This window comes from Mus musculus, chromosome 5, assembly GCF_000001635.26.
Source record: "Mus musculus strain C57BL/6J chromosome 5, GRCm38.p6 C57BL/6J".
Lineage (NCBI taxonomy): Eukaryota > Metazoa > Chordata > Mammalia > Rodentia > Muridae > Mus > Mus musculus.
Window position 1 is genome coordinate 108,049,109 of NC_000071.6, and position 70,877 is coordinate 108,119,985.

Below are 70,877 nucleotides of genomic sequence, written 5' to 3' on the forward strand. Positions count from 1 at the left end.
ACAACCACAAACTGCTCAGTCATAATCCCTCTTGGTGATTAGGAGAACACTCTGTTGAAATTTGTTTGTTTGCTTGCTTGCTTGCTGTTTAAGAAAAGGTCTCATTTAGAGCAATCCTCTTGGCTTAGCCTCCCAAATGCTGGGATTACAGAAATGTTCCACCACACTCAGTTACCTCACATCTTTTTTTCTTATTTTTAAGATATGTATATGTATGTGTGCCTATGTGTGGATCTTTGCACATTAGTGCAGGTGACCAAGAAACCCAGAAGAGGCCGTTGGGTCCCTTGGAAATGGAGTTGCAGGTAGTTGTGATGTCCCCTGACCCCCATGTGGGTACTGGGAACCAAATTCAAGCCCTCTGCAGAGCAGAACTGTTCTTAACCATTAAGCCATCTCTCTCTCTTGTGCCCTTTCAAACTTTGTATGTGTTTACTTATTCATTGGATTTTTGGGGGGATAGGGTCTCATTGTGTAGCCCTGGTTGACCTCCAACTCACAGAGAGATCTGCCTACCTTTCCCTCCAGAGTGCTGGGGTTAAAGTTTGGACAACTCAGATCTCAGGAGCAAGGATTCAAGCTCTGTGTTCCCCTCCATCACTCTTTTTATCTCCTTGTTTCTCTGTCTTTATTGAGTCCAGTCTGATTCTGCTCTCTCTCTCTCTCTCTCTCTCTCTGCTTTCACTATGGGAAATTCTTTGTCTCTAAATCTCTTGTGCATGCACAGCAGTTAAGAACTTTACTTAAACTGGGCAGTGCTGAAGCATGCCTTTAGAGGCAAGCCCATCTCTGAGTTTGAGGTCAGAGTGAGTTCCAGGACTGCCAGGAGCTACACTGAGAAACCCTGTCTGGGATAGGGTGGGGTGGAGGGGCACTTTACTTAAAGTAGTTAGAACTAAGACATCATCAAAACAAGCTTGTGAGCGTTCGTCTTTGAGCACACCATAAATACACAATTCCTGTGGGGCCTCTGTGTCACCTGTCATCGGAAGCCTTGCCACCTGCTGCTACAGAAGCAGTCAGGACTCAGCTAGTTCCTCCCAGGAGGCTGCCTAGTCAGACTGTGCTTAGCTAAAAACTCTGATTCTACTTTAAAAAACACTCTGGTCTTACAATAACTGCAGACAACCAAGGATGTTGCTTGCTGCTGCTACAAAATAAAGAGCTTTAAAATAAAGGTTTAATTACCATATTCCCTTAAGTAAGACAATTTTGAAACTTAGGCTCAATTAACAGCTAGCCCTGAAATGGTTAATAAACAAATCAAAGAACCGTCCCAACAGGCTCATAGATTCTGCCACAGGACTTTAAATAAGTAAGTAAGTAAATAATAAATAAAGTCCCCAGTCCTCGATCTTGACACACTTCAGGTCCGCCACTAACAGACAAAAGCCTACTAAGACCTTTATAGACTTTGTTAATCTTCTATAAGCTGTAAAAAGACAGCTAGTAGAGAGATTACTGCCACCTTCCTTCTTTCTTTCCTTGACTTATGAAAACACAAATACTGATTAGGCCTCTAAATGTTTCAAATGTAAAAAGTCAGACTTTGCCTTTTCATAGAGCTAACTGGCTTCCCGCTGTGATAAGTTAAACTCACCAGTAGATTTCAATGGATAAGCAAACTTAAAACTTCCATGCTGTAGTTACCAGCTTAAGCCTGCTCTTTACCATTCCTTTATTCTCTAGTGATGATTAAGAAAAGAACTACTTCTCTGTGTCCACTCTCAGTAATCAAGCAGCTAAGTCTCAAGAGAGTAAGAAAAAGAAATCAATAAAATTTAAGTGGGGGTGGAGAGAGATCAGCGGTTAAGAGCACTAAATGCTCTTCTAGTGACCTGGGTTCAGTTTCCAGCACCCACATAGCAGCTCACAACTATCTGTAGTAACTCCATGATCTCACACCCTGATACAGACATATATGCAGGGAAAACACCAATTCACATAAAACAAAAATAAATTAAAAAAAAGCTAAATGGATAAAAAAAGGAAAGTATTAATGAAAACATTTTTTACATATAAACAATGGATGTCCCAATGAAAAAGAAAGGTAACAAGTTTAAACAAGTTGTAAGGAAGATTAAAGTGGAAAGGAAGAAAGATCTATATACGTTGTGAGAAAACTAAACTGGGGAGCTGGAGAGATGGCTCAGCGGGTAGGAGCACTGACTGCTCTTCCAGAGGTCCTGAGTTCAATTCCCAGCAACCACATGCTGGCTCACAACCATCTGTAATGGGCTCTGATGTCTTCTTCTGGTGTATCTGAAGACATCTTCAGTGTATTCATCATATAAATAAAATAAAGAAATACATTAAAAAAATTTTTTTAAATTGTTTTCCTCAACTTTACTCTGACACCTGCAGAAAAATTCCACAAGAAGTAAGGCATTTTATCCAACCCCATGGTTCTGTATGACCTCTCTCACGGACCCAGCCAAGGTCTGGGGCCTGCTCCCTTCATAACCAGGAGTCCAGGCTCTCCATCTGAGCTCTTTCCTACTTGACTTTTCTGGATTCCAACAGGATTGGTAAAACTCAACTGTGAACTGACGACAGAGGACACCGTTTAACAGAAGGACACTTTCCTGAGTTTTGACTACATGTAAAAACCAAATTTTCACCAAGTTACCAAACTTCTCTTACACCACAATTTTTGTTTTGTTTTGTTTTGTTTTTTTGTTTTTCGAGACAGGGTTTCTTTGTGTAGCCCTGGCTGTCCTGGAACTCATTTTGTAGACCAGGCTGGCCTCGAACTCAGAAATCTGCCTGCCTCTGCCTCCCAAGCCTCCCAAGTGCTGGGATTAAAGGCATGCGCCACCACCGCCCCGCCCACCACGATTTTTATCTCCCGACTTTAATTCTTAGACTATAAGTCCATGTTGGATTCCTGTGACTCAGACTGGTCAATGGCATGCGGATCTGCTTTAGAACAACTTAACAAGATTGAGTGGCCTGACTATGGCAGCTATCATAGCTGCCACAGTTACACAGCCATTCCACTCGGAGCCTTAACTCTGTCTAAGCAACCATAAATTCCTATCTTCAGAACTTTACTACAGAATTGCAACAGACCCAAACCGCAAATCCCGAAGAGATAAGATGTCCTTGAATCTGTTGCCTTGTGACTTGGAGAAAGAACATCAAGAAGCCCTGCCAGCAATTTCAGTGGCCACAGGACTTCGATTTGGGTGTGCCTCTAAAAGCCCCATAAGAATGCTAAGAATGGGACATTCTTGCCTGTTTTAAGGCAAATTGTTTGGGAGAGGTCTGGTGCTCTTGGCTCTGTGACCCAAGCCAAAGTCAGCTGGATGGCCTTAAGCTTCCCCACCATGAAGGTAAAATGGTTTGGGCTTCACTGACTTGGTGCCTGGCTCCAGGAAGGTGATCTGTGATCACCAGCCCAGGCTGTAGGGGAGGAGCTAGAGACTTCTTTTATAGCAAAAGGACCTTTGAGGGGCTCTCTTTGGAGCTTGGCCCTTTGAGGCTGGCTTTGGGCGCCTTTTTGGATTTTCTCTCTGGGCTTGTAGGAACCCAGAGAAGTAGCTAGGAGGACTCGGGTGAAACAGGATTTTAGGAGAGAGTTACAGTGCCCTCCTAGGTTTGGAGGAGCTAAAGAAAAAGGTAGAGCATCTCAGTAGTATGACAAAGATAGAAAGGTTTTTTTGTTTTTGTTTTTGTTTAGTTTTGTTTTCGAGACAGGGTTTCTCTGTATAGCCCTGGCTGACCTGGAACTCACTTTGTAGACCAGGCTGGCCTCGAACTCAGAAATCTGCCTGCCTCTGCGTCCTGAGGGCTGGGATTAAAGGCATGCGCCAACACACCTCGCTAGAAAGATTTTTGAAGACCTAGCAGTTTAGTTGTAGAATCAGGCTCATAAATAGATATTTTGCATGCAGTTAAGAAAATAAAATTACCTAACCGAGCTAGCAGGTTTTTACACAGCTCCCGCCTCACATGTCATTTTATCGGTATAAATATTAGTTTAATGTTACAGAAAAACCAATGAGAACAGGATAAGTGTACAGCAGAGTCATGTTCCCAAGGAAGTCGCTTATCCCTAAATCCTGATTGGTGAAATAACTTGGCACAGATGTGTGTGGATTTTATGCTTAAAAGCCTTGTAAGATCTTAACTCAATGTTCAGGGGACAGACACACATGCAGAGTTAGCAACGGAGGATGAAGACACAGTTGATGTGTTCTAGCAGCAGACAGGAGGTATTAGTCAAAGGAGGACATGCTACTTCACTCCATAATTCTGCACCTACAGGCCACAAACACATTTTCAGTTGTAAACATGCAATTTGGAGCAGGATGTAATGCCGGCCTAAGGGACACATGAGTCCACTCTCATCTACATAACCATGAAATGGAAAGTTCTGGTTTCTTTGGAAAATCAATTGTGTTGGATGGTGTTTTGCTAGGGAAAATACCTGAAGAAGTATTCTCATGAAGCAGGCACATGAAAGGATTCTTTACTAATGACAATGACGCACATGTACTGTCTGCCTTACACTGCATAAGTGAGCCCCATTTGCCACGATTCCATAGAGAGAAACATGCACCAAAAAACTTCTGATGATGCAACTGCTTTCGGTTTCTTTGGACTCTGGATGATTGGGGAATGACGTCCGCTGTTACAGACTAAGTCAGAGTCACGTGCAGAGGCAAGACTTGTGGAGGACACATGATGTTTTCAGGGAGCATAAATAGGACTCAAGGTTTGTGAGAGGGGCATCCTTACAGAGCTAGCTTTGCAAGGCTTCTTGGTCTTGAGTCTTTGCTGATCATCTTTGATTTCATTGAGAGAGGCACAGCTGAGAACTCCTGACATCCCTGGTGGTCCTCATTCCTCCTGCTGACTTGTGCTGACTTGGCTGAGGCCTGGTTGTTCCTGCTAGGTTGTGCCGCTGCTGCTCTCTGCACACTACTGAACTGGACCGATGGTATATCCAGGAAACGCTTGTAAGTGGATCGAGCTACCACTGCTGCCTCCTATGAACTGAACTGATGATTTCCTGACAAAGCAGATGGGATTTACTCCAAAGAACAACTGCTAAACAGGTCCACTTCCCTGGTATCCTAATAACCTTTCTTTTCTACTCGCTCTGGTGGATGATGGGCTAGAAGGAAGGTTAAAGCATTTAAGAACCTATTAAAAGAGCCGGGTGTGGTGGCACATGCCTTTAATCCCAGCACTAGGGAGGCAGAGGCAGGTGGATTTCTGAGTTTGAGGCCAGCCTGGTGTACAGAGTGAGTTCCAGGACAGCCAGGGTTATACAGAGAAACCCTGTCTCAAAAAACAATAAACAAAAACAAAAAAACAAAACAAAAAAAAAAGAAAGAAAAAGAAAAAAGGAAAAAAGAAGAAGGGGCTGGAAAGATGGCTCAGTGGTTAAGAGTGCCAACTGCTCTTCCGAAGGTCCTGAGTTCAAATCCCAGCAACCACATGGTGGCTCACAACCATCCATAATGAGATCTGATCCCCACTTCTGGTGCATTTGAAAACAGCTACAGTGTACTTGGATATAATAATAAATTAAATAAATTAAAACAAAACAAAAACAAAACAAAACAAAACAAAAAAAAGATTTCTAAAAAAAAGAAGAAGAAGAAGAAGAAGAAGAAGAAGAAGCCTCTAGCTGGGTGGTGGTGGCGCACACCTTTAATCCCAGCGCTCAGTAGGCAGAAGCAGGCAGATTTCTGAGTTCGAGGCCAGCCTGGTCTACAAAGTAAGTTCCAGGACAGCCAGGGCTATAGAGAGAAACCCTGTCTCGAAAAAGCAAAGCAAAACAAAACAAAGAAAATACCTCCATAATATCAGCTGGTATGGTGGTCCTGGGCTTTATAAGAGAGCAGACTGACTAAGCCATTGGGAGCAAGCCAGTAAGCAGCATCCCTTCATGGCCTCTGCATCAGCTCCTACCTTCAGGTTCCTTCCCTGATTCAGTTTCTGTCCTAACTTCCTCCAGTGATGAATAGCAGTGTGGAAGTGTAAGCCAAATAAACCCTTTCCTCCCCAATTTGCTTTTAGGCACAGTGTTTTATCACAGCAATCATCATCATAACTAAGACACAAACCAAACAAAATAACACAAGCAAAAATACCAAAACCCATCTACAGAGTGAGTTCCAGGACAGCCAGGGCTACACAGAGAAACCCTGTCTCGAAAAATCAAAAACAAAACAAAACAAAACAAAAGACCAAAACCCACTACAAAAAAACCAAAAAACCAAAAAACCAAACACAGATGGGCATGGTGGCATTGCAAGTTTGAGGTTGGCCTGGTCTACAAAGCAAGGTCCAGGCTAGTTAGCACATCAAAGTGAGATTCTTTTTTTTTTTTTAAATGAATGAGGCAATTTATTAACCCAGCATTCGTTGTTCTAATGCTTCTTGTTGGCAGCTGCCACCTGTCCAGCGATCCTGTCCAGATCTCTCTGTCCCTGAGGTGTTAGCTTGTGGCCCCCATCTTGGTCCTTTTCCACCATTTTCAGCCCCTCCAGGGCTTGGAGGACCCGATGGGCCACACTCTTAGAGCCTCTGCTGAAGTGGCTGGGTCTGACACCGTTTCTCTGCCATCCTCAGTAGATCTTGGTCATGGAACCAACCCCTGCACCACTTCGGAGGTACAGGTGCTGTGCTGTGGAAGAACCAGTTCTCATCATATGGGGCAAGCTCTTTATGTTTGGCCAGGCTTGACTGTGTCCACCCACTTGGGGACTTTCAACTTCCCAGAATTTTTGAGGAAGGCTGCCAGAGCTCTGAGGAACTGCTGGTTAACGTCTTTTACAGTAACTCCAGGCATCATGCGGCCTCCGAGCTGCCAGCCAGGGGAAAGGGCCATAGTGAGATTCTTATCTTAAAAAAAACAAATGAACAAACAAACAAACAAAGAAAAAACAAGCAACAAAAGACCCAAACAAACTCCAAATCTCAAAAACAAAACAAAGAAACAAAAAGACAATGAAACCCTCACAATTTTGTTCCCCCACATTTTGCTCATTGGTTGTAGTGGTTTGAATGAGTAAGGGCCCTATAGGCTTGTTTATTTGCACACTTGGCTCCCAGTTGGTGGAACTGTTTGGGAAGGTTTAGGAGGTGTGGCCTTGTTGGAGGAGCTGTATCACTGGAGATGGGCTTTGAGGTTTCAAAAGTCCACACCATTCCCTGTAGCTTTTTCTCTGCCTCATGTCTGTGAATTGGGAGGTAACACTCAACTACTGCTTCAGTACCAGGAGAGCCTTCCTGTCTTGGTTAGGGTTTATTGCTTTGAAGACATACCACAACTCTTATGAAGAAAAACATTTAATTGAGGCTGGCTTACAATTTCAGAGGTTTGGTCCATTATCATCATGGCAGGAAGCACGGTATCATGCAACAGAAGAGGACTGACTGTACCTGGACATAGCTTGAGCATAGGAGACCTCAAAGCCCTTCCCTACACAGTGACACACATCCTCCAACATCCTGTGAGCTCCCATTCAATGCTTTCTTCTATAAGTTACCTTGGTCATGGTGTCTTAAGACACTACTCAAGTCTTTTATTGTACCTAAAATAGCATATTGTAGAGGTTTTTTTTTTAAAAAAAAAACAAAAAAACCAAAATGACCATTGGTATATTTTACTTGATATCAAATGCAAATGAAATGGAGTGAGATATAAATCATCTCATTTCAGAGGCTGAAGATGTAGTTCAGTTGGCAGACTGCTTGCCTAGCATGCACAATGCTCTAAGTAGGATGCGCAGCACCACATAAACTAGACATGGTGACTGTACTAGTTACTTTCCTGTTGTAGTAATATGATGTGGCCAAAAATAACTTGGGGAAGAGGGCTTTAAGCTTATGGTTGCCGAGGGATACAAGTCCATCTTGGCAAGGACACATGTCCGCAAGTGGCAAGCACAATGTTTGGAGCAGGAAGCTGAGAGATCTCAAGAATGAGGCCTAGGGAATGAGCTGGACGTAGGGTGAGGCTATATACTCTCAAAACCTGCTCTCATTGATATCCAGGAAGGGTACCTCCTATCACCGTCCAAAACAATGCCATTAATCAGGACCAAGTATTTAAATGCCTGAACTTATGGGGGGCATTTCTTATATTTTTGGTTGTAAGCTTAGCCTTTAACGGCTGAGCCATTTCTCCAGCCCATGGGGTGGGGGGGGCATTTCTTAACCCACCACGGTATCTTCACAGAGAGAGAGGTGGTGAGGCAGAGGCAGAGAGATAAGATCTAGGCTAGCCTGAACCCTGTCTCAAAAATACAAAACAAAGCTGGGCAGTGGTGGTGCACGCCTTTGATTCCAGCACTCGGAAGGCAGAGGCAGGTGGATTTCTGAGTTCTGAGTTCAAGGCCATCCTGGTCTACAAAGTGAGTTCCAGGAGAGCCAGGGCTATACAGAGAAACCCTGTCTCGAAAAACCAAAAAACAAAACAAAAGCAAAACAAAAATACAAAACAAAACACAACCATTAAAAAGAAAAGTACAGGGGCTGGAGAGATGGCTCAGTGGTTAAGAGCTCTGACTGCTCTTTCAGAGGTCCTGAGTTCAAATCCCAGCAACCACATGGTGGCTCACAACCATCTGTAATTAAATCAGATACCCTCTTCTGGGGCGTCTGAAGACAGCTACAGTGTACTTACATATAATAAATGAATAAATTTAAAAAAAAAAAGAAAAGTACAGCTGGGGAGATTAGATTGGTCAGTGGCTAAGAGCACTGACTGCTCTTCCAGATGATCCTAAATTCAATTCCCAGCAACCACATGGTGGCTCGCAACCATCTGTAATGGAATCAGATGTCCTCTTTTGGTGTGTCTGAAGACAGCAACAGTATACTCATATACATTAAATAAATAAACAAATAAATAAATCTTAAAAAGGAAAAAAGTAGACATAATGTGAAAACCACTTCAGTAGCCCACTCTGTCCTCAAACATTAGACAGTCCTCCTGCCTCAGCCTCCCAAGCGGTGGCAACATCATATGCTTGAATAACTATGCTATTTTGACATTTCTCCCATTAATTTATTTATTCACTTTATATCCCAATCACAGCACTTTATATCCCCCTCCTCTCAGTACCTCCCTCACACTGCCCCTTCTCCTCCCTCCCCTTCACCTCTGAGAAGAAGGAGGCCTTACCTTCTGCCCTGGGTAGCAGTAACTTGACATTTTAAAAACAGGTAAATATTCAAGTTTCGGACTAGTCAAAACCATACTGTAAGGCCCTGGGTTAAAAACAAACAAACAAACAAACAAACACATATAACCCAAAACTCTGCAAAGCAGTTGAGTTTCATTGAACTTTCTCACATCAGAAGGTAGTTTCTTGACAGTTAAGAGGAGTCACATGGGTGAAGTTCTCGTGTGTTCAAGCTATATACAATCACAAGGACAATTTGCATATGGCACAAACATGTTTTCTCCATAGAGACATCTAAACAAACAATAGCCAGTTGAAATGAATAATCTGAACTATATTTACTCTTATCCACGAGATACATAATCAACATAGTCAAAAAACAATTCTGTGCTTTTGAAGAAACTGAGGTTACAAGGCTCTTGTCTTGGTTTCTTGGGTTTTCTCACTCAGAAATCTCACACAACTCTGTTCTTGAACTATGTTGTGACACGGTTTTTGTTTTTAATATTTAAAGAGGGATTTATTAGACTGGTTTACATTATATAGTCTGGTTAGTCCAACAGGGGTTGTCTGGTTAGTCCGCCCTGGGGAGTCTGGGACATGGTGGTTGCTCAGTTCATGCTGCTAGATGCTTTAGCAGTCCTAATTGGGCTCAGAAACCCTGGAGGGTTCCTGGAGAGTCATTGGTTTTCAGCTCACTTTGGAAGGAAGGCTAAAGACACAGATTTTCAGTGTAAACAAAGGCTGGTGACTATTATGGTAGCAATAGAATAGATATTCTCACTAGTGTGCCACCTGGCAGGAAGGCAAAACTTTTTGTTGTGGTGGTGGTGGTGGTGTTTGTTTGTTTCTAGTTTCTTGAAACAAGGTTTCTTCTCTGTGTAGCCCCGGCTGTCCTGGAACCCAGGAAGACCAGGCTGGCCTCAGACTCAGAGAAATCTGCTTGCTACTGCCTCCTGAGTGCTGGCTGAGCACCACTGCCCTGTTTTTTGTTTTTGTTTTTTGTTTGTGTTTGTTTTGTTTTTAGCTAAGGTCTCTGATATACCAGCTGGCTTAGAGCTTGTTATGCGTGGAGCATGGCCTCTGCCTCCCCAGCTCTGGCATTACTATGTTCATCAACATGCTCAGTTTGTGCAGAGCTGGGGCCTGAACCGAGGTCTTCAAGCATGATAACAATGGTTAGTGTTATATCCCTAGGGTTTGTTTGTTTGTTTGTTTGTTTTTTGGAAGAATTATGTAGCTAAGAATGACCTTCAACTCTTACCATTTTTTTAAAAGATTTATTTATTTTACTTTATTATATGTGAGTACACTGTAGCTGTCTTCAGACACTCCAGAAGAGGGTGTCAGATCTTGTTATGGATGGTTGTGAGCCATCATGTGGTTGCTGGGATTTGAATTCATGACCTTCAGAAGAACAGTCGGTGCTCTTAACCACTGAGCCATCTCACCAGCCCAACTCTTACCATTTTTGTCTCCACCTTCTGAGTACTAGGATTACCAGCTTGCTTACCGTGTCTAGTTGGCAGTGTTTTAACTAATGACGAATAAATGTATCATATTGTTTTAACTAATGATGAATGAATGTATCATATAACTCAGCAATTACTCAGAGAATCAACTCAAAAAGAGAGAAAGGAAGAAAGAGGAAAAGAGCTGGGTGTTGTGGTGCACTCCTTTAATCCCAGCACTTGGGAGGCAGAGGCAGGCAGATCTCTGTGAGTTTGAGGCCAGCCTGGTCTACAAAGAATCCCAAGACAGCCTGGTTTGTTACACAGAGAAACCATATCTCAAATAAACCAAACCAAACCAAACTAACAAACCCACCAACAAAAAGAAACAAATATCCACACAAAGAATTGTAAAGAAGTGTTCATAGTGGTGCCATTCACAATAGCCAAAAATTGGCAATGATTCATATGCATAGGTTAAAAAAAGTGTTTTTTGTTTTTTTAAATTTTTTTTTATTTTTGGCTTTTCGAGACAGGGTTTCTCTGTGTAGTCCTGACTGTCCTGGAAGTCACTCTGTAGACCAGTTTGGCCTCGAACTCAGAAATCTGCCTGCCTCTGCCTCCCAAGTGCTGGGATTAAAGGCATGTGCCACCACTGCTCGGCAAAAAAGTGGTATATACAGTGGGGTTCTCATAAACAGTAAGGCAAAAATACTGACCAGTTCTGAGGGACCCTAAGGGGTTTTCCAGTCTCACACCCTCCTTACAGCCTCCCCCACCCTCCTAGAGTCAAGGCTAGGCCAAGTTCCATTCTCCACCCACAGGAACATTCTTGAGTAAAACGATCCTTAGAATGTACCTGATAGTTTCCTGACTCTTTGGAAAGTCCCAGGTGGAGTTCAAATGCGTGTCATGATTGCTAGCCAATAGATTTAAAGGTCAATATGCTTAGCCAATAAGTTTGAACTGTAACCTTGCTGACGTAATCTGTGCCACTAAAAAGTATAAAAACTTCTTGTAATAGTCATTGGGGTCGCCATCTTAGTAGCTCGCCTTGAGGGACTAATTGAAGGAAAACCGGGACGTTCCGGGAAAATACGCCTCTTGCTTTTGCATTAATCTGCGTCTCGGTGTCTCACTCCGGGGCATCTCGAAGTAAGTACCACTGACTGAGTTAGGGTCGTGGGGGTCTTACAGTGCCATGCGAATCTGACTCAAAGACATTATACTGAGTGCAAGAGGGGTAGTGTGCAATATAAGTAATGTATAAATCCGTTGTATGAACTCACTAGAAAAGTAAACCAATGGCCACAACAGTTTGAGGGTGAGGATAACTGATGAACGGGGAAGGAGCTAATAGATTTTCTAAGTTTGGCTTGTGGTCATCATTGCGCAATTTTAGCAGGCTTATTGTCATTATTTGACAACATTCTATGCCAACACAATTCCATGATTTGCACCGCAGGAATAGGAAGATGTGAAGTAGGAATTTCTGGTTCCCCACCCACCACTCCATCATTCCCCCCCCCCCCCCCTTAGGGTTTCTCTGTATAGCCCTGGCTGTCCTGGAACTCACTCTGTAGACCAGGCTGGCCTCGAACTCAGAAATCTGCCTGCCTCTGCCTCCCAAGTGCTGGGATTAAAGGCATGTGTCACCATGCCCGGCTCAATTTCTGTTTTGTTTTTTTTTTTGTTTTTTTTTGGAGTCTCTGTTGTGTCATGTGATGTTTTGTGATTTTTTTTTTTTCTGGAAACTGTCTTATGAGAGGATGATGTTTTTGCTTAAGCAGACAAGTGAGAGGATGTTTTTGCTGAAGCAGATGTGTGGGAGGATGGTTTGCCGGGAACAGACACGTGGAGTTTTGCTGGAAGCCACCCGGAAAAAGGACATGTCATGTTTTTGTTAGATCGGACACTTGAGAGAACACCTGATGTTTGGAAAGGATAAATATAGCCCAGATGATGCTGTATGGTATTGGTACGCCTTGCCGTGCTTGTGATCATCTTTTGCATGACTTCACAGAGGGAAACTTCTGGTGGTAGTCTAGTGGCTTCTTGCCACTTCCACAGACTTGGGCTGATGGCAGAGCCTCAAAGTTTCTTGGATCAACCTGCCACTGCTGGTTTGTGAATGGTGTTTTTGAGTCCTGCTTTTGCTGATTCCTGAATGACATTTGTGAGTGGATTGAGCTGCCACTACTGGTTAGTGTGGACTGAATTATTAATATCCTGACAACACAGATTGGATTTGCTTCAAAAAACTATTTCTAAGCAGGTCCATATGCTTCTTTGCTCTATTTATTAAGTTTTCCTTTCCATTACCTCTGGTGGGTGGTGAACTAGGAGGTAGGTGAAAGCATTTAAGAACCCTTATTAAAATTAGGTTTTGAAAAATCTAAGCCTACAAAAATGTGTTGTTATAGAAATTCTAGGTTGTTGTAGAAATTTTCTCATTTTCTAGCTCAAAATTATAGACCAACTTCAAAGGTGCAAGAGCAGAATTTCATTGTGTGTTTAGAAGAAACAAGAAACAATGTTTGAGAAGCAAATAAGGACATGAGGAGTACAGTTTATTCTGACTTTTTACTTTGTTTTATTCTTTGAGGGATTTGACACCTATTAAAGTCTGACTCTATTATATCTTGCTTAATTAGTACAAAACTTGAAGCTCATGGTTATAGGTTTTATTACATTAACCGTGACTCCTTTTGTGTCTTTGGAAGTCGGAGTACCAGTTTTCTTAAATTAAATGTTTGTTCTAACTTTATATTCATTGTTTAGTTTCAAACCCTGGGATGAGGGATGAACGGGGTCACTGGCGTGGCTGCAAAGCAACTTCTCTCAGGTTTGGCACCATATGATAGGTTATTTCTCTGCTGTTGGGGTTTGAGAATCGCCACTCAAACCATATAAGCACTGACCTCAGTTAAGCAAGAATAGTTTATTGAACAAACACCTTAAACTGAATGATCAGGACTGCAGAAAGAACTCAGAAACCTAATTTTGGTAGTAGTCTGCTCTTAGGGTAGGTTTTTTTTTTTTTTTTTAAATAGGAAAAACCAGGTTCAAAGGTTTAAAGGGAAAGGAGGGGGGAACATTTGGTTGACTAGGCAAAATATTACCAGCTGATCGTTAGGAATTTCCTGTGACTGGCAGGCATGTTACAGCAAGAATATGAAATAGCTGGCAGGCATGGGTCAAAATGGCTACAGCTATTCTGTGGGTGGGTGTCAGTCCATTACATCTGCTGCTACTGGTGAAATGAGCCAATTCAAGTCAGATTAGGCAGGTTTATTGGGAAACTGCTCTCCAGAGAGTGAGTTCACTGGCCCTAAAGAAGGAGGCCAAGGATGTCACCATGGGGGTGGGGGAAAAAAGAGAAAAAGGGTGCTCTTGAGAAAGAGAAGAGGAGGTACAGAGAGAGAGAGAGAGAGAGAGAGAGAGAGAGAGAGAGAGACCAAAATGTCTGACTTTTATAAGGAAGAGCCTCTGGGGGAAGGGCAGCCCAGCAGCCCCTGTGCTGAAAAGTTCAGGGTTGGGGGAGAGAATGACAGGGACTGAGGGATGCTGGGAGAATCTGCAGGCCAGGTCTGTTTGGGTATGTAAAATATGCAACTCAGTCCATGTACTGTGGTACAAAACCAATCACTCATGTCTACATAGGAAAAAAATTAAAGAGGTGTCAAGCACAGGTGGTGGCGCACGCCTTTGATCCCAGCACTTGGGAGGCAGAGTCAGGAGGATCTCTGAGCCTGAGGTCAGCCTGGTCTACAGAGTGAGTTCCAGGACAGCCAGAGCTATACCCATCTCAACAAACAAACAAACAAACAAACAAACAAACAAACAAACAGAAAAAAGGTGTCTTAGAGTTCTTTAATTTACAAAGTATTAGATCACTTTTTGTGACCAAAGGTGCCAAAGTTTAGGTCAGAAAGTGTAAAGCAGATTATGTTTCCTTGTATCGAGTTTTAAATTATGGCACCCACCTGATGTATAGTTTGTTTTCAAGATTTATATTTACTTATTTTATGTATATGTATAAGAGAGTCCTTCTCTTCAGACACACCAGAAGAGGGCATCGGATCCCATTACAGTTTATGACCCATTGTGTGGTTGCTGGGAATTGAACTCAGGACCTCTGGAAGAGCAGTCAGTGCTCTTAACCACTGAGCCATCTCTCCAACCTCTTTTAAAAGACTTACCTATTTTTATTTTATGTACTATGCTGTTTTGCCTCTTAGAATTAGAGCTAAAGACACTGTGATCTGTCATGTGGGTGCTGGGAATTGAACACAGGTACTCAAGAGCTCTTAACTACTGTGTGTGTGTGTGTGTGTGTGTGTGTGAGAGAGAGAGAGAGAGAGAGAGAGAGAGACAGAGACAGAGACAGAGTGTGTGTGTGTGTGTGTGTGAGAGAGAGAGAGAGACAGAGACAAGAGAGTGTGTGTGTGTGTGTGTGTGTGTGTGAGAGAGAGAGAGACAGAGACAGAGAGACAGAGACAGAGAGAGAGAGTGTGTGTGTGTGTGTGAGAGAGAGAGAGAGACAGAGACAGAGAGAGTGTGTGTGTGTGAGAGAGACAGAGAGAGTGTGTGTGTGTGAGAGACAGAGAGAGACAGTGTGTGTGTGAGAGAGTCAGATACAGAGACACATGAGAGAGAGAGAGAGACAGAGAGAGAGAGAAAGAGGGAGAGACACAGATTGATATAATGTACTGAATAAAATATACTGTATAATACAAAGCTAGCCATGGTGGCTCAGGCCTTTTAATCCCAGTACTGAGGAGGCAGAGACAGGAAGATCTCTGTGAGCTTGAGGCAAGCCTGGTCTACACAATGAGTTCCAGGACAACCAGAGCTATATAATAGATAGACTCTGTCTTCAAAAAAGAAAAAAAAATGTAGTATAATATGAATATGCCTATTTGCCAGATTTTTCAGAACCTAGGTAAAGGGAACTCTTTTTTGTTTTGTTTTGTTTTGTTTTTCGAGACAGGGTTTCTCTGTATAGCCCTGGCTGTCCTGGAACTCACTCTGTAGACCAGGCTGGCCTTGAATTCAGAAATCTGCCTGCCTCTGCCTCTCAAGTGCTAGGATCAAAGGCGTGCGCCACCACCGCCCAGCTTAAAGGGAACTCTTGAAATATGAGTGAAAGGAATTTAGATCATAAGAGGTATTTCTTCAGAGAGAAAATTCAGTACTGCCTCTGTGACATAATCTGTGATAAAAAGTATATGACTCTGAAAATATTTTCACAAAATAGAAACGTATTACAGGTGTTTCTATAAGTGCTGGGTTGCATTCAAATATAAGTCAAAGATATAAGCATGCATTCCATTTATCAGCTGGGCCTCATATAAAAGCCTGCAATAGTATGAAAGTTGTGTGTTCCTTCAATCAACTGCTTTGCAGGAGGGTATGCTCAAATTTCACTACAATTAGGAAAGGTCACAAAGCAGGTAAACAGGGAAAAAAAAATCTCGTTCATCGTCAGAGGAAAAAAAAGTGAAAATCTCCCATTACAGATTCCAGATAAGTTTGGATTTGGATAGTATTCATTGAACGAAATTTGCCATCCAGGGTCTCCTCCCCACTTAAGGGGATTATAACAGCAGGCCTCTAGGTGAAGGTAAAAGAAAAGTATTTTTTCCAGTTAATAATTTCCTTTCTTCAGAAAGGAAATCACCCCATCAAGATGTACTGAGCAATATCCTATTTCTGAGGGCATTAAAAAAGACCGCACGAAAGACTGGACACGATCTCTCTTTTTAAAAGACCTAGTAAGGCAAGCATCAGCGTCGGGAAGCGCTGCGCTCACTATTGTGTCTGCACCGGCAGCAAGAGGACTTAATTCCACCGCGACGTTAAAGAGTCCCTCTTTGTTCAGCGCTGGTCCGGGACGCAGGGCGCGGTGTTCCTCCGCGCTCGCCGCGCAGGCCCCGCCCCTCTGCGGCTCTGGAGAGCTGCCATTCGGCCCCGGAGTAGCTCCGCGCTCCCAGAATGCACCGCTAGTCCGCGGGAAACCAAAATGGCGAAGGGCTGTTGCGAAGTGGTCTGTGTTTGAGGCCGGTGTGAGCACGCACATTCTCCTTCCTAACCCTCGTCCCCAAGGAACTCGGTGTGTGTGTGCGTGTGCGCAGGGCTCCCGCTGGGGCGGGTGCCCAGGGAGTGCCCGGACTCGCGGGGGAGCGCCCACGGGAACGAGATTGCTTCTATTTTCCTGTATGAAGCGGTTGGCACCACTTAAGTGACCGAATGAGGTGAGAGACCTTGGCCTGGGAACCGACTCTTTGGGAGGAGGTTGGGATGAGGAGAGACGAAAGAAAGGAAGCAAAAGAAAGGGGAAAGATGGAGGCTCCGCTTTGGGCAAGGGAGTCCTGTGTGGGGGTGTTTTTGCATTGATGCATATGTTGAAAGAATGGATCGGGAGGGGTAGTCAGTGAGATGTTGGTAAAAATAGGGACTGGGGGAAGGAGCGGGGCGCCCCGCTCGGGAGTCAGTTGGTGGAATTAGATAAAACGTTGAGACAGGGAAGCTGTGTTTGGAGGGCAGGAAGGAACCTGGGGGCGGGAGACGGTTGGAGGGGCAGGATGAACCTGGTGATGAGGGGGTGGGGAACCGAGGGGAGGAGCCGTCAGAATGCGGGGAGCCTAGTAGAGGGGCTGACTGGCACTTTAAGGGGTGCTAAGGAAAGTAGCAGTTTGGAACCAGAGGGTGCTGGAATTGTGTGGAATTGTGGTAGGGGAATCTAGTGGTGGGCTAGATAGCTAGCGTACGAGGATGAGGAAAATACCCTGGAAAGCAAGCCCTGGAAGCTTAAAGAGAAGAAGTGATAGGTGAATTGATACGGGGAAGAGATAGCTTTTATTTGGAGGCATTTCTTCCGTTCAATTAAAATTTCTTGCCCTGATAATTTGTATTCATCATTACAACTTAGTTACTTACGGCACTAAGGGGTTTAACCAAAATTTTCCAGGATTTCTTAACACATTTCCATAGTGCCAGAACTCTTAACTGTGATTTACAATCTGCAGTCCTTGGTGGTTAATTTTTTCTTTGGCAGAGATGGATTTATTGAGTGGTACGAGAGATTGTGAACAATAGGAAAAGGGGTATGGAATGCTGTTTTATTCTTTAAAACCTTTAACTTTGGTTGAAGATATTACCATGCAACAGTAGTTAGAATTTGAAAACCCAGACAAGCCTGTAATTGACATAGAAAAGTACCTCATGAGATCAAAGTAGAGCTAGAAATATGTTAGTGGTTGGTTGACTCCGTTTTCTCTAGCAGCAAGTACTTTCTCCTTCAAATAGATTCCATGTAATCTTCATAGGAACTTCTGCAGACTGTTTTCAGCCTTTATGTTTTAATTTTTCTTTTGGGAATTTCTTTTTTGGGAGAGAATTGTGGGTAAAAAAACTGATTCTTTTTAGGATGCTGGATAATACTTTAAATGTTTATTTTTTTATTTAATGTATATAAGCACACTATTGCTGTCTTCAGACACATCAGAAGAGGGCATCAGATCCCATTACAGATGGTTGTGAGCCACCATGTGGTTGCTGGGAATTGAACTCAGGACCTCTGGAAGAGCAATCGGCACTCTTAACCACTGAGCCATCTCTCCAGCCCCCTGGACAATGCTTTAAGTGGAGGATTTTTGTTTTTTGTTTTTTTGTTTTTCCTTTTTAAGTTTTGAAGCAGGGTCTCGTTATATAACTCTGGCCAGCCTGGAACTCACTTTGTATTCCAGACTGGCTTGAAAAGACAGATCTGTCTGCACCTGCACACTGAATGCTGATGGAGATCACTACCATGCTCGGCTGTTATTACTTTACTTGAGTTCACATCAGCAACTATCATTGGGTATGCAACTATATTTAAATGTGTACTGTGGAGATTTCTTTTCCTTTTGTTTTCTCCTTTTCTTATTTATTTATTTATTTATTTACTTACTTATTTATTTATTTTTGGAGACAGGGTTTCTCTGTATAGCCCTGGCTGTCCTGGAACTCACTTTGTATAGACCAGGCTGGCCTTGAACTCAGTAATCCACCTGCCTCTGCCTCCCAAGTGCTGGGATTGAAAAATTGCCTGGCGAATTTTTTTTCCTTATTTGTTCAAAAAGTATATATTGGGGACTTTGTGTCATATGTGGTCTTAAATATTAAAAATACCGTTGTTGAACAATAGACATGTTCAGAGCTCATGTAGAGTATGCAGTTTGATTTTTGAGCAATGAGTAATGATAGAATGAACACACAAACACAAACGTGTACATGGGTGCACAGGCATACGTGGCAAGCACCATTTAACACCTTCAAGTTACACAATTGATATTTGATGGTAGTAATGATGAAAGTACAAAATAGATTCATAATGGAGTATGCAATTGAGATAGCTGAATTCAAGACAGTAATACAGCTGAGATTAAAGAAGACAAACATTCTGTCAAATGAATACACCCTGAATTTTGGGGAAAAATGTATAAGACATTTAAAAATTAAAAAAAAATGCATATGTGGTGGGGGAGGGTTAGGGGGGTATGTGCTACTGTCCATGGAGGCCAGAAGCATGAGAGTCATAGGTGGTTGTGAGCTGCCTAATAAGTGCTGGAAACCAAACTCAGTTCTTCTCCAAGAGTAATATGTGTTTTTAATGGCTGAGACATGTCTCTAGCCCCCATAAAGGATATTTTTCACCAGTTATAGTGGTTTTAAAATTTAACCTGCTGTAATGAATGCATTTTTCATTTTCTGTTTTATTTTAAGACTTAAAAAAAAAAAGATTATGTGTTTGAGTACACTATAGCTGTCTTCAGACACACCAGAAGAGGGTGTCAGATCCCATTACAGATGGTTGTGAGCTACCATGTGGTTGCTGGGAATTGAACTCAGGACCTTTGGAAGAATAGTCAATGCTCTTAACTGCTGAGCCATCTCTCCAGCCCCAACTTATTTTTATGTATATGAAGATTTTTGCCTGCATGTATATGTGTGCACCACATGGGAGCAGTGCCCACAGAGGCCAAAAGAAGGTGGTTTATTCCTTTGGAACTGGAGTTAGAAATGGTTGTAAGTTGCCATGTTAATGCTGGGAATCAAAGGCCCTGGAGATTGAACTCAGGTCCTCTGGAAGGACAGCCAGTACTCCTACTTCTGAGCCATCTCTACAGTCTAAGAATGAATTTCTTGACAGCAGATAGGGGCAGAAAGATCCAAAGTTCAAGGCTATTCTTAGCTATATATGAATTCGCAGCTAGCCTGGGACACATGAGGCCCCATTTGGGAAAAAAAGTAGAAATGATTACCAGGGGCTAAATAATAATCATAATATAATCATATCATAAAAGTAGGACTTAGACATAAAGTGATGGTTTAACTTCATTGTCAATTTGATTAGATTCAGATTCACCATGGAAATATACCTCTGGATATGCCTATGATTGTTTTCAGAAAGGTTTAACTGAGGAGGGAAGACCCACCCTGACTATGTGAGGCCACCATACCCATGGGCTGGGGTCCTGGATTGAATCAAATGGAGGAAGCAAGCTGAGCATGAACATTGACCTTCCTGACTGCAGATATCAGTGCGATAGCTGTCTCCTGCTTCTTCTACTATGCCTCCCCCTTCCATGATGGACTGTACTCTGAAACTGTGAGCCAAAATATACACTTTTTTTATGTTGTTTTTGTCAGAGTTTTTTACACAGCAATGAGAAAAATACTGAATGCATATATTAATAAAATTTCAAGACATGAAGAACAAAGGACTGTGGCTCAGTAGAGTAAGATTTTTCATCCTAGTGCTGAGTATAGTAAGTGAACAGCACCAGACTTTCTTTACAGAGGGAAATTCTTTACAATGTAAAGTTCTGTGTGTAGGAACTGAATGAGTCAGTTGTTATTTATTGCTTGGCCTCACCTGGCACTCCTGTGTTGAAACTTTGTTCCTTTCCTAGCTAGGACTACAGGTTCCTGCTACTCTACCAGTGAGTTGCAATGAGGACTGAGATATTTGTAGGTCTAGAAGAAGACCTTAGAGAAGCTTTGTGCACATATCCTTTTACTGTATGCCACGTCTCTAGCCAAAGAGTATGTGATCCAGAAAGCTTTGGCGTGGTGTGAACAAGGCCCAGCAATCCCAGATTGATGCAGAAACATTGTGAGCTCTAAAAGCAATGGTTATTCGTGGAAAGGGAAAGAAATTTAAATTATCTTTGACAACTTAAAAATGAAGTGTTAATAGGATATATTAAGGATTCTGGGCAAACAGTTTGTCCTATTCTGGTTTGTTTCTATCTTTTTTTTTTCTTTGATGTGATGCCTGTAATCTCATGAGAAAGATAAAGAGTATGGGTTTTGGTAGTGGGGAGGATCTAGGAGCAGTTGGGGGTAGGGGAAGTCATAATCGGAATATACTGTATGGAAAAAATCTACAATGAAAAAAAGTGTGACTAGAAATAGAGTAAGTACACTTTGTTTGGTTTTAAGAAAGAGTCTCATGTAGCCTAGCCTGGTCATGAACTCCTGATTCTAGAGCTAGGATCGCAGGTTGTATGCCAGTTAATACTACTACTATTAAGTAGTATTTCAGTGGTTAATTTTTTTTTCCTCCCCTTCTCTCTTCTTGCTTATGGTTTTATGGAATGGTCTCCCATCTCTTGCAAAGGGAAGTTTCTTGATGAGGAGTGAGAACTACACTTAACTGGGCATAAGTAAAAATATTTAGGATATAGTTAGGGGTTGATTATGCTGGTTTAGTAAATGATAGTTGTAGGTTCTCCACTAAGATCCCTGACTTCACTAGTCCTAGGTAGTTGACTAGATTTCCATTATTAACACAAGTTTTTTCTCTCTGAGTAGGGTCTTAAGTCCAGTTAGAGTTACTGGTTACCACCAAGGTATGCATTCCACTGCTGCACCATAAAGGTTATTGTGCCAGCTGTTATAGCTGGGTAGGAAGGGCTGTTGCTTCCTTCATTTGGCAGCTTGCATGGCACCTTCTGGAAACATGAAGCTAGTCAGTTCTAGTTTAGGTGTCTCTGGTCCCACTGTCTGAAGTTCATGGTATCATCAGCATTAGGAACTTATCTTCTACCACTTGGGATTGGGTAACCAAAGGCAATAGCAATAGTCTGCAATGTTTTAGGAGTCTCTTGGACAGTCCTGACCAACAACTGAAAGGTGGTATTCTCATGTTTAGTAATGGAGATTTTGTTAAATAGTTAGAGGGGAAATCAGAGGAATTTCAGAGAGTTGTTTCTGTTATGGGCCTCAGGGATAGAACTTACAGCTTATCAGGCTTCACGACAAGCATTTTATCTGCTGAGCTATTTTGCTAGCTCTTGGTTGTTTACATGTACTTGTTTTTATTTTATGTGTATGAATGTTAGGCTTACATGTATGTTCACCATGTGCTTGCTTGGTTTCCATGGAGGCCAGAACAGGATGTTGAGTCCCCTGGAACTCTGTGAGTTGTTAGCTACTGTGTGGGTGCTGGGACACAAAACTGCAAGAGCAGTAAGTACTCCGAGTTGCTAAGCCATCTCTAGATTCTCTATGGAGTTTTAATGAAGTAAAGTAACTCAGTGAGGTAGGGAATGGGAGTTGGAATATGTGGACTACCTTTTATGACAAGAAAGTAGGTCTAGGGGCTGGCTCAGTGGTTAAGAACACTTGTTGCTCCTGCACAAGACCTAGGTTTAGTTCCCAGCACCCACATGGTGGTGGTTCATAACACCAGGGGGTCAAATGCCTTCTTCTGACCTCAAAAGGCACCACCAAGTTGCATGTGGTACATAAGTATACATGCAAGCAAAACAAAGTAAAATGTATAAATCTAAAAATAAATAAAAGAATGTAGGTCTGAAATTGATTAAAGGCAAGTATATAAACACAATCGTTTGGAAATAAATACTGGGATAGGTTGGTGAATCTCTCTCTCTCTCTCAATATGTGTGTGTATGTGTATGAATATGAATGATGCTGGAGAGAAGGCTCAGGATTTAGGAGCACTGGCTGCTTTTCCATAGGACCTTGGTCCTATTCCCAGTTCCTACTTGGTGGCTCACAATTATCTGCAATTCCAAGGGAATCTAGTACCTTCTGGTCTCCCTGGGCACTACATGCAAGTCATATACATATACATATACATGCAGGCAAAACACTGAAACTTTTTTTTTTTTTTTTTAAAGGAGACAGGGTTTCTGTGTGTAGGCCTGGCTGTCCTGGAACTCACTCTGTAGACCAGGCTGGCCTCGTACTCAGAAATCCTCCTGCCTCTGCCTCCCAAGTGCTGGGATTAAAGGTGTGCACCACTGCCCGGCTTGAAACATAAAATTTAAAAATACTTTAATTTTGATTATGTGCCTGTGTGTATATGAATGTAAATGCAGTGCCCAAAAGAGGTCTGAAGGTGTCAGATCTTCTACAGGTTGTTGTGAGTCAAAGCAATGTATGCTTCTAACTGATAAACCATCTCTCTAGCCTCCTTTGCCTATCTTTTCCTTTATTTTTTATTTTATTTTACTTTGTTTTTATTTTTTGAGGCAGGGTCTTTAGATGAGGTTACCTTTAAACACAGATCCTCCTGTGTCCTTCTTGAGTACTGGGATTAAAGGCATACACCACTGTGCCTGGCCATTTCTTACTATTTAATTAAAGAAATTTAATGTATGATAATTTTTTTAATTTCTAAAGCTAAGAAATAGAGTAGAAGTAACTTTTCTAAAATTATTTTTTAAAATGTGTTTTGCCTGTGTAAACATCCTTGTTTGTGTGCCTGGTGCCTATGAAAGCCAAAAAGGGATGGGTGTCAGAGCCCCCTGAGACTATTTGCAAATAGCAATGACCTGTTTTGTAGGTATTGAGAATCTAGCTCAGCTCTACTGGAAGGAATAGCAGCTATTGCTCTTAACAACCACTGAACCATCTCTCCGGTCCTAGAGGTAGCCTTGAATCTGCCTGTGTTATGCCTTCTGGTCTCTGTAGAACTTTGGTTTCTTTGATGTTAGATGTTGGTATATTCGTCAATTAAAAAGAAGACATCCAGGCTCAGATTTTATTTTATCTATCTCAAGAGGTAAGAGAATTACTTTCTCATAGGTTTGGTGCAGGATTGCATCTGAGTCCTGTTGTGACCTTGTGGATTTGACTATATCTGAGTCCACCAAAAGATGCCACCAGAGTGGTTCCCTCATTTGTTGTTAGGTAATATCCTTCCCATCACAGGAAGTAGAAGAAATTCTGGGAGAAAGAATATAGCCACCATGGCAGTTTTGTGCTGTTTAGAAGACCTCTGAATGGTGGCTCATGCCTATAATCCTAGCCCTTTTAAAGCCAACTTGAGCTACAGTGTGGAATCCTGTTTCAAAACATTAAAACCAAAACAAAAAAAATCCAAGAAGATGAGACTTGTTGGTGGGGTTGGTGTCAGGATAGATGAGGTGGGTTTTGTCTTGTTTGCTTTGTTTTGTCCCTTAGCTCTGATTCCTTCCTACCCCCACTATTGCAAGATCCTTTTGCCTTATAGATTGGTGAATCAAGGGCAAGGTGGCGGTGTGAAGTAGGATTAGATTTTCCTTCCTTTTTTCCCTTAGCTGCCGAGTGTTTCATCATGGACTAGAGTAGTGGCAAGGGTACTGGAAACGTGATTGTGGTGGAGGTGTCATGGCTGATTGCTGTTACCAGAGAAGAGGAGGGAAATTGGAGCGGCACAATAGAGGGATGAAAGTTCCTACTAGGGAGGTGAGTCCTATTTGGGGGGTGGTAGCTTTCAGCCCTTAGATTAAACTACCTTTAATCTAGTCTTTAAACAGACAGTTGTTACAAGTAGTTTACTGACTGTGTATTGTTTATCTATGCATTGTGTGTGATAGGTGTACGTGAGGATATGGTAAGCAAGCCCTACAGTTTTCTAAGAACACAGACTGTACGTATACAGGGTGCAGAGTAAAGACTCATTTTTTTATTGAAGAAAAATAATTGAAATTACAGATTACTTTGTTCATTTTTTTTGAGAAATGATACTATGCTAGGTTCTTTTTTTTTTTTTTTTTTGGTTTTTCGAGACAGGGTTTCTCTGTGTAGCCCTGGCTGTCCTGGAACTCACTCTGTAGACCAGGCTGGCCTCGAACTCAGAAATCCGCCTGCTTCTGCCTCCCAAGTGCTGGGATTAAAGGTGTGCGCCACCACTGCCTGGCCTATGCTAGGTTCTTAAATGTATTTTCACAATCTGTTACTTTTAAAAAAAATTTTTTTTTGAGACTTTCTGTGTAGCCCTGGCTGTCTTAGAGCTCACTCTGTAGACCAGGTTGGCCTCAAATTCAAGAGCTCCACCTGCCCCTGGCTCCTGAGTACTGGGATTAAAGGCGTGGGCCACTGCCATCAAGCTGATATCTTAGTCATCCCCAACTCTTCTCAGACCACCTCACCTCTAATTCCCCTACTCCCACTTTTGAACTATCCCACTAAGCCTAGATAGATTGTACTGGCTGTGTGCTCCAGAGTGTGAAGGCCGTATGACTTCTGTGTCTTGAAACTGTAGCCTCAGAAAGTACTTTAAATGCATTTTTGTTTGTTTGTTTTGTTTTCAACACAGGGTTTTCTCTGTGTAGCCCTGGCTGTCTTGTAACTGCCTTGAACTCAGAGATCCACCTGCCTCTGCCTCCCCAGTGATAGGATTAAAGACATGTTACACAACTGCCCAGCTACATTTTAAAATGCTTGTTTGTGTGTGTGCAGGTACCTGTGTATCATAGCATGCATGTGGAGGTCAGAGGACAACTTGTTGCAGTTAGTTTTTTCTAGTTTGTGGGTTCTGAGGATCAAACTCATGTTGTCAAATTTGCAGCAAGATCCATTACTTGCTGAGGCATATTACTTACTGGTCCAGAGATTATTTAGATTAAGCTAGCTAGGCTCTAACAATTAATCATCTCCGAGATAAGTAGGGGAAAAAATTGGGAAGGTAGGATGGAGAAACTAGTCTTTTTTCTTTAATCTATATTATTTAAACTATTCAACCAATTACTAAGTTGTCAGGGCCTTATTTATTATAGGCTAGTAAACTAACTAATGAAGAAAGACTTTTTTTAGTCATTTGTTACCATTGGCTCTCAAAGAATTTCTTTTTCTATCTAATTATGTATCCCAGGAGCTGTCAAGATGGCTCAGCAGTTAAGAATGCAAATTGCTTTTGTAGAGTTTGGTTCACAGCACCCATATTGGGCAGTCCCTAGTTGCCTGTAATTCTGGTTATGCAGGGGGATCTGATACCTCTGACCTCCAAGGTCACCTGCACCAATGTGTGCATATCCCTATACAGTATATACATTTAATAAATAAAGATAACAATAAAAAACTTTTAAAAATCCTATTATATTTATTTGTTTTGTTTTGAGACAGTTTCTCTGTGTAGCCCTGGCTGTCCTGGGACTCACTCTGTAGACCAGGCTGGCCTCAAACTCAGAAATCCGCCTGCCTCTGCCTCCCAAATGCTGGGATTAAAGGTGTACATTACAACTTTGGCTCTACATATACAATTTTATTGTTAAAAATGTAATATTTTATTAAATATGTTTTGGCACCCTTAATTGGTTTCTTTTTTTAAAAGAAACTGTTCATACTTACTTATACACACACATCCCATGCCATGCCATGCATGCTGAGGTCAGAGGACAGTTGGTAGCAGGACAAGCACAGGCTATTTCTTTTGTTAATAGACACTCTTAACCTACCATGCCATCTTGCTGTACCACATACTCATACTCATCGAGTATGATGTGTATCCATACCATCCTGCATATGGAGGTTAGACGACAACTTGTTAGGTTATATGGGTTTGAGGGGAGTATTTCCCAGATGAGCCATCTTGTGTCCATTTCTCCCCCAACTCTTCATTTTGAGACAGGGTCTCACTAGCTGACCTGAAACTCACTATGTAGCGTGAGCCTTGAACTCAGAAAGCTCTGCCTGCCTTTGCTTCTCAAGGGCTGTGCTTCTTAAAAGCTTTTCTAGGGATTTGGCTTTGGACAGGATGCAAAAAGTGAGGTCAAAGGGTAAAGGTAACTGTTACTAGGATGGGTTCTTGTTCCCAAACGCACATCATCAATTTCAGGAGAAGGGAGAAAAATGACAACGTTTAATGCTTGATCTAAGAATGTGTACTGTGTAATAGAAGTAATACAGTGGAGCATAAGACAAGAACATAACATAACCATCACATAAAAGACAGGGTATGTTGAAATAATAGCAAAGCATATAACTGTGTCTGAGGATGTTTGCCTCTTTGATTGTATGGTTTCCATTCCAGGATTAGAGAGCATTCTGCTGGCTTATTTTTCATAATTATACTATTCAGGTTTGGGTTATTGTAGTGGTTTTTAAGTTTTATTTATTTTATGTGTATGTGTACACTGTAGCTGTACAGATGGTTGTGAGCCTTCTTGTGGTTGTTGGGAGTTGAATTTAGGATCTGTACTTGCTCCAGTTGGCCCTGCTCCCTCCAGAAAAGGGCATCAGATTTCATTATGGGTGGTTGTGAGCTACCAAGTGGTTGCTGGGATTTGAACTCAGGACCTTTGGGAAAGCAGTCAGTGTTCTTACCTGCTGAGCCATTTCACCAGCCCTATTGTAGTGGTTTGAATAGATTTGGCCCCCATAGATTCATGTTTGGAATGCTTAGCCATACAGAGTGGCACTATTAGAAGGTGTGGCCTTATTGGAGGAAGTGAATCACTATGTAGGTGGGCTTTGAGGCACCACATTTGCCTGCATGCTATTGTACTTCCCACCATGATGATAATGGACTAAACCTCTGAAACTGTAAGCTAGCTCTATTTAAATGGTTGCCTTTATAAGAGTTGCCTTGGTCATTTCTTTACAGCAATGGAAATCCAAAGTGAAACAGAAAGTTGGTACCAGGAAGTGAGGTATTGTTGCCATAGGCCTGACCATGCAGCTGTTTTGTTTTTTTGTTTTTGGAGGAATGTGGGTTTTGGGACTTTTGAAAGAGTGGGATTCTTTAATTGGGATCTGATGCTTAATAGGCCTCACTAGTAGAAGCATGGAAGACAGTGGTGCTGAGGGTAATTGAACTGTGAGGGCCTAGCTCAAGAGGTTTTAGAGAAGAATTTTAACGTGTGCCCTAGAAATTGTTCTTAGGGTATTTTATTGAAGAATGTAGCTGCTGTTTGCCCTTGTCTGAAGAGTCGGCTTGAGGCTAAAGTGAAGAGATTTAGATTATTTGCATTGACAAAGGAAATCTCAAAACACCCTCCTTAGACTTTGTCCCTTGGTTTACTCTTTCAGAAGAGCCTTTTGATCAGGTTTAGCAAACTAAGGAAAAGTACAAACTGTGGTTCAAAGGTTAAAGGGGCACCAGGAAGTTTGATGGAGTTAAATCCTGTGTTCAAGGATGTTGAATAGAATTAAGGGATTGGCGGCTTTGAGGCAAGATCCCACCCAGCTAGCTTATTGTTTTAAGTGGTTTGCATTTGAATAAGGGATAGTTATTCTGTTAGGCCTTATTGTGACCTGGCTATTGTTTTTATTTGGACTGAGATCTGATTGTGTGTCACGCTGACAAGGGATAGTTTATGAGGGCAATTCTCGGTTGTTAACTTTATGTGGAGTGAACTATATATAGTCCAGAAATGTAGAGCACATGTGATCCAGACACAGGCTTTTTTGATCCGGATTTTGAGGCATAGTGGTCAAGTGTGGTGGTAGGAGTCTTTAATCCCAGCACTCAGGAGGAGGAGGCATGCAGATCTCTAAGTTCAAGGTCAATCTACAGAGCAAGTTTTAAGGCAGCCAAGCATAGGCAGTAAGGGATTTGGAAAACAGAAAGCTTCTGATAATGTAATAGAAGAAGGGGGCCTTCTTCAGCTCTAGTAAGCAGCAGAACTTGGTTGGCAGCTTAGGCCATGTATGTGGCTCTGGTTTTAGTCAATAGAAGGGACAAGACTACTGGGACAATTGATGCTGGTTAGCTAGAGCTAGGAAGTTCACGGTGATTAAGAAGAGACCAGCATCATTGAAGTGAAATCTGGGAAGTGTTTTCAGAGAGCACAAAGGAGCCTGTGTTCCATTAATAGCCAAGGTTGTAGCTCATGTTTCAGCTGGAATTGGTAGTGTGTAAGAGATACCCAGGTGGACTGATTTTGAAGTTATGAAGGGGTCATGGAGAGCAGCTGAGGTTAGGCACTGTGAGAGGCTAGGAGAGGCCATCGTTGAAGGTACAGCCTTAGTGACATTTGAAGACCCAGGACTGAAAGGACCATGCAAAAGAGTTGAGGCTTGGTATTGTGAAGAGAACCTATTGATGAAGCCTAGTTGCAACGGAAGACACTTGTGTATTGGAGATACCAGTACCATCACCATGATCACCAAGAACAGCAGCAGCTGTGGAGTGAAGTCAGCCATAGCCTACCTAGCATGCTACAAAGATCATGTATGAATCCCAGACATTGGAACAAGAAGCTGTGAAGTTGAAGTTACATTGGAGACCCCAAGATGTTCGAGATGCCAAAGCCATAGGATATCTGCTGAGAAAAACTGTTAACAGGAGTGGGACCAGCCCAGGAGAAAGTGTGTTGTAGTTAACAAAGCTGAAAGGAATTGGACATGCAGATGGAGATGCAGAGTTGAGAGTTTGCCCAGCAGGTTTTTGGTCTTGTTTTGATCCAGTATTTCCAAACTCTTGATATTTTTGAAATGGTAATGTATATCCATTCTTTTGAAATATGCTGTCTGCTTTTTGATTTTATAGGGAACTGCAGTAAAGAGATTGCATGAATCTCAGAAGAGATTTTGAACTTTGAACTTTTAAACATTGTTGTCACTTCAATAGACAGACTTGTGAAGTTGGACTAAATGCATTTTGCATTGTGTTATGGCTATAAGCCTATACGGGCCAGGGAGTGGAATTTAGTGGTTTGAATAGGTTTGGCCCCATAGATTCATGTTTTATTGAGTGGCACTATTGGGTGGTATGGCCTTGTTGGAGGAAGTGTGTCATGGTGTAGGTTGATTTGAGGCTTCCTGTGTATGCTCAAGTCTTCACCCAGTGCAGTAAGTAACTGAGACAGTTACTTACATAGGGATTCAAGATCCCCGAAGTCATCACTGGACTTAGTGTTTGCTTATTTATACAGGGTTAGACATATCCCAGGCTGGTCTTGAACTTTTCAAGCTATCTGTAGTTGAGGATGACCCTGAACTTCTGATCTTCCTATTTCCACCTCCCCAGTAGTGGGATTACAGGTGTGTACCTGTTTTTCTTTTGTTTATTTTTGTCTTGTGTTGGGGATGGAACCAAGGACCTTGTGTATGCTAGGCAAGCATTCAACCAACTGAGCTACATCCCTTGTCTTGTTGGTTTGAAGATTATCTTTCTGATTTTCAGTGATTCTGTTTACAGTTACTATACTCACAGGGTTTTGAGTTTGTTAGATACATAGATTAATATTTTTCACAATTTAGGGGAAAGGTATCAGTTCTTAATTCTTTTTAGGACAATTTTAAAATGTTTTTCTTTTATACCAAAATTCTGTTCCCATAAACATATTTAATCCTTCTCCTACCCCCAGATACTTCTATTTATTTGTCTATGAGCTTAACTCTATCTCAGATAACCAGAATTAAACAGTAGATGTCTGTTTTTTGTTTTTGTTGTTGTTTTTTGAGACAGGGTTTCTCTCTATAGCCCTGGCTGTCCTGGAACTCACTCTGTAGACCAGGCTGGCCTCGAACTCAGAAATCCACCTGCCTCTGCCTCCCAAGTGCTGGGATTACAGGCATGCGCCACCACACCCGGCTAGATGTCTGTTTTATTTGGATTGTTTTGCTTATGGTAATGTTTTCAAGGCTCCATGTTGTAGCATGGGCATGTTTCCCAGAGTTTGTTATTTTTAGACATTTCAAACAGGTTTCCTTTGTTCTTAGCTAAGTTACTGAGACTTTAATCCCCATTTTCACTTTCTGTTTTTTTACTAAACTTTTATGGTCTCTTATTTATATAGTTTTACATATTCTTGAATGTTAACCAGTAAAATGTCTAAAATTGGAACAATGAAGCCAAACACTTCTTTGTCCTTTAAGAAAGTTGATGTTGGGGCTGGAGACATGACTCAGCAGTTAAGAGAACTGGCAGCTCTTCTAGAGGACTCTGGTGGCTAAGAGATCCAACATCCTTTCTTGATCTCTTGTAACACCAGCCACACACATGCATTCAGACATGCATTCAGGCAAAATACCCATATACATAAACTTTTTAAAAAATTAATTGAAGGTATGCTATATTGTTCACAGTTTTTAATATGTAAGTTATAATGATTTTATAGTTTATTGTTTGGAATCATTTGCTTAAGAAGTAAAATCTTCCAGTTTTCACTTGATTGTAATTTTGTGGAATCTGAAGTTTTAATTTTAATTACATTCATTTTGTGTACTCATGTGTAGGTAGGGGACAACTTACAGGAGTCTATTCTGTTTTTTTGTGAGTACTGGGAATCAAATTCAGGTTGTCAGGCTCGTTGGCCTATACCTTTATCTGCTGAGCTTGTCACCTGATCAATTATCAACTTTAAAAAAAAAATTAAGTCTGTATATTTTGGTTGATTTATTCTCCCCTTTTTGCTTAGTGGTTCTCAGTGGAGGCTTTGTTACTTCCCTCCAGCGAATGTGAACAGTCATATCACCCAGAAGTCATGTGTCTTAATTACCTGTGGTCTAAGCTAAGAAGTTTAAATCTGTTTAAAGGCCAGGGTCCCAGATATAAAGCTTAAGTTGGTCTGGTACTTCTGAGTGGCCTCTGCTGGCCTGGAACTTCCCCTTGGGCTACCCTGCTTAGTGGTTCTTAGCTGTTATTTAGGAGGCAGTTACCCCGATACAGAAATGACTTCTTGAGTCCTGGCTTAGGGTATGCAGTGAGCAAGTATCATGAATTATTGTTCTTTTGTTTTAGTTACATCTACTTAGAAAGTACTTGTCATTTGAGTTATTTGTTGTTTTTTTCACAAATTAAGGATTTTATACCAAAAGTTTGGTTAACATGTGAGATTTATCTGGTATAAAATCTTATACGTCTTCTATTTGGTCTATTTCCTGAACAGAGACTCTACAGGAGCAGGTAATTCACTGGTCCACAAGCGGTCTCCTTTACGTCGAAACCAAAAGACCTCAGCATCCTTGAACAAGCTGTCTTTACAGGATGGACATAAAGCCAAAAAACCAGCATGTAAATTTGAAGAGGGTCAAGATGTCTTAGCTAGATGGTCAGATGGCTTGTTTTATCTTGGAACTATCAAAAAGGCAAGTTACCTTAATAAATTTCTGCTATACTTGCATTACTCATTTTAATAATTTTAAAATTTAACCTCATGCTTAGCAGTTTTAAGGGGTTACTGATTTCTTGTGTATTGCAGATAAACATATTGAAACAGAGCTGCTTCATCATATTTGAGGACAGTTCCAAATCCTGGGTTCTCTGGAAGGACATCCAAACAGGCAGGTGCTATGTTACTCTTGAACATGATTGATATCGAAACTTAGTTTTCTTCAACATGACTTTTTCTGATGCCAGTGATACTGAATATACTGTTCTTCAGTGGCTGGGTAGCATGTATAAGACGTTTAAAAATTTATTTTATAAACAAAACTCTATAGTTTAATTGAATCATTTAATACTATTTTCTGTTATTCTTCTACATGCTGAATCAGTTTTAGCCTTTCTACTTTGGAGATTTTGGTAGGTTTGACATAGGTCTTTATGTCTTTCTGTTTTTTTTCTAAGGCAGTTTTTCTGTGTGGCCCTGGGTGTCCTGGAACTAATTCTGTAGATCAGGCTGGCCTTGAACTCAGATCTGCCTGCTGCCTCCCAAGTGCTGGGATTAAAGGCATGCACCACCACTTACCTACCTCTTTTTGCCTTTTAAATCCCATCTTTTTCCATTTTTCCATTCTCTTTTTTTCCTCTTCATTCATATACATACATATATATATATGTACATATGTATATGAGAATGGTTGAATATATATATATATATATATATATATATATATATATGATTCATGAAATCAGAATCTGGTGATTCTGGAGGTCAGAAGAGATGTCAGATTCCCTGGAATTTGAGTTTCAGATGGTTGTACGTCACCATGTGGGTGCTGGGCACTGAATCTGGATTCTCTGCAAGAATAAGCTGAGCCATTTTTCCAGTCCCCTTAAGTGGTATGCAGAGATAGAAAGGTGTAAAGGCTTGAAGTCCTGTCAAACAAGCACCTAGTTAGTGGGTGAGGTGAGTGGGTGCTCTGTGCTTGAAAGTGCTGTGAGAAACTATTGTCTAATCCCAGCACTTGGGAGGCAGCAGATATATAGTTCTACAGTGCTTGTTCCAGGACAGCCAGGGCTACATAGAAAACCTGTCTTGAAACACAACAAAACACAAAAAAGAAAGAAAAAAAGAAGAGAAAGAGAAACCTGTTTATAATTATGATTTATAATTATGAATTTTAGGTAATAAGCTATGTTCTAAAAGTTTACATAAATCTGGGAAAAAATAGTCATGCTAATTGTTTAAAGTAATGTACATTATGGGTTGGATAGGTAGCTTTGTTGTTAAGAGAGCACTGGCTGCTTTTCCAGAGATACAAGTTCAATTCCCAGCACCCACATGGTAGCTCACAACTGTCAATAACTCCAGTTCCAGGTGATCTGACACCCTTGCAAAGAAGACACTTGCAGGCAAAACACCAGTGCATATAAAATAAAAATAAATTTTATATTAAAAAGAAATGTGGGCTGGTGAGATGGCTCAGCTGTTAAGATGCTTTTCCAGAGGTCATGAGATCAGCCGTGTGGTGACTCACAACCATCTGAAGGGGGATAAGATGCCCTCTTCAGGCAGGCGGATGTATATGCAGCAGAGCACTCATACATTAAATAAGTACAATTAAAAAAAAGAAATGAATATTATAGCAGGGGCATGTTTATTATGTTAAGACAGAACTTTAGTAAAGTTTTAAATACCTAGTATTTATTTGTTTCTATGAAATGATATATTCCTGCATTGCTGTTGACAGTAAGTTTCTGTTTTGGCTATTTCAGTAATTGCATTAAATGAATAAAAATATTCTAATTTATTTAACTTTTCTAGAAACTTATTAATAAAATATAATTGAAAAGAAACCAGGTGAAAATGTTTATTATACCTTTATATTTTTTAATTAAAATTGAATTAAAAAATAAAATTAATTTAAAAATAGAGAAAAAAAGTGTTTGAGTGTAGGTGACTGAAGAGGCCAGATGTGTCAGATAACCTGAAGATGGAGCACAGGCATTTGTGAGCCTCAGCTAGAAGTGCAGGAAACTGCTCTGTGGTCAATTTTTTTTAAAAAAAGATTTATTTATGTATTATATGTAAGTACACTGTAGCTATCTTCAGACACACCAGAAGAGGGCATCAGATCTCATTAAGGGTGGTTGTGAACCACCATGTGGTTTCTGGGATTTGAACTTTGGACCTTCGGAAGAGCAGTCGAAGTCCTTGATAGATACTTTCAAGATTTATTATTTATTCATGTGTGTGGGGTGGGAGTATTTGTGGAGGTCAAAAGAATATGTAGGATTTCATCCTCTATAACTTTCTATTATTCATTTGAGGCAAGGTGCTCTTACCCACTGAACCATCTCACCAGCCCTCTCTGGTCAATTATAAGAGCAGTATCTGCGTCTAGCCACTGAGCTGTATAGTAGTTTTCTTGATTGGTTTTTGGTAGTTGCTTTTTTTTTTACCACATGGTTTCTCTTTAGCCTTGGATCATCTGGGTCAGGCTGGCCTGGATTAAAAGTGTGTGGCACTGCTTCCCAGCTGGAAACTAAGAGATCTGCCTGCTTCTCAAGTGCCCAGCCATTTTATTTTATTTTTTGAGATAGAGTAATGTACCCTTGACTGGCTTGGAACCTGCTATATTGAATAGGTTGATTTTGAACTAAACAGTAAGTAGGGTTGCCTCTGCTTCCCAAGTGCTAGGATTAAAGCTGCTTGCCACTATGCCCACTTTATTTGAAGTAAATCCTTGATAGATACTTTCAAGATTTATTATTTATTCATGTGTGTGGGATGGGAGTATTTGTGGAGGTCAAAAGAACATGTAGGATTTCATCCTCTATAACTTTCTATTATTCATTTGAGGCAAGGTCTCTTCACTGAGGTCTCTTCACCTGAGGCTAGTATGTCATCTGTGCTAGGAGCCAGCAATTCACAGTGATCTTCCTGTCTGTACATTCCACCCCCCACCTGAGCTGGTTTTTTCAATATTTGAGGGAATGCTAATGATTGCTGAGATCTAAGCTCTTGATGTTCGTGGTTGAGGAGTGGAACAAGTTCTTAATCACTAAACCATCTTTCTTTTCTTTGGTATTATTAAAATGAAAAAGCTAAGACTTCATAGATAGCTTAATTTGTAGTAAGGAAGACAGTAGGCAATTAAGTTAGGCTAGTAATCTTGTAATTTGATAGTAAAAAAGACAGACTTGGATTTTACAGATAAAGATGATTTTCGGGTTTCTTAGGCTTGTTTCTTGAGTACGTACAGTTTATTGGATTAATAACTTCCTCTTCTGCAGAATTACCTTCTTCCTTACCAGTCCACATGGAAATGGTGGGAGTTATATTAGGCATCTACTCCTCATGGAGGCTATACAACCCTTTCTTTTGAAGATTTTTAAACTTATTTATTTTATATATGTGAGTACAGTGTAGCTATACAGATGGATGTGAGCCTTCATGTGGTTGCTGGGAATTGAAGTTTAGGATCTCTGCTCAGTCTGGTTGGCCCCGCTTGCTCCCTCAGACCCAAAGATTTATTTATTATTATACATAAGTTCACTGTAGCTGACTTCAGATGCACCAGAAGAGGGGATCAAATCTCATGTGTGGTTGTGAGCCACCATGTGGTTGCTGGGATTTGAACTCAAGACCTTCAGAAGAGCTCTGACCTGCTGAGTCATCTTGACAGCCCAACCCTTTCTTTTGAAACAACACATTTACCATGATAAGGCTCAACTCATATTGACTAATTGTAGCCATAAACCCAGAAGCTATGGAACAAATCACAGTAAACAAAATTTGGAAGAGACAGAGGACCTAAGTAGACAAATAGTCAATAATACAAAAACAGGCAAAGTAATAAAATAATAATTGGTAACTTCTATGTTACCTATATCTTACAGAATAAAGAAGTAATGAAGAAAATTTGTTTTCTTCCACTAGATGGAATATTATGCAGCTGTTAGAGGTTATAATTTGAAAAACTGGCTATGTGAAAATGCTTTGGTAGAAGTATTTCCTTGTATTGGTGAGAAGAATCAGTGTATGGTGGGAAGAACATGGCTTCTGGCACATCAGGGTTTGACATCTAGTGTTGATACTTTCTAACTGAGACTACTTAGGTCAGTTCCTTCATCTGCTTGACTATCACTTCTTTATGAATAGTATATTAACATAGTCTGTTGGTCACTGCTGTGACCCAGATCTGTATCTTAGTAACTCAGAGTCTGAGGGTGAAACATTCCAACAGGAGTTTAAGGGCAACAAAGTGAGTTCCAGGCCAGCTTGGGATACACAGAGAGACTTCCCCCAAAAAACCCATCAAATAAAGTTAGTTCTAAAAGAGTGAAGTGTAACATGATGTTTGATTTATAGCATAAAAATATAAGCATTTATTGTTTATGTATAGATAGTGTATATCATTTTTGCTATATTGAAATGAGAAAGAGGAAGATGCTAGAATTGATAATTATGTTGAGATGGTAATATATCCAAATTTTGAAGTTTAATAGTAACACTTTTGTGTTACTATAAAAAATTACTTATTTTATTTATATGAGTACACTTTAGCTGTCCTCAGATCCACCAGAAGAGGGCATCGGATCCCATTACAGATGGTTGTGAGCCACCATGTGGTTGCAGGGAATTGCACTAAGGACCTCTGGAAGACCAGCCAGTGTTTGCTGCACCATCTCTCTAGCCCGAAGGTTTTTTGTTTTGTTTTGTTCTTCATTTTGAGATGGTCTTACTATGTCAGGGTCTCACTATGTAGTAGGTCTAGGTGTCTTGAACTTACTGTATAGATCAAATTGGCCTTGGACTCACTGAGATCCACCTGCCTCTGCCCCCTGAGTGCTGGGATTACATATTTGTGTTACAACACCCATCCTTGAAGTGTCCTCCTCACGCCCCAAGACATGGTTTCTCTGTGTAGCCCTAGCTGTTCTGGAACTCACTCTGTAGACCCTTCTGACCTCAAACTCAAGAGATTCTCCTGCTTCTGACTCCTGAGTCCTAGGATTAAAGGTGTGTGCAACCACACCTTTTTTTTTTTAAAGAACAAAATGTTCTTAAATGTTAAGGAGACAGTAATTTCTTGCTTAGGTGACACGTATAAATAATTGGTACTCCAACTTTTGTTGCAGTAGAATTCTCTGTGTACAGTATTAGACACTATATTTCTAGATTTAAGCCATGAAATAATTGTTAATCTTTCATAATAAATACAAAGAACTGTTCTTAAGTCCAGAAAGGAAGCACATAACTGCCATGACTAGTAGTCTCTGTAGCCTTGCGTTACTAATATAAAAAAGATGTGAATCTGAACCTGAGTAGAAGTGTTCTGCAGAGAAGTTTTAGTGTTAATAAATCTTTCCCAGTGTGTTAGTTTGAGTTTTATTGCTTCAAAAAGACACCATAACCAGGACAGCTTTTTTTTTAAAAAGCATCCAATTGGGGCTTACTTAATTAATTGTCATGCATAGTGGCACCAGGAAGACATGGTACTGGAGAGGAGCGGAGAGCTCTATATCTGGATCTGCAGGCAGCAGGAAGAGAGAGTGACGCTGGGTCTTGTCTGGCTTGAGCTTCTGAAACTTCAGCCTACCCAGCATTGATAGACTTCTTCCAACAAGGCCACACCTCCAATAATGCTACTCCGTATGAGTGTATGGTGGCCATTTTCATTCAAACCACCACACTCATCCTCCATCACCATTCATACTCTATTTGAAATGAAAGCCATCGTTCCTTATGCCTAAAAGCAGATTAAAGCATGTAGACGGACATGTTAAGTTAGAAAGGGGAGGAACAGAGCTAGTGAACTGAGCAGAGAATATTGTATGTTGTTGCTTGCTTTGTTGAACATTCTAATATAGTTAACACATGCTCATATGACTACTGAGTCATAAAAGTTCTGTGGAGTTCCTCATGACTTTAATACTGCTTTATGTATTTCAGGAGCCACTGGGAGTGGGGAAATGGTCTGTACAATATGTCAAGAAGAGTATTCAGAAGCTCCCAATGAAATGGTTATATGTGATAAGTGTGGTCAAGGTAAACATTCATTTTTCTCAAATTTTATTAAAAAGTTAGCCTATTGAAGACTAGTGACTGTAGATACTTGTTTTGCTAATTTGAAACATTATCATAAGATCTATTCATCATTTATAATATAGGGAACATGCCTTCTTGAAATCCTGTTCTGCAGTACTTGCTAATAAACTAGAATTTGCTTTCTGCTCTTTTGATATGAAGGATATCATCAGCTGTGTCACACACCTCATATTGACTCGAGTGTGATTGATTCAGATGAAAAGTGGCTTTGTCGACAGTGCGTTTTTGCAACAACTACAAAGGTATCTTTTAAAAGTGTTTTGGGGCCCATTGGACTTGCAAACTTTATCTGCCACAGCCAGGGCCAAAAAGTGGGAGTGGGTGGGTAGGGGAGTGGGGGAGAGGGTATGGGGGACTTTTTTTTGGGATAGCATTGGAAATGTAAATGAGGAAAATACCTAATAAAAAATATAAAATAAAAAAAAGTGTTTTGGGCTAAACATTATTAAATAGAATTTGTAAAGCCTTATTGAAATGACCATGTTTGTTCTGAATGAAAGTAGCAGCTAATGTTGGTTAGAATTGTTTTATTAATGATCCTTAAATGGCTCGTAGGGTTTTTTTTTTTGTGCTTTCTGATAATGGTGTGGGGAGTAGGACAATAAATTGAAATAATATAGTAAATGCATTATTAGTAACAGACCAGACAATATGGTATCATAGAAATTCAGAATGGAAATTATTTCAGAAGTGTCAGGAATTTTTAAAATGTAGAATTAAAAATTAGAAAATTTGGTTAAAAAACTTGACCTTCACTTTTTTAAATGTTTTCCTTCTAATATGTAGAGGGGTGGTGCGCTTAAGAAAGGACCAAATGCCAAAGCATTGCAAGTCATGAAGCAGACATTACCCTATAGTGTGGCTGACCTTGAATGGGATGCAGGCCATAAAACCAATGTCCAGCAGTGCTACTGCTATTGTGGAGGCCCTGGAGAGTAAGTAAACACAGTTACTTAATGTTCTTTGATGTGATTTTTATTTACTAAAGTACATTATCTTCTTTTTCTTTTTCTTTTTAAAAAAATTTTTTTTTAAAAAAAGATTATTTATTTCATGTATATGAGTACAACTGTAGCTGTCTTCAGACACACCAGAAGAGGACATCAGATCCCATTACAGATGGTCATGAGCCACCATATGGTTGCTGGAAGAGCAGTCAGTTGCTCTTAACTGCTGAGCCATCTCTCCAGCCCCTTAAAAAAACTTTTTCTGAAGACCTCTTTTTTTTGTTTGAGTCATGGTCTTGCTCTACTGGCCTCAGATTCTCAAAGCCTTTTCAAGAGCACTAGGGTTGCCAGTGCTATCACTGTTTCTGGTGTGGGAATGATAGAGAATTGCAAATGTATGAAAGAATCAGTTAAAAAAAAAGACGTCTACTGTTCTTTCTCTCCCCCATCTTCTTCCTCTTCCTTCCCCTCCCTGGTCTTTCTCCGTTTTTCTCCCTCTGTCATATGCCAGATAGGCCATTATAGTAAGCCAGGGGAAAATGGATGCTATAGAGGCCCCCTTTGCCACTTTGGAGTGTGAAGTTGACTCAGTTCATTGGATATCATATGAACTAGTCTTTCCCAGCTATTAGTTCCTGTGTATGTGTACACATGCACGCATGCACACAACTTTCAGAAGAAACTACAGTGTCATTTTTAAATGTTTCACTGAAGAAATATTAATATCCAGGTACTAATAAGCTGTACTGGGTGTTTTATGTTTATTTTTTTATTTTTATTTATCTTAAAGGATTTTATAATTTTAAATTATGTATATGTGGATATGTCTGTGTGTGAATAATGTGAACATGAGTCCAGTGCCAGCCAGAGAGGACATCAGATATTCTGGACCTGGATTTCAGGCAGTTGTGAGCTGCCTAATGTGGGTGCTGGGAACAGAACTCAGGTCCTCTGCTTGAGCAATGAACTATCTCGCAGCCCCAAGTATCTTATCTTTTAAATTAGACTTAATAACTGCAGTATTGAGAACTAGGATATTTGAACTTTAATAAGTAGGGGTGCATAAAAGAGTTTTATTTACTATTTAAGATTCCGTTGCTATAGCACTCATCAATTATCAGTAATCTTACCATCTTATAAGATTGTAAAAGGAAATCATTTGATGTTGGACATTCTAGTTAACATCACATCTTTAATTAGATCACGAAATTTGAGCCATTTATTTATTCATTTATTTGTTTGTTTGGGTTTGGGTTTTTCAAGACAGGGTTTCTTTCTCTGTGTAGCTTTGGCTGTCCTGTAACTCTTGCTGTAGGCCTGGCTGGCCTCATACTCACAAAGATGTGCCTAGAATATAGCCAGGAATCATGGGCATAGCAGTTGTTTTGATTCTGCTTATACAATTAGTTGCTAGGCAAAAAGACATTTGGAAAGGTCTTACTGTTTTCAAGTAATAACCTAAGATGAAAATTCAGTTTTGGCAGCTTTTAGCTATCTAAATCAGATATTATAGCGTTTATAACAATGCTGAACTTGGTTTTCATTATAATAAACAGAAATATAAATAGATACATTAAAATGTTCATAAACAGAAATCTCTATGGCCATTTGGCATTTGGGCTAAACATTGGTACCTTGGTACCTTTTAATCTATCTTTTGTAAGATACAGATATTTGATGTGAAAAAGCAAAATAAACTATAGCAAAAAAGTTTCAGAGGAAAGATGGCTCTGGGGGTTGAAAGCTCTTCTAGAGGATCTTAGTTGTGTTTTCAGCAACCATATTGGTGACTCACTGTAACTCTTTGTCTAGGGATCCACACCCCTCTGGGCTTTGTGGGTATTTACATTCAACATGCATGTAGCTACATACAGGCACACAAATTTAAAAGGGGGTGGTGCTAAAGAGATGGCTTGGTGATTAAGAACACTTGCTGCTCTTCAGAGGACCTGGATTCATTCCTAGTACCACTGGCATCTCATAACTACCTTTACTCCAGTTCTGAGAGAATCTGCTTTCTTCTTTTGGCCTATGCAAAGCACTGCATGCACATTATGTACATATGGAGAAGCAGGCACCCACACATGCACATGTTAAAAAAATGTTTTTAAATTGCCAGTTTAGAGCCAGGCTAGTGGTACATGTCTGTAGTTATAGTTACTCAGGAGGACAACGAAGAAGGGTGATTGCTTCATCCTAGGGCAGTAGTTCTCTTTCTTTCTTTCTTTCTTTCTTTCTTTCTTTCTTTCTTTCTTTCTTTCTTTCTTCCTTTCTTTCTTTCTTTCTTTCTTTATTTATTTTTATTTATATATTATTCTATGTAAGTACACTGTAAGACACTGTAGCTGTCTTCAGACACACCAGAAGAGGGCATCAGATCTCATTGCAGATGGTTGTGAGCCACCATGTAGTTGCTGGGATTGGAACTCAGGACCTCTGAAAGAGCTGTCAGTGCTCTTAACCACTGAGCCATCTCTCCAGCCCGGCAGTAGTTCTCAATCTTCCTAGTGCAGCAACCCTTTAATACACTTACTTCTTCATGTTGTAGTGACCCCCCCCATAAAATGTTTTTGTTGCCACTTCATTACTAAATTTGCTAATGTTATGAATCATAATACAAATATCTGTGTTTTCTGATGGTGACCTCTGTGAAAGAGTCATTTGATCCTAAATGGGTTATAACTCACAGGTTGAGAGAACTGCTTGGCTGGCCAGGAGTTTAGGGTTCACCTGTGCAGCAGTAAGAACCCAGGTTGAAAAAAAGTCTTCTTTCTTTCTATCTATCTATCTATCTATCTATCTATCTATCTATCTATCTATCTATCTATCTATCTATCGTATATCAGTACACCATTGCTCTCTTCAGAGACACCAGAAGAGGGCATCAGATCCCATTATAGATGGTTGATGAGCCACCATGTGGTTGCTGGGAATTAATTGAACTCAGACCTCTGGAAGAGCAGTCGGTGCTCTTAACCGCTGAGCCATCTCTCCATCTCTCTCTCCAGCCCCGAATTAAAAGTGTTTTTAAGTAGTTGGATGTTGGTTGTTATCAGGAATTCAAAGCCAACCTCAAAATGAGACTCAGAGAAAATGCAAAGACGCCCAAGGATGTAGCTCAGCTGTAAGAAGAGTACCTGTCTAGCAGTCTTGAAGCCATGGATTTGGTCCTCAGCACCTTATGAACTGGGTGAAGTGGTAATTAATCTCAGTACTAGGGAGGTTAAGGCCCCTAGTTTTGAGGTTATTTTCAGTTTGAGGCTGGCCTGTGGTATGTGAGACTCCCATTTCAAAAACAACAACCAGGCTGGTGAGATGGTTCAGTGGGTAAGAGCACCCGACTGCTCTTCCAAAGGTTCAGAGTTCAAATCCCAGCAACCACATGGAGCCGTAACGAGATCTAGCTCCCTCTTCTGGAGTGTCTGAAGACAGCTATAGTGTACTTACATATAATAAATAAATGAATTAGAAAAAAAAAAAAAAAAACAACAACCACCAAAATAAAAAGTGCTATATAGGTGTGGAGCTCATTGTTAATAGTGTATAAAACAACCTGAATTAGACCTCACTACAAAAAGCAAAAACCCCTGAATCTTGTGATTTGAGATCAGAGACATTATTAACTTGAAATAGTAATTAAGCTTAAAGAGCATGTAAATTTCCATAATAGAAGAGGAAGGATGAAATAATTGACATTACAAACCTTTTTGGGAAAAAATTAATACTAATATTAGTATTTATAGCAGGAAGGTAATACTTCCATCAGAACTGTATTTTTTTTTTAAATTCTTGCCTTATCAGTAAATAGTAAATTAGCTTAATTTAATAATGGTGCCATGCACTTGTAATCTCAGTATGGGGAGGCCAGGGGGACTGTGAGTTGGAGACCAGTCTTGAACTGTAGTGAAGTATTGTTTTAAAAAGAATTAACTTCATTTCTTCTTTTTTTTTTGTGGTAGCTGGTATTTAAAGATGCTGCAGTGCTGCAAATGTAAGCAGTGGTTTCATGAAGCTTGTGTCCAATGCCTTCAGAAGCCAATGCTGTTTGGAGATAGGTAAGAAGAAGAGCATTAGAATTTTAATGATTAGTTTGTCATGGCTGCTTTGTAATTGTGGTTATTTTGCAGTTTCAGATTTGTTAAAGGGATCAATTCTGAGTGAAAATACTAAATAGTAAACATGCTCTCTATATTTTCTTTGTTTTTAAATACTATTTCAGAAAGCTTTTAAGTATTGTCTCAGTGATTACATTTGTTTCTATCACGCTACAGTTCTCAAAAATATTGTCATTGATTCCTTCTGTTCATGAAGCTCAAAGTAATACTGTGAGAAAAAAGACCATAGGCTATTATTTTAAAAATTGTATATTAAGTTTGAAAACTTGTGAAGCAGTCATCATGTACTTTCTGTGCCAGGATATTAAGATAGGACAGTGAGCTCTGGGAAGAAAACCTAGAAAGATCGTTAAAGTTGGCTTACTGATCTCTTGGCTTAAATCTTGGTTTAAGTAAGGATAAGTGTCCTTTAGACCTTGGTTTGCTTTTGACTTTATTTTATAGCTCCTTTTGAACATTGAGTGTCGAAAATCAGGTGTCGCTTCTTATTCCGACCTGCAGAAAAGAGAGACAAAACTACATTCTTCTCAAAGCAGTTTATTCAGGAACCTTTCAACATCATGCATGAATCTCTCTCCAGAAATCAATCTCTCTAGTGAAAAACAACAACCACCCGCCCCCAATTACAATCCCTTATGTATCCTCTCAACCACGCCCCATCAGCCCAGTTCATGTAACAGCAGTCCATTGGCCGGAATCATCACTCGTCATATGGTCGGATCTGCATCATGGTGCACCTGCGCAGTTCACCCAGTGCCTTATTTTCAGGTGTATGAGGAAGTCAGGTGCAAGACATAAGACTTGGCTGCAGTCCCAGGCGCCATCTTGGGACTGCTGCCATACCCGCTCCTCACAATCAGGGTTAGGGTTAGAAGTAGCCATCAAAGATTTGGCAGACCTAAGCTATTAGTAAGAATAACTGGAGAATTCTCTAATCGTTAAGGAAATTGTCCCTTACCCCTAGATAGGAATTGTTGGTTATTAGTGTCATAATTGAAAGTGCCTTTTGACTTGTATATCAGTTGTTAAATTATAAAGCCTTATATCACTTGATGAGTATTGGCTGTAATCATTAGCTAGTTTGAATACTCACTGTAAAACTTTTTTTCCCCATTCTTTAGGTTTTATACATTTATTTGCTCTGTCTGCAGTTCTGGACCAGAATACCTCAAACGTCTACCGTTACAGTGGTGAGCATGACCTGTTCTACTTTCTAAAAAGTGCCATAGCACATAAAACCTTCCATATGAAAATAAATAAAATTTTATTCTTTATACCTGGTTTTTAGTTCTTTTAGTAATCCTCAAGGCTTATACTGGCTTCAGGATTATCCATTTAACCATTATGGAAGGTTATAGAAACTACTCTTAGTTGTCTTTTATGCTCTTAAGTTTTTCTCTGTTTTCAGGTTTTTATGCCTTCAGAGTATTACATAAATTGACAGTTTTTGCTTCGATGTAGTAATAATTTATTAGATATTTTGGAGATCTAATAAAATGTGTATACTATGATGTTACAAATTTTTATTTGCCTTACATATTTAAGAACAGGAGATGCCTTAAATTGTGCTGATGGCACAGGCCCAGTAATATATGGTCTGCTTTGTGATTTCCTTACAGTGAAACACAAAGGTCTTGATTATAAATCACTTTCTCCTATAGCCAGGTTTTTAAAAAATGCATTTAGGAAGTAATTTAGGTATGTTTTAGTTTATAATTATTCCTGATAAGTTAAGCTAGTGGTTTCCAGTTTCTTCATATGTATCAGTTTATTGTTTTATGACTATGATTTAAATTACTGACCACCTATCCACCTAAGAATGTCATTTTGGTTGTATTATACTACAATAATAATCAAACAATAATCAAAAAACAGTTTTCATCTATTTTGATTATTTTTGGATTTCAGGGTAGATATAGCACACCTATGCCTTTACAACCTAAGTGTTATTCACAAGAAGAAATACTTTGATTCTGAACTTGAGCTTATGACATACATTAATGAAAACTGGGATAGATTGCACCCTGGAGAGGTAGGTGGCTCAGAGCTCCTTGATTTGTTTTTGTGAAAAACTGAGAAGACACATGAATAAGTCAGACAACTAAGGTTTAATTTTTTATTTTATTTTATTTTATTTTATTTTATTTTATTTTATTTTATTTTATTTTATTTTATTTGTGTGTGTGTGTGAGAGAGAGAGAGAGAGAGAGAGAGAGAGAGAAACACTTTGGTAAGGATATCAGAGCTACTGTTTTATTTTCCTGTTTTGGGAAACTTGGTGGAAATAAATTACTTGATTCTTACTATTTTTCATTTTTCTTTTTTTTCTTTTTAAAGATTTATTTATTTATTATATGTAAGTACACTGTAGCTGTCTTCAGACACTCCAGAAGAGGGAGTCAGATCTCGTTACGAATGGTTGTGAGCCACCATGTGGTTGCTGGGATTTGAACTCCAGACCTTTGGAAGAGCAGTCGGGTGCTCTTACCCACTGAGCCATCTCACCAGCCCTTTTTTGATTTTTCAAGACAGCATTTCTCTGTATAGCCCTGGCTGTCCTGGAACTCACTTTGTATGCCAGGCTGGCCTCGAATTCAGAAGTCTGCCTGCCTCTGCCTCCCAAGTGCTGGGATTAAAGGCGTGTGCCACCACGCCTGCCCCCTCTCCCCCCAAACCCTTTTAAAGATAAGGGTTTCTTTGTGCAGTTCTGGCTGTCCTAGAACTTACTCCGTGGACCAGGCTGTCTTTGAACTCATTGACCTTCCTGCCTCTGCTTCCTGAGTGCTGGGATCAAAGTAATATGCCACCTTGCCCAGATACTGTAATTTTCAAAAAGTAAAGAAAAATAGATTTCAGAAATAGATCAGTTTTGTTGTTGATTTTCAGCAAAGTAGGAAGTCGATATTTCAGATAAGTTAATTTTGAAGTTTTATAAAGCAATTTTAAAAACCTTATAAGAATAAATATTCTGAATATTCTTTCAGATACGTAACACTTTTATTGAATGCTGTGGACATGGTATACACATTATAAGCTGACTTCAAATAAGATATTGAAATGCAAAGTAATTAAGTAAAAGTTAAGTGGATTTGTAGCTGACTTGAAATACAGTAAGAAAACTAGTTTGGGAAATATTGATGGAGTTTGTAGAAGAGGCCAAAGTTCTGTTTTGTCTTTGGAAAGGATGTTGGGATCAAGGGAAAATACCTGAAAATTTGAGCTGAAAACAAGAGAATTGGCACACACCTTTGATGACAGCATTTGGAAGGCAGAGGCGGGGAGAATACCATGAGTTTTATTCCAGACTAGTCTATGTAGAGGGTTCTAGGCCACCCAGGGCTACATAGTGAATATTTGTCTCAAAGAATATAAAATAAAAATAAAGCCAGTTACTCAGAAGGCAATTGTGTAGGATCACAGGTTCAAAGCCAGCCTAAAATTGAGTGAGACACTCAGAGGTAAGCTGAATATGGTTGCAGACATCTATTGTCACAAGTTTGGGACTAACCAGGCTATAAAGCAAAACTTTTTCTTTCCCCACATTTAAAATAAATTATAGGGTCCTGCAGATGTGGCTTAGATGGTTCTTGCCGAGCATAATGAAGCGCTGGGTTAGTCCCTGACAGCAGCTAAGACCAGGCACATGCCTGTAATCTAGTACTTAGGAGATGGGTACAGAAAGATGAGAAGTTGAAGGTCAGCCTGGAATAAACAGTAAAAGGAGGACCTAGGATGTAGTTCAGTGCTAAAACACTTGTGTAGTGTATATGAGGCTCTTAGTTTAATCTTTAGTACTACAAAGCAGGGGTCGAGGGGGTGGAATATTTATAAAGTCTTGTTTCAGTTGCTGTTTTTCCCCAGACAGGGTCTCACTGTCTTATCTCTGGCTATCCCAGAACTCACTGTGTAGATCAGGCTGTGAGTTTTAACTCAGAGAGATCTACTTGTTTCTTCTGCCTGTCTCCCAAGTTCTGGGATTAAAAGTGTGTACCACTAAGCCCTGTTTTTCTCTTTTAAATTTAAGCATAATAATACAGATAGGGATTTTTGATTTGATTATTTATAACTCCTGATAAGACTTCAGATTTTGATGATAAGAGGGGAAGATCAGTCAGACAGTTTAAATGAAGTAATCACATGATGTGACATATTAGAAACTTGACCTTGGTTTCAAACTTCAGTTATTTCAGAATTGTCTTATAAAATGGAAGAGAAGAGTTTGAGAGCTTTCCCTCAAGTATAATGCTCATGAAGTGGGGTTCAGTAAATGATTTAGCTTTTACTACTAGTATTAAGCAGTGATGATAACTGGATCTCTTCTGAAAAGATTGTAGTCTTTTTTTTTTTTAAATATAAACACTTCATGAACTTGAGTGTCATGCTAATTTTATCTTTATTGGTCCAATTTTAGTGTATGTGCTGTTGAAGTGAGCACAAGATTGTAGTCTTGATAAAAGATTAAGTCAGATCTAGGGCTTCCTTATTTTCTTGCAAACTTCAAAATCTGCTTATTCTTCCTTAAATAGAAATTCTTCCATTCTTATTCTTTTTTAAAAAGGAGTTCTGTGTCTGAGCGTGTACTTTTGAGGGTTGAATGTGTGCTGCTTTTTGTTATTTTTAAAAGATTTATTTATTTTATGTATTTGAGTACACTGCTGTTGTCTTCAGACACACTGGAAGAGGGCCTTAGATCCCATTACAGAGGTTGTGAGCCACCATGTGGTTCCTAGGAATTGAACTCAGGACCTCCAAAAGCAGCCAGTGCTTTTAACTGCTGAGCCATCTCTCCAGCCCCTTTGTTATTTCTCTCTATGTATCTCTGGCATCTTGAAACTTACTGTGTAGACCCGACAAGCCTCCCAAGTGCTGGAATTAAACGCAAGTGCCACCAAGCCCTGCAAGCATGTGCTTTTGATGTGTGAGGCCCTCAAAACTCCTTCTAAAACTCTGTTATGGGTATCTAAGATTAGGAGGACAATCTGATAGTGACAAGCATAATTGGCCTAGTACAGTTAGTACTAGCACCAAAGTGCTGATAGAATATCCACCTGAGTTTAGGTTCTGGTGTTCTTTCTAATCAGGAGAATTTGAGCAGTCCATTTTACCTTTGTATGGCCTGTGTGCTATGAGGTGTTTGGCACTTAGGATGTCCACACAAGATTTGTCTTTTGAACCCTGAATTATACTTGGTTTATTCACACAAACATTCCATATAATATGCTAATATAAAAGTCTTCGACCAAGTAGCCAACAGCCAAGCAGGCTGTGCAGGCTTCCACTGGGTGTCCAGTAAGGAAGCTTTGCAGGCTTGAACCATGTCCACTGCATGTCTTCCTCTGAGGCAGGCTGGGAGAATGGCACTGGTAGAGGTCTTTGAGAACATTACCTAGCGTCTTGCACTGAGCGGTGGGCATGCGTGAGCTCAGCAATAGTGCCAGAAGTTCAGTGGTCACTTAACTTAGGCCCCACACAGGCCAGTCATAACGTCCTCTTGCTAAGGCAGAGGCTTGAGAAGCAACATCTCAGGAGCTTTGTAGTGCAGTTCTAGGGGCTGCTTTTAAAGTTCCAATTTTTTATTGTTCATTAGACTTTAGTTTTGTGCTTTCAGGGTTTACAGCGTGGGGTTGGTTCACTAGCATATCAATGCTACCTTAAGGTTAACTTGTTAGCATATCAAGGCTTGTCTTGGGCTTGACTTACTTACCTCTGAGTTGTCTCCTGACTGGTTCATTACGATATCAGAGTTTAGGGTGGGCTGGCTAGCTCCAATTTAGGCTGCCTGGTGGCAGACTCCTGTCTAGAAGACATTACACAAAGATTTCACTTATGTCCTACCTACTTTTCTATTAACTCATCTGTAGAACAGAGTTAGAATAATGACTTGTGAGCCTCTTCTATCTCCAACATTCTTTTTGGCAGATAGAGTTCTCTCTCACTTGATGTGTTCTTGGGTTTCGGAACTTCAACTAGTGAAGAACATATCTTGTGTCAGATTACATAGAGCTCTGTCTGACTGTCTATCTCAATCAATCAATCATCCAATCTGTGGGGCCAAATTTTAAACTTCTGTTTGTTTGGGTTTAGTGTTTTTGAGACAGGGTTTCTCTGTGTTACCCTAGCGGTCTTGGAACTCACTCTGTAGACAAGGGTAGCCTTGAACTCACAGAGATCCACCTGCCTTTGCCTCTCAAGTGCTGGGATCAAAGCTTTGTGCCACCACTGCTGAGTGAATATATAGATATTAGAAACAGTAGTTTTTGGGCTGAGCTGTGGTGGCTCCTGCTCCTTTTATCCCAGCACTTGGGAGGAAGAGGGAGGTGGATCTTTATGAGTCTGAGGCTAGTCTGGGCTCCAGAGTGAATTCCAGGATAGCCAGGGCACACAGAGCAACACTGTCTTGGAAAGCCAAAAGAAAAAAAACAGCCAAACAAAAGACCCAAAACTCTAGTGGTTTGTGAAGGTGAAAAGGTGCTGAGCTATTTGAGACCAACTAAAGTGTATAATTGAGAAAATAACCCTTCGAGTTTCACATTTTGTTGTTTTTGTTGTTGTAGAGATCTTGTGTAATATTATTAAAGTTACTATTTCCCTAAGTTATAGAGTTATACAAGTTGAATATAACTGCTAATGTCAGTTTTATAGTGTTTATAGTATGTAGTTCTACAAATACATTTATTTCATGTAATGAACTAATATGGGTATAAAATGTAAACTTTTCTTGTATCATAGAAAGTAAGTCTTGAAAGGTTCAGTGGCACTCGGTAGGTCATATAATAACTTAGTTAGGACCCAGAAAAAACAGATGTTAGGTCTTCTGAACACACATCCTGTAGCTCTGTCTAACACCTGTGTATTATTGAGTAAACTTAAAGTGTATTAAATTGTTTCTTGATACTTCACAGCTGGCAGACACACCCAAATCTGAAAGATATGAGCATGTTCTGGAGGCATTAAATGATTACAAGACCATGTAAGTGGATTTATTTTACATATCCCTCTAAGGGAGTTAGTAAGAGAAGAATAAGGGCATTAAGAATTGTGGGATTGGTGTAAGGAAGAAGTACATGCCATTTTAATATTTTAATGTTCTGTTCTCTTTTGATCAGAGTAAGGTAGGGATTCAAGATGGCTGGAAAAGAAAAGAGAATGGGTGGGTGGGAGGCATGTCAGTGTCCTGATGGGGACGTAGATTTATTCTACTCTCTTGAATCATATTTACTAGTAATTTACTCTGTAATGGAAAATACTGAAGATAAAGTAAAATCTTGTTAGCTGGTGGGAATATGCAAAAAATGAAGCCTTTTATGGTTTAAGATTAGTTATTATTGTCATACTGAGGAGCAGTAAGTTAGTTACTGAGCAAATATTAATTACTAAGTAATATTGATCTGAGTGGTCTTAGATAATTCACTAATAAAATCTTATATTCTTATATAGACCACTCTCCTCCTTTAAGTCCAGCATGTCTACATTTCTTGAAAATATTTTCAAAATGACAAGGAAATTCTTATAAATGTATGTATACAGACTCTCAGACAGTCTATTCTTGTATTATAAAATTTTTGGTTTTGAGAAGATGCTGTTTTGAACTTGACAGTATTTTCTTACTAGATAATGTTTTAGTTACTTGTAATTAGATCTTTAAATTATTTTGAAAATGTGTAAGGTAATTGAGTAATTGTACTGTTAAAAGTATTGATGCACTAAATTCTTAATTCCACCTTAAAATGTCAGAAATACATGTTACTTATAATGGTAGAAATGAGAAGTATATATTCTTTAGGTACATAAAAATGGAAAAACATTTTGAGCAGCTAACTGATACAGGTTTTTATGGCCAGGAATGTGATAGTAGAGCTAAAGTATACAGAAATGTTTGGTTACAGCAATCCTAAACTTTCCCAGATGCATGAAGTCTATATTAACACTTTTTGGATCTAAATTGATTTCAACTCCAAGGCTGGCCTTCTATATACTCATTTTATTTTCTGGATCTTTAGAGATGGCCTTTTTAAAAGTTGTCTCTGGTCAGATTTTTTTGTACTATAAAGATACCCCAAAATAGAGTCTGTTGGGACTCAATACTGTTTGCTTCTTGAGATTATTTAATTATTAATTTAGAGACAGAGCATTACTGACATCATGCTCAGGCTTATCCACAGCCCTGGGCTCAAAGCCAGAAACAGTGGCTCATACTGTGATGTCAAGTACTTGGGAGGTTAAGGCAGGAGAATCATGAATTCATCACCTTCTTAATGAGACCAGTCTCATGAAAGTAATAACTACAAAAACCTGAATTTAAATAATCCTCCTAGCTTGGTGTCTCATGAATTGGGAATCTATTATCTATGATCTATTATTAGTTACCTATTATCACACCTAATCTAGAAGCCCCATTTGGGAGAAGGGAAATGTGGGAGCTTTTTTCTATTCTTGACCTATCCTTTCCACTCATGATAACCTGTAGCCTTTAGATAAGAATCTGTAGCCAGCTATGGGGGTTGATAAGAATAAAGGATATCAAGGGGAAAATATTCTGTGGTATCTGGTAGTTCTCCATGAGTGTTATGCTAGGGCCTTCCATATGTATTTGCAGGTTTATGTCTGGGAAAGAAATAAAGAAGAAGAAGCATTTGTTTGGGTTGCGAATTCGTGTTCCTCCTGTGCCACCAAATGTGGCTTTCAAAGCAGAGAAAGAACCAGAAGGAACATCCCATGAATTTAAAATTAAAGGCAGAAAGGCATCCAAACCTACATCTGACTCAAGGTAAAGTCTGCGTCACAGCTCTATTTATCACTGAATGTTTGTGTTATGAGTGGCATGTGACAGTGTGTATGACAGTGTCAGTGGCTCGGTGACCTGCACTAGCCCTACTCCATGGCAGGTAGGTACTGGGGGTAGCCCTACCCCTTTAGACAAGGTAAGGAAGGAAAGGATTTAGTGATTGACTTTTCACACTCAGCACTTTGGTCAGATGCCTGTACCTTCTAAGTGCTGAGGGTTTAATGACAGACAGATTGCCCCTTGTCCTTGATCACATTATAGTGAGGAAAATGTGTAATAAATAATAAAGTAATCGAGTATTCTGATGCCATTTAGAGTTAGTATGTTGTTGGGTCAGTGGGGGGGGGGGGCATTGTACTTCAAAGCGAAGGCTTAAAGGAAGGAGGACTGTGTAAGATGATATTTGAGAGTATTCTAACAGTATGCAGAATAAAGGAGTATAGCACTCCAGGGTGCAGAAGTGGAGGCCATGAAACATAGTCTCATAATAGAAGACTAGGGATTAGAGAGTAGGGAAATTCCTTGGATGGCTCTTGATCACACAGCGACTTGTAGATACGGATACCCTGCCCTCTCTAAACAATGGTAGCCATTTTAATTAGGTAAACAGTTATAATTATCTTTAAAAAATTCTTTGCAAGGTAGTACAGAAAATTAGGAAAAGGTAAAGACTTGGTTTTGTCTGGATGGTGCTTGTGCAGGAGTTGTGGAAGCAGTCGAGTGGAGTGAATAGGGCTGATGTCTCTTTTGGGGCAGAATTGATCAGATTTGCTACTGAATTAAATTTATGAGGGAAAAAGAGGAATAAGTTAACAGATTTCAAATTTTCAGCTTGAACACCTCATAGATGCTGCTTTCCCTACGAAGATAGGGAAGAATGTGATGGTGAGGTGGGTGGGGGACATTCCAGTTCTGTTTTTGAATTGAGATTCTTAGGACACATCTAAATGGTGCTGGGCGGGACTTTGACTTTAGATAGGGAGTGCACAGACAGACAGACAGGTCAGGACAGATGATAAGTCAGGAGAAGGAATACAATGATCTAGTGTAATAAATGAACAAGTAGGTGTCTGAATTTAGAAATTTGGAGTTTTATAAAATGTAATGTATAAAACAAAGGAGATTGAAACAGAATGACCATGATAGTAGAATGAAGTAGAAGGAGTATTGGTGTCATGTAACATGACATAACATTTTGTTATTAGTGACATTGACAAAAGCAGTTTATTTAGAATAAGTAAAGATTGTAATGAGTTGAAGTACGATTGAATCCATACTTTGTGATTTATGTATTAAGAACAATGCTTCTGCATGTCAGGGACCTAACATTTAGAATGATGGTAATCATGAAGGGAAGAAGGCATTAAAGGGTACAAAAGGAATCCTAGTTAGACAAAAGACAGTGAAGAGGAAATGTCAGAGCTGAGCTGTCTTGCTGTAAAGTTAAACAGACCAATGGACAGGAAGGGGAAGATGGGAATGATAGTAAAACTTAACAGCTATTTTAGTAGTTAGGAAATAATTGGAATCTGCTTTTGTGTACCAAGAGTGGCCCAGTGACTAAGCAAAGATGAGTGTAAGTCAAATCTCATTGAGAAATCAAAGGGAAGGTTCTATTGCCTCAGTCTGAGAAAAACTTTTGGTAGCAGGAGAAACACCTTTCTGATGCAGTGGTTTGAAAAAAGCAAGTATATGCTTGTAGAAATTAGAAACTTTAGGTTATTGTTTACTAGTCTATTTTCTCAAAGTGAGAGGTCAGTGAGGCTACTTGAAAGGGCTGTATGCAGAGGGAAATTCTAGCGAGAACAAGAGGAGTAGGGAAATTATTTACAAAACATTGACAATACCATATAGCTATTTTAATAATAAAGTACATACTTAAGGTATTGTTGAGAAAGGAAAAAATACCTCTTTCTGCCATTTTGCGGTTTGATCTAATCCTTTATTCTCAGTTGCCATTATGAAATAAGAAATGAGAATCTCACAAACATCACATTGCTGTGATATTAGGAGTGTACTTGGTCTGTGGCAGCCCTCAGATTATTGAGTACTACCAAGAAGGACTTGTCAGTCTTCAAAGCATCCACTTCCTTGTGGACCCCGTGCATGCTCAGTCCTTTCAAGGCTAAGTGTACTGTTACTTTTCCTCTGTGGTCCTCTTTACATGTTAGGTTATTCATCCTGTTCTTAAGAGTTTTGACCTTTTCTAGGCCTTCCTCTCCCGACTACCCCTTTCTTATCCTCCTATTTTCTAGTCTGCTGTAGTTGTGGTCCTTTTCTTTTTCTTTCATTGTACTTTCCTTATAGCATCCTCATGGCACTTTTTTGTTAGCTTGCTTGTATTTATTTGTGAGTCCTTCAGCAGAAGAAGCCTCTTTGTCCCTTTTATACCTTTCTGTAGCAGCCGCTGTTCATGGAGTGACTGTATTCTGCATGCTCCTGTTTGTCCTTTCGCTCTTCCCTTTTTAGCTATATCCTTGTCTATTCAGCTTTTTACTACTTGGTAGGTACATAAATGTTTTAAGAATGATTTTCTAGTTTGCAGTTAAACCTTAGACCTGTTAAAGGCTCTGTCTGTCAAAGTATGGAAGATTTCTTGTTTCTCCTTGATTCTGTTTCTGATGGTATATTCAAGTGTCCCTTTACATACACGAGTATGTGATATTATGACTGAGACTGTATATTTAAAGAGAAACTGTTGATACTGAAAATTTTAATATAGGTATTTTCACAAGGTTAGCTAATTTTATAGTCATTTTTAGTAGTAAATTCTTGAAACCTTCCCCTCCCAAGTAGTAAGAAATCAATTAAAATTAAAAAAAACCTTTTTAGCTAGTATGGCTTTTTGGTGATTTGTTATTTTTTAAAGTCTTGAAATGATAATCATATATTAGATGTATAGTATGGAGAATACCCTTTTCCTTAAAACATTCAAAAATTGCATTATAATTTAATTAGCTATGATAAACCAGTGTCATTTTTGCTTTTTGCAAGGATTAAATACAGTCTTTGTTTCAGGGAAGTAAGCAATGGGATAGAAAAAAAAGGAAAGAAAAAATCTGTAGGTCGTCCTCCTGGCCCATATACAAGAAAAATGATTCAAAAAACTGCTGAGCTACCTTTGGTAAGAGGATTTGTTTGCATATGTTCTCAGTAAAAAGAAGCTTGTAATTGTTGAGAACTGAATGCCTTATTTCAGTTATAGTAGAATTGTCCTTTATGAATTTTTTTCCTTTAATTTTTTTTTTTTTTTGTAATTTTCAGGATAAGGAATCAGTTTCAGAGAATCCTACGTTGGATTTACCTTGTTCTATAGGGTAAATAGTTAATTTTCTTCTTTCCTCGGAAATTTCTTTGTGAAGGAATTAGTATCTCTATTGTTATGTAATATAGTTGTTATACCATTTAAATTCTTTTGTCTCAGGAGAACTGAGGGAATTGCACATTCATCCAATACCTCAGATGTGGACCTCACGGGTGCTTCCAGTGCAAACGAAACTACCTCGGCTAGCATTTCCAGGCATTGTGGGTAGGTATTCTATGTATTACTCTGTCTGAAGGTTCCCTGTACCCTCAGCTGTGCTGACTAGGCTGGCCTCAAACTAAGAGATCCACCTCGAGTGCTGGGGTTAAAGGCATGTGCCATCACTGCCCAGCTTGGTTGATTTCTTTATTTTTCTAATTTTAATTAATGTTTTTTTTTCCAAATTGAGTGTTTTGGGGCATATAGGGGTATACTTGTAGGACTGGCTACAGATGACTTAAAACACAGCTATGTGACTTTGAAACATAGTTGACAGCTAATAAAAGCTGCATCTCTAGAAGTCTGTATGACTTGTAGATAGTTCCAAAAACTGTTTCTTCCCAGTGATTTTTCTCTCTGCTTGTAACTGTAGGGAGGAGGCTTAAAAAAGTCCTGTAACTTTTTTTTTTTTTTTTTTTTTTTTTTTTTTTGGGTTTTTAAGACAGGGTTTTTCTGTAGCCCTGGCTGCCCTGGAACTCACACCTGCCTCTGCCTCCCAAGTGCTGGGACTAAAGGCGTGTGCCACCACTGCCTGGCGTCTTGTAACTTTTTAATGCTTTCCTAAATGGACTTCTCCTCCGCTTTTACAAAGCGCATGCGCTCGACCCTTGTATTTTCTCTTGATCCCTTCCTATTTCCTTGTATCCCTCCTTTTCAACAAGTTCTACATTTTTTTTTTAAACTTATTTAGGTCTGCTGTGTTTAATTAGGATTGTCTGCATGAGTGTGGCATTCTGTTTTTATCTTTTACTAATTTCCTTTCAGGTTGTTTGTATAGCTTTGATTGAATTACTTAGCAGTTGATAGTAATATGTGTGAGCCTTGAGGTTTTTGAGAAGCAGACTATATATATATATATTTATTTATTGTCTGTTGTTAATCATTTGAATGCTTCCAGAACACAGACACTACATAAAAATAGAAATACCATTGGATCTGTGCTTAAAGACCTTACTTACTATTCTTACAGAGAATCCCAGTTTGGTTCCTATCACCCACATCAGTCAGCTTACAATCTTCTATAATCCTAAATTTAGGATATACAGATTCTGGCTTTACTGGGAACCTGCACACATGTAGCTTGCACACACACAAATAGAAATAAATCTTTTTTTTAAACTATTTAATTTTTACTTTCAGTTCTTGTTGGCTAAGGCCCCACCCCCACCCTACCCCCTCTTGTTCCAGCTCAGCTCGCTCCCGCCCATAGGTTTTTTTTTGTTTTTGTTTTGTTTCTCATTACAGGATTACAGCTGGTTGTGAGCTACCATGTGGTTGCTGGGATTTGAGCTCAGGACCTCTGGAAAGAGCAGTCAGTGCTTTTAACTGCAGAGCCATCTCTCATCTTTTTGTTTTAATTGTTGTTTTAGAGTTCAGAAACTGCTATTTTATTAATGTAAACATTTAACTTGTTCCTAATGTTGTAAACTCATTTCCTAGGAATCTTTTTGTCCTCTTGGTTTTTAAAGACAGTGTTTCTTTGTGTAATCCCAGCTCTGTTGCCTCAGCAAACTAGGGTGACCTCAAACTCGGAGATCTGCCTGCCTCTGCAGTGCTGGGATGAAAGTCATGAGACACACCCTGCCCCCCACACCCTCACCCCCACCCTCACCCTCACCCCCACCCCACACACACCTGGCTGGATTTGCTTTTTTGTTTCTTAATGTTGCTAGTTAGTGCACCAAGGGCCTGTGTGTGCCAGGCAAGCTCCTTATTATTGAGTCTCATTGCCAGCTTTGCTCTGATTCTTTTAACTTAATAGCACATGGTTAAAGGAGAAAAACTGTACAAAGATCAACCCCAAGGAAGTGATGATGTCTGTATGAAGGAAGGCAGTGACACGGTGCTAATGACTTTTATTGTTTTAATTGTACTGAATATTATCTCAGCAAACACATACTTAACATAGCCAGGTGGTGGTAGTCAGTAATCCCAGCCTTGGGGAGTCTGTGGCAGGGAGAGTAAGAGACTTTGCTAGCCTAGTCTATAAGATGAGAACCTTTGTGGAAAACATTACCCAAGTGAAAAAGATCTTAGCAGATGTGTTCTTTTCCCTACCCTAGATTATCAGACTCTAGAAAAAGAACTCGCACAGGAAGATCATGGCCTGCTGCAATACCACATTTGCGGAGAAGAAGAGGTCGCCTTCCACGAAGAGCACTCCAGACTCAGAACTCAGAAGTTGTGAAAGATGATGAAGGCAAAGAAGATTATCAGTTTGAAGAACTTAACACAGAAATTCTGAATAACTTAGCAGATCAGGAGTTGCAGCTCAATCACCTGAAAAACTCCATCACTAGTTATTTTGGTGCCGCAGGTAGAATAGCATGTGGCGAAAAATACAGAGTTTTGGCTCGTCGGGTGACGCTTGATGGGAAGGTGCAGTATCTTGTGGAATGGGAAGGAGCGACTGCATCCTGACTGTAGGACTGAACGTAATGTTCACTGCACTCGTTTTCTGTTGGTACAGTTAAAAAAAAAAAAAACAAAAAACAGAGTGTGGGTTTTATTATCTTTCTTAGAAAAACAAACAAAGAGAAAACACAAAAATATTCACAAAAGGAGATGATACTGGCCTTAAAACATGTTCTTGTCAATGTTATGGATATTGTCATAAAAAAAGATATCTTTTAAAAATCAGAGGAGAGACTTAATTTTTTTAAATCTTAAGATTTGTAGACTGTTTCTAGGATAGGCTATTAAACATGATTCATACCCATGCATGGTGTTAGATACTTTTTATAATTATTCCATTGAGTCAATTTTTGTGATTAGTGGTTATCAGAGCAAACAGATCATGTAGATAGCACAAGTATTTGGAGAAACATTGTGTGTTTTGTTAACAAAATGTTGGAAAGATTTATTTCAATACCCTTTAGATTTCATAAAGTGCAGTGTATATAATGTCTACTGAAAGACTGTAAAATATTGAAATTTCTTTCAAGCAAAATGTAAAAAAATATATTGAGCCTGTAAATTGCTCTGTGACTAGACTTCATTGTCGTCTTAATATATTCTTTGCATGTACATGTATATACACACATGTGTATATATATGTGTGTGATTATGTGACCTATGCAATACAAATTATGGGAATGGGCAGCTTTGGAGTATATATCCCATAATTCTTATTTCAGGAATAGTTGCAGTATTTACACAGCAGCATTTCTTCTCAGGCGTTTATTGGGTGCTGTTGCTTGCTATGTATGAAGAGAAATGTGTCAAGTTTAGTGTGTACTGAAGAAGGGTGTGAACAACAGTGTACATGGGCTTTTAGAGGGCTTTTCAGTCCTTGTAACTCAGCTGTTGAATACCTAAAACAAATTCGAGTGATAACTACATTATTTCCTATTAGAAGTGACGTTTTCAAGTGATTGTGGCACATTATGATTGTAAATGTCTCAGTTTTAACAGCAAGTCTGTGGGAGCCCAGTGAAGACTCCTGAAATGTCTGTAGTAACTGTTAGTCATGTTTGAGTAAGCGTAGTATGAACAAAGTCTTTTATTGCACAGGGTTAACAAACAGTATGTTGCTAGCTGAGGCTAACTGCTGTTTTATTACAACATTACCTCTTGTTTTTATAAAATGTACCAAGATTTTAAATTGATATCTTTATTTTACGTGTTAAAAAAAAGTTTCTTTTATCACCAGTGTTAGAGTTGTCTTCTGTTTTTTTGGTTTGTTTTGGTTTGGTTTTTTTCTTGTTGTTTTCTTTCTTAGCCAAAGAGTAAACAGAAGAATATTATTTTGGTAGCTCTTCATTTTACTTTTATAATGATTGGTGGATTTTAGACTAAAAATTGGGGAAATTTCTGCCAAAATGAAAAAATATGTGACGTGTATTGATGACAGAATGCTAAAATTGTGGTTAGTGCTTATTTATTCCATTAATTGATTATTTGCCTGTTTTTAAAGAAACATGCTTTATTTCCTTAAGCATCTTCAAAAGATGACTTTTCTTGTCACATTGTAGCCAAAAGAAGCAGAGAATTTCTTGTCCTGCTTTTGGTTCCTGGTTAACCAGGTATAATGAGCTTTACAAAGTGCAAATTACAAACTGTCACTTCTGTTCACCTCCACCAAAACTTGATTTCCCCTAGCTATTAATTTAAAGTTGCCTTTCCTGCAGCTGCAATATTTTGAATAACACAGAGATTGTGTTAATTTTTGAATGTTTGTTTATATCTAGGGGTAATGGAAAATGTAATTCCCGTGTAACCTTATTCACTCCAGCTGTATCATATTTCATTTTTCCCAAAGTTCTTTAATTTTAACTGAACACCAGCAGTATTTTTAGTAATTCTTTAAGATACTTGGAAGACAATTTATCAAGCTGAACTGTCTCTAGACTTAATTATTGTGAATGTCTGTTTTCTTTTATCATGGTGGTTCACATGGCTCTGATGTTCAGTTTGTATTTTTGAAATTGCTTTACTTAGAATTAAAACAGACCAACATTAAATGTGTGTATTTTTAAAAGAGCTAATGAGTTTTTCTTCTGTATCTGCTTGAAAATACACACTGGTGCAGCAGTTAACTGCTTTTATTTAGCTAGGGAGGAGGAATTTTCCAATTCTTTTATATACTTGAATTAGTCTTGAAGAACTTTGCTTCCATTTCCTTTTGTCATAATGATAATAGTGTATGTTCACTGTGAGTGATCTTTTAAAAAAGGATTACATGCTTTGTATTTGAAAGACAGTGTTTATGTCCTTTCCTCTTCCAAAGACTGTAGAAAAATCAGGCTTCACAGTTGTTTCTTCTTCCTAGGTATTGGGGCACATGTAAACAGACTTCCCGTTTTTGCTATTTTTTTTTTTTGACTCTAATCTACAGAATAGAAAAGTTGTAAAATAATATACCTTCCTTCCTTTTTCATTTTAAGCATTTAAGAGAAAAAGAGAGCACAGAAGCTGTGAATCTTGGCAGCTGCTGGAATAGGTAAGCGTAGGTGAAAAGGACAAAGTCCTGTTGTGTTAGGTTCTGGCACGTTCAGCAAGCAGCTACACGGCAGGAGCGGAAATTTTTAGGAAAAGCGTCGTGGAAGTATTCCCAGGTTTTGTAAAAAGGTAGAAGGTAGAAGGAAAGGAAAAGGCTCAGAGAGACTTGGCAGCAGCTCCAAAAGAGACCATAGGAGACCTTATGTAATCGCTCATTTGTAACCACCCTGTTCTTTAGGATAAACCAGTTAAGTGAGTGTGTGTGCCTTACCAGAATAATTGTAAATCCTCAGTGTTTGACTTCATGCGCGCACGTGTGCGGGCTGTGTGTGTGTGTGTGTGTGTGAGAGAGAGAGAGAGAGAGAGACGTGCACCCACATTGTGATAAGAGTCAGGTCTTTCTGGAACGATAGCTATTGGAAATCCGGGCACGTTTGAGAGCTGAGACTGTCCCATCTTTATTTTTTGTTGAGTATTTGTTTTCTCTCATGGATATAGTTAGATTTCTGTTTATCAGTGTTGGGATGAAGTTCTATTTTTGGCTGATTTGTACTCCTGTTAGGTACTATTAAATTTTAGTTATTAAATTTTGAAAGAGGGTGTTTTAAGGCTAACAGATACCCATGTAATAATTAAAGATAGATTTCCCCCCACCCCCAAGGCCCTCTGTATGGAGAAATTTTCTTTTCTGAATTAAGAGTACAAAACTCCAGAAGTCCCATTCAGTTTCTCTTAAGGCATTTGATATGTCATAGTTTTTGATCATGGAAATGAAAACATGACATTTAAATGTAAAGTAAAAGCTTTGTCTGATCATGGGTATTTTTCTAATTGGTGTTAGTTAGGATTCATAGATAATTCTGATACATTCTGACATGTGAGAAACTTGCAGCATCTCTAAGCAAATAGATGGTATATATACAAATGTTTGTAAGTTATAATACCAGAGTAATAGCTACATGAAATATTAATTTACTTTATTTTTTAAATTAGAATAAAGTCAGTGTGTGGATGTATGCTAGTATTTCTTACCACTTGAGAGGCTGAGATAGGAAGATCAAGAGTTGGAGGCTAGCCTGGGCTATATAGTGAGACACTGTCCAAATTAATTAAAAATTAAAAATGAACAAGAATAAGATTACAGCCTGGCGATGGTGGCACATGCCTTTAATCCCAGCACTCGGGAGGCAGAGGCAGGTGGATTTCTGAGTTTGAGGCCAGCCTGGACTACAGAGTGAGTTCCAGGACAGTCAGGTCTATACAGAGAAACCCTGTCTCTAAAAACCAAGAAGATTGTAAATTAACAAGATGACTGCCCATTTGTACCTGGCAGAGTTCTTTATTAGCCAACTCTCTTTGTTTATTGGCATTTTCTGTTTCTGGAAATGAATACAAAAATTGAATTCTTAGTAATTCCTTTTCTTCAAAGTAATTCTTTGGTTACTTAAGAGATTCCCCGGGCTGGTGAGATGGCTCAGTGGGTAAGAGCACCCGACTGCTCTTCCGAAGGTCCGGAGTTCAAATTCCAGTAACCACATGGTGGCTCACAACCATCCATAACGAGATCTGACTCCCTCTTCTGGAGTGTCTGAAGTCAGCTACAGTGTACTTACATATAATAAACAAACAAACAAATAACTCTTAAGAGATTCCCCATTGTGTATAAACAAAGAAACAAAACCTTCACAGGTTATATATTATGTACATTTGGATAAAACATATCCTGCCTAGCCATTTGTCAGGATGCAGGCCTGTAGTATTATACTTGATATTTTCTACTTGAGAGGCTGAGATAGATTCTGTCTCAGAATTACTAGTTTCTGTTGTGTTTGTTGTATTTATAGTCAGTCATTCTTTTTGCCCCTTTGTGACATACATTCCTCTAGAAGCCGATGTCAAGTTCCTGAATGAACAAAATTAGTGTATGGGGAAAAGAACAAGAATAGAAACTGGATAACATTTTACTCAACTGCATCTGACAAAACCAAACAAAAGCACATTATTCTGTAGTCTTTAGTTGGGATCTCTTCAGGCTTCTGAACAGCATCTCTGTGGAGCTTATGGAACATGCTCCCTGTGTGTCATGTCTGTTTGGAAGGATCACATACTTAGGCTTGAAAACATTTGAAAGGTCTGCCCAAGCCTGTGGACTGCCTCTCGTGTAGTTCCTTATTCTCATCACCTAGTCTTTGCACAGTTAATAACATATTATTGTTTTTATTTTATTATGGTATTCCACCCTCTATTAACAACATTCCAAAAAAGTTGATGCCCATCTGAATTTTTTTAGTGGTGGTGTGGTGATTGAAACTGGGTTTCTCTGTAACTCCCACTGTCCTGGAACTCTGAGATCTGCTGCCTCTGCCTCCCAAATGCTGGGATTGAAGGCTCTGGCCAACACCACCCTGTCTGAATATATCCTGCTGGGCTGGACAGTGGTGGCACCCATCTTTAATCTTATTAATCCGAGCACTCGGGAGGCAGATCTCTGTGAGTCTGAGGCCAGCCTTGAGCAAGTTCCTGGATAGCCAGAGAAACCCTGCCTCAAACCAAAAAAAAAAAAAAAAAAAAAAAGCAAACATTTAAAAGAAGGTGTCATTTAATAGTATTAGTGGAATGCACAGTAAATTTTAAGGAGCAGAATTTGAAACAATATTACTGCTAAAAATTTTGTTGAGTTTTGTTTAGTTTTAGTTTGAAATTAAATTATGTTAAACTACTTTTTCTTCAACATTTATGTGTTACTTGTGAGTCCCTGCATTGCATGTGTGTGCACCATCTGGGAGCAGGTGCACAAAAATGGTTTGGAGAGATGGTCTGGACCTCTGAGGCAGATGTGAGATGTGGGTCCTCTGAGAGGGCAGCATCTCTCTAAACTCAAACTTTCTAGAAATATCCCTGAAAAGAAGCTTCATGGAATCTTTGAGTCATTTAAGACTCAATTTTGATTTCTATATCTACTCTTATCTACTTCCAGATTTCATTTAATAAGTCCATAGTGAAAAAATATTTGAACTGTAACTTTATATTAGATTCTCTGTCTCTGCCCTCCCACCTTTCTTTCTTTAGGCCCTGGGTAGTCCAGGCTAGCCATGAAATTGCTGTGTAGTTGAAGAGCAAGAGCAGTGTATGTTGTTAACCTCTAAGTTATCATTTTTGCTACCTTTTTGTTCTTTGAGACTTGCTTTCCTGTAGGAGGAGATACAGAAATCATGCTGCTCTGAATCCTTGATCCTCATCTTTACTGTTCTCATGTATTGGGAGTGCCATGCCTAGCTCATAGTAGGTACTTTAATCAACCCCTAAACCAGTTAGAGAAGCACATTAAGAATGCCTTTTATCCCAGCAGGTGGATTTCTGGATTCGAGGCCAGCCTGGTTTACAGAGTAAGTTCAGGACAGCCAGGACTACACAGAGAAACCCTGTTTTGAAAAAACAAAAACAAACAAAAAAAAGAATGCCTTTTTATTTGGAAGTCTTGTAGAATGTAGTAAATGTTTTCATGCTTTTATAAGAACAGTTTTGCTGGGCTTGGTGGCACTGTCTTTAATCCCAGCACTGTGGATGCAACAGCAGGGAGGTCTCACTCACTTGAGGTCAGCCTGATATATATGGTGATTTCAGGACTACAAAGTGAGATATGTCAACAAATAAGTAAAATTAATAATAAAGTCATTTTTGAGGCTATAGAGATGACTCATTGGTTACAGTGCTTAGTGTACACATTAGGATCGGTTTGGATGCCTAGCACCTACATAGACCTCAGAAGGGTGCTGTAACCAATAACCCTAGCTCTGACGGGGGCAGAGAGGTGTATTCTGGGGACTTACGCACTAGTGTCATCAAAATAATGAGCTCCTGTGTCAGTGAGGAAAAAATAGAGTGGAGATCAATAAAGGAAGGTACCCAGCATTGACCCCACGCGTGTGTGCGTGGGCAAGCAGCATAGCGCACCCCATGGTGTATGTAAACTTTTCTGTCTGTAGGGAATTGTGAGCGTTGCTGTGTTGCTGTATATAGTGGTGCTCACAGAGATTTAGATGGGATTCTTACTCAGCCCAACCTAGGTGGTTGCTCTCACTTGTGCCTGTCTCTGGTAGTGGGATTCATGTTTGTTCATGGTGCACTGGGGATTTTTCTCCCCTCTTCAACCCATCTTATAAACTCTACTATAGAGTAAGTGAAAAGATGTTAAACCAGGTTTTCTGGGGTAAGTTTATGTAAATAAAATTTTGCACTTTATTTTAAGAACAATTCTTGAGTTAGGCTCCTGAGAGTAGTTTGTTCCCTGAAGATCCTTTCATGATTCTTTATGGAATAGAGGGGCTTAGAAATTTGACAGCTAGATAATTGTTACATGACTAATGGAGGGGATAGCAACTTGATTTAACCATCTCTCCAGCCCCAAGACAATGTTTTTGTTTGAGGAGATTGTCCAGTGTGTAAATTCAAGATAACATTATTTAATTGGATTTTTGTTTGTTGTGTTTGTGTTTTTTTTAAAGTTTTTTTTTTTTTCTTTTTTTGGTTTTTTCGAGACAGGGTTTCTCTGTATAGCCCTGCTGGCTGTCCTGGAACTCAGAAATCCACCTGCCTCTGCCTCCCAAGTGCTGGAATTAAATTGGGATTAAATGCATGTTCCACTGATGCCCGGCTTATTTGTCTTTTTTTTTTTTTTTTTTGATAAAAGGTTTTTCTGTTTAGACTTGGCTGTCATAGAATTCACACTGTGCTATGTAGATTGGCCAGGCTGACATCAAACTCAGATTTGCCTACCTCTGCCTCTTGAGTATTGAGATTAAAGCCATGTGCCGCCTCCACTGCCCAGCTAATAAAATTGATTCTTATGAGCAGCAACACTTATATGGAGTTGGTTTGAAGGAGGAGTTTGGAAATGTTTAGAGAACAAGCTAAAATAAAGGGCCTAGTATGATCCAAACAGAGCTTCATAGAAACTGTGATGGCTCAGAAGACTAGAACAACTGTTAGAATGAGGACAGAGCTGTGTGGTGGTGCATACCTTTTATCCCAGCACTTGGGAGGCCAAGAGAGGTAGGCAGATCTCTGAGTTCAAGGCCAGTTTGGACTACAGAGCAAGTTATAGGACAGCCAGGGCTACAGAGACCCTGTATTGAAGGGGGCATGGGGAGGAACAGAAATACAAACCTGATGTGAAGTTTCAGTTGGACATGAATATGTCATTGGCTACCCTCATTATACTGTGGCAGGAGATTTGCTGGGATTTTTTGTGTATGTGCATGGAGATTCACATATATTCGACATGTGTGTGCATGTCTGCCTACATGTATGGAGGCCATAGGTTGGTTGAAGTTTATCTTCTGTTGTACTTTATTGAAGTAGGGTCTATTCCTGGTCTCAAAGTCACCAATTCAGCCTGTCTAGCAAGTTTTGTCTGGTCCGTTGTCTTTGTCTCCCAAGTGCTGGAATTAGATGTGTGCTTCACCACACCTTGCTTGGCTGTTTGTGTAGATCCTAGGGATTCAAACTCTGGTCCTCCTGCTTTTGCAGCAAACAATTTACCCATGGAGACATTTTCTCAGATCCAAATTTGTATGCATTTTATCCATAACTTGTGAGAATAAGTGATACACTAAAACATCTTTACAAAGACTGAGCAGCATTCAGGAGGTGGCATGCTTTTTCTTGCTTCCATTTTATAATGAGAATTGAGACTAAAAGGTAAAAAAGATCTAAAAACCTTAAAGATTTGGAAGGAAACTAGTCAAGGGAAACAGGGAGAGGACCTGCTCCAGGTTCATTTACGAAATTCTTTGCTCATTTCATCTTGGGTGCATTATTAAGCCTTTAGCCTGTCGCGAAGCAACAAGTACTTACAGTCTTGTTGCACGTCCACCTTCTAACGTAGGTTCATAGTAGTGTGTTTTGTTTTTATGATTTTATGAGATAGGGTCACACTGTGTATACCAGGCTACCCATAAACTCTTAGAAATCCATTAGCCTTTTGTCTCCTGACATTAAAGGCACATACTACTACACCAAGCTCCTGCGTGTGTTTAAGCACTTTTATGTTTTCTTCTACCCAAATGTTCATATTTTGGATTTTAGGTATTGCAAACATCTTTAAATTGGGCCCAGGGAACTTTTGCTGGGCTGTCTGTCCTGTAGAACTGGTTCCCAAACCAACAATGTCAGGATTGAGGTAGGGAATGACTTAGGGTTTCTGCTAGTTTAGGTATATGTGAATGAGATTAAAAGTGTGTGGGGTTAATTAGGAAAGTGAAGGGAGCTGCAAAGTCAGTTACTGGATAATCAAAGGAGTCACTCCAGGAAGAAAAGGAGCCTCAGAGGCCGCAGGGAGGTCCAGTCTCTGTTGGAAGCATATTATTAAAGTGCCTCACACCGAGATCCAGATCTGACCTAGGAGTTTCTGAGTTTCTGGAATGAGCACACCTCACCCTTGCAGTTTCAGTCCTTCCTGTGGATTGTTTGCAGTCCTCAAGCTCTCTCAGAAACAGCTTCGAATCACAGAAAACAGTCTAAGTACTTCTGAAAACCAACGGCTTCATTCTGATGTTTATCCTAGAACTGACTCTATAACTAGGGCTAGGCAGAAGCAGTAGGACTGACAGCTTTGGGAAGCTAATGATACCATGAAGTAGAAGAGACAGAAAAGTAGTGGGTATTAAGTCAAGGAAATGGAGAGGTAACAGGATGGCAGAGCATGAAGTACGTTTGGTTGGGGTAGTAAGAAGTAGCAATGCTTGATAGTAATGGAAGAAGTTGGGAGGGGTAGGCACCAAATTGTGTGAGGCGTCCTGTATATTCTAGTCCATGTCTTAAAACAGCTGCCTGTTTAACATGTTCCCCAAATGCTTAAATTTATTTATTTATACTCTCTGTGTGCATTCTTCCTGACTTCTGGTGTCAGTGCCAGAAGAGGACCTTGGACTCCATGGAACTATAGTTACAGGCAGCTGTATGTATGTGGGTATATGGAACAGAACTCGGATCCTCCAAAGAGGAACATTTCCAGCTTGAATTTTATGATTTTTATTTTTATCTTTTTAAAATTATTTTTTTGAAGACAATTTCATGTATCCCCGGTTGGTCTGGAACTTGCCATTTAGGCCAGGATGACCTGAGCTTGTGATTATCTTGCCCTATCTTCTGAGTGCTGGGATGACAGGCATGTAGGTACTATGCTGGATTTTATGGGGGGGTTGAGGGTCAAACACCAGGGGCCGGAGACATGGCTCAGCAGTTAAGAGCACTGTCTCTTCTTCCAGAGGTCATGAGTTTGATTCCCACAACCACATAGTGGCTCACAACCATCTGTAATTGGATCCAATATCCTCTTCTGGATGCTCATATACATTACATAAATCTTTAAAAAAACAAACACATCAGGGCTTCACTTGTGCTGGAGAAAAACAGTGGCTTAAGCGGCATTCCCAGCTCATATTCCTTACTTCAGAAACATGCTGTTGACTAAGAAAACAAACATGTAATGGAGACATGGCAGAGCATGTAGAAAATTAAAAAAAGATTCATGTGTATGAGTGTTTTTCTTTCATATTTGTATGTATACCATATTATCTGCTTAGTGCCTGTGGAAGTCAAGAGAGTGTCCCAGATCAGATTTTCTGGATCTTGAGTTACAGATACTTGCGAACCATCGTGTAGGAGGCTGGGAACTGAGCCTGGGGTCCTTGAAAGAGCAATAAGTGCTCTTACCCACCAAGTCATCTCTCTAGACCCCGTAATTGTGTTTCTCGTTACTACAGTATTTAAAAGTAATTCAGAGTAGAATGAAAAAATGTCAGAAAAAGAAAATGCTACTATAAATGGAAAGGGTTTCATTGTATTTGATTCGAAGGCCTATTCTGGATTACAGATGTAGCTCAGTTGGTAGAGTCCTCATTTGCCTTGCCCGGGGCCCTGGATTGATCCCAGCACTGAATAAAACTGGTTAATGGTGGTTCAGACTTCTAATTCCATCACTGGGGAAATGGAGGCAGTAAAATAAGTAGCTTATGGTCATGCTATATACAGTTAAAGGGCAGCCTGGGCTACATGAGACCCTATCAAAAATCATTTCTGGGGCTGGAGAGAGATGACTTAGTGGTTTAGAGTACTTCCTGCTCTAGCAGAGGACCAGCTTTGGTTTCCAACACCCCACATGGCGATCCACAACCAGTCTTTTTTGTTTTTTTCCCTTTGATACTGATTTTTTTATTAGATATTTTCTTCATTTACTTTTCAAATGCCATTCCCAAATCTCTCTATGCCCTTCCCCTGCCCTGCTCCCCAACCCACCCACTCCTGCTTCCTGGGCCTGGCATTCTCCTGTACTGGGGCATATGATCTGCGAAATACCAAGGGGCTTCTCTTCCTAGTGATGGCCGAGTAGTCCATCCTCTGCTACATACGCAGCTAGAGACACCAGCTGTAGGGGTACTGGTTAGCTCTAGTTCAGGTGTTCCAATTCTACTGGCTTGTGGAGGCACCAGGCAGTCATAGTGCACATGCAAAACCATAGAGGAAAAGCACATTATAAACCTTAAAATACAATCAGCATTTTGTCGTTCCAGACAGTGGTGGGGCAGGGAGGCAGAGGCAGATCTCTGAGTTTCAAGCCAGCTAGGACTACACAGGGCTTGTCTCAGAAATCTACAACCGAACTCAACAATTTCATAGACACTGAGAAAAATGAACAGCTTTGCTTTCAAAGGTGCTTTTTGGGGCTGGAGAGATGGCTCAGTGGTTAAGAGCACTGACTGCTTCTTTCAGAGGTCCCGAGTTCAATCCCCAGAGACCACGTGGTGGCTCACAACCATCTGTAATGGGATCTGATGCCCTCTTCAAGTGTGTCTGAAGACAGCTACAGTGTACCCATATACATAAAATCAATCAATAAGTAAATCTTTTTTTAAAAAGAGAGAGGCCGGGCGGGGTGGCGTACGCCTTTAATCCCAGCTCTCGGGAGGCAGAGGCAGGCGGATTTCTGAGTCTGAGGCCAGCTTGGTCTAAAAAGTGAGTTCCAGGACAACCAGGGCTATACAGAGAAACCCTGTCTCGAAAACAAAACAAACAAAAAAAAAGAGAGAAAAATACTTTTTGCAGGGTGTGGTGATGGCACGCACCTTTAATCCCAGCACTCAGGAGGCAGAGGCAGGTGGTTCTCTGAGTTTGAGTCCAGTTTTGTTTACCACCAAACCTGATAACCTAAATTCAATCCCTGGGACCTACATAGTGGAAGGAGATGACTTGATTCCTGAAGGCTTCCTCTGTGACACTGGTCTCCTGTATCCAAGATGCTATGGTGTATGTTCACACACATTCATAACCTGACCATCTAAACCTGACTTGGAGGAAATGTTAATTTGTTACTTCTCTGCTACCTCCAAATGGGCATGTCTTAGTTGGCAGGAAGAGGGCGAATGAGTGGAACAGGGCCATAGGAATGCAGGTGTGGTTAGTGCGAAGGTTAGGGCAGTGGTGGTACATGGATGCAAAAGATGTCAACCACCCTTTGTCCCACTTTTAAATCACATAAAAAGTTCAATTAAAAACTGTGGGGCTGGGCTGGTGAGATGGCTCAACAGATAAGAGCACCCGACTGTTCTTCTGAAGGTCCTGAGTTCAATTCCCAGCAACCACATGGTGGCTCACAACCATCCCTAACAAGATCTGGCGTCCTCTTCTGGAGTGTCTGAAGACAGCTACAGTGTACTTACATATAATAAATAAATAAATCTTAAAAAAAAAAAAAACTGTGGGGCTGGAGAGATGGCTCAGCGATTAAGAGCACTGACTTCTTCTTCCAGAGGAGGGGTTTTGTTTTTCTTTAAATCAAAGGTAGAAAGGTTAGGTTTTGCTGGGTGTGGTGACATATGTTTTTAATTCCAGCACTCCTGAGGTCGAAGCAGTTAGATCTGAGTTCCAGGCCAGCCAGTAAACCCTTAAAAAAAAAAAAAAAGAAGCAAATTAACAACACCCCCGCCCCAGTGTTACACCTCCAGTAATAATAGACATAGTAATGTAGAAAGGGAAATTTTCTTGGGGTCTCCCCACCACCAAAGAACTATATAGGCTGCTAGGAAAGTGAGAGTTGGCCACTCCCAGGGATGAACCCTCTTTATTGGTTATTCAAAATAATGCTTTGGACTTAGCAGCTTGTATTTATATATTTGTGCATACATAGATATGTATATTAATAACTCAGACTATCAATCTGAGTGTAGAGGGGCATGAGAGGGTTTGCAGAGAGTACATTGAAGGAAGGGAAGATAGGGAAGGGAGAGGTGAATTTCATTTTAATTAAAATGTATTAAAAAGCCAGGCATCTCCGGGCAGTGGTGGTGCATGGCTTTAACCCCAGCACTTGAGAGGCAGAGGCAGGTGGATTTCTAAATTCGAGGCTAGCCTGGTCTACAGAGTGAGTTCCAGGACAGCCAGGGCTACACAGAGAAACCCTGTCTCAAAATAAAATAAAATTAAATTAAAAGCCAGGCACTGTAGTACATGTCTTTAGTCTC

The 70,877-nt window shown here is 39.9% G+C and overlaps 1 protein-coding gene and 1 pseudogene across 20 annotated transcripts; one reads left to right on the forward strand and one right to left on the reverse strand.

The window, feature by feature from the left end:
* On the reverse strand, positions 6,350-6,843 carry Rps19-ps8 (ribosomal protein S19, pseudogene 8; annotated as a pseudogene).
* Positions 16,552-60,111, forward strand: Mtf2 (metal response element binding transcription factor 2). 20 transcript variants are annotated; one of them, XM_030254190.1, is made up of 18 exons: positions 16,552-16,857; positions 18,352-18,464; positions 20,054-20,255; positions 24,199-24,346; positions 31,814-31,915; positions 32,029-32,110; positions 37,891-37,986; positions 38,188-38,288; positions 38,833-38,981; positions 42,953-43,048; positions 44,230-44,298; positions 45,017-45,140; positions 50,011-50,078; positions 51,705-51,875; positions 54,912-55,017; positions 55,158-55,210; positions 55,318-55,422; positions 57,480-59,898. In XM_030254190.1, exons 4-18 carry the CDS (start codon positions 24,269-24,271, stop codon positions 57,835-57,837), a joined length of 1,758 nt encoding a protein of 585 aa, XP_030110050.1. In that variant the 5' UTR covers positions 16,552-16,857; positions 18,352-18,464; positions 20,054-20,255; positions 24,199-24,268; the 3' UTR covers positions 57,838-59,898. The 20 variants fall into 20 exon arrangements, 18 of the variants coding, with proteins under 18 accessions (XP_030110050.1, XP_030110052.1, XP_011247714.1 ...); XM_030254192.1 differs by lacking the exon at positions 18,352-18,464 and adding an exon at positions 29,758-29,866 and having other exon boundaries at positions 31,717-31,915; XM_011249412.3 differs by lacking the exon at positions 24,199-24,346 and having other exon boundaries at positions 31,717-31,915.
* Positions 60,112-70,877: the final 10,766 nt, after the last annotated feature.

What these genes read in the sequence shown, in the direction of transcription:
- Mtf2 (XM_011249412.3), top strand. Translation starts at nt 20,218, where the DNA reads ATGCCTCCCCCTTCCATGATGGACTGTACTCTGAAACT. An exon ending in ATGGACTGTACTCTGAAACT is followed by an intron (nt 20,256 to 31,716) that starts GTGAGCCAAAAT and finishes TTTCCTGAACAG; the next exon opens with AGACTCTACAGGAGCAGGTA. An exon ending in GATTTACCTTGTTCTATAGG is followed by an intron (nt 55,211 to 55,317) that starts GTAAATAGTTAA and finishes CTTTTGTCTCAG; the next exon opens with GAGAACTGAGGGAATTGCAC.